General features: G+C 39.9%; 2 protein-coding genes and 1 long non-coding RNA gene across 8 annotated transcripts; 1 reads left to right on the forward strand and 2 right to left on the reverse strand.

Annotated features, from left to right (window-relative positions):
• Positions 1-4,470: 4,470 nt before the first annotated feature.
• Positions 4,471-14,790, reverse strand: KIAA0408 (KIAA0408 ortholog). Its single transcript, XM_068184421.1, has 5 exons — positions 14,616-14,790; positions 11,605-11,946; positions 11,181-11,260; positions 8,608-9,973; positions 4,471-6,803 (listed from the first exon to the last, which is right to left on the reverse strand). Exons 1-5 carry the CDS (start codon positions 14,748-14,750, stop codon positions 6,633-6,635), a joined length of 2,094 nt encoding a protein of 697 aa, XP_068040522.1. The 5' UTR covers positions 14,751-14,790; the 3' UTR covers positions 4,471-6,632.
• A 1,345-nt stretch (positions 14,791-16,135) lies between these two features.
• On the reverse strand, positions 16,136-57,281 carry MTCL3 (MTCL family member 3). Of its 6 annotated transcripts, none has more exons than XM_068184416.1 (9): positions 56,796-56,943; positions 53,690-54,630; positions 53,145-53,369; positions 49,614-49,772; positions 29,153-29,224; positions 27,369-28,535; positions 25,717-26,052; positions 18,778-18,882; positions 16,136-16,173 (listed from the first exon to the last, which is right to left on the reverse strand). In XM_068184416.1, exons 2-7 carry the CDS (start codon positions 54,554-54,556, stop codon positions 25,942-25,944), a joined length of 2,601 nt encoding a protein of 866 aa, XP_068040517.1. In that variant the 5' UTR covers positions 54,557-54,630; positions 56,796-56,943; the 3' UTR covers positions 16,136-16,173; positions 18,778-18,882; positions 25,717-25,941. The 6 variants fall into 6 exon arrangements, with proteins under 6 accessions (XP_068040517.1, XP_068040514.1, XP_068040515.1 ...); XM_068184413.1 differs by having other exon boundaries at positions 16,137-16,173; positions 27,360-28,535; XM_068184414.1 differs by lacking the exons at positions 16,136-16,173; positions 18,778-18,882 and adding an exon at positions 24,286-25,130 and having other exon boundaries at positions 27,360-28,535.
• Positions 57,282-64,147: 6,866 nt separating this feature from the next.
• Positions 64,148-64,861, forward strand: LOC137469913 (uncharacterized). The gene is made up of 2 exons (XR_010996784.1): positions 64,148-64,282; positions 64,401-64,861. It is a non-coding gene; the product is annotated as an uncharacterized lncRNA (long non-coding RNA).
• Positions 64,862-72,089: the final 7,228 nt, after the last annotated feature.

Genomic DNA, 72,089 nt, shown 5'->3' on the forward strand with positions numbered 1-72,089 from the left:
TCTTGGCCCTTTGTACATCTAGTTCAGCTTTTGGCCAACTTCCAATAGTAAATGAGGAATTCTTCACTTTCTGTCCCCACTGCTATGAAATTTTGTTGTAAAGTGAATTAAAATTGTAGAAATCCATCCAAAAGGTGGTTGAAAGGAATACAGACTCCTGCACAGAAAAGGAAAAAGCTTTTTCCACACTACAGTAGAAAAAAGGACACATTAAATTATTCAGCCCCAAACTGGCTTATGCAGTGCCTATTGCAGAAAGATAACTAAAGCCATCTTTCTCTGTTTTCTCTCATCTGGTCTGTAGAAATATCATATGTTTTGCAGGTCTGGAGGGCTGTGGAAGAGAAGCTGGAAAGTGAAAAGAAGCCTCCATAGAACTATTTTTACCAGGCCTATTTCTCTTCTCCTAAGGTGGTTGAATGGATCCCCTTCTGATGGAAGGAGAGGGAAGGAAGGAGTAAAACTACAGAAAGGAGAAATAGAAGAACTTTGCATGGAAAACACTGTTAATCTTAAACTGACAAAGTCACGTCCATGTACAGGGAGACCAGTACAGCCATTTTTCTGTGCCTAAGCTTGAGAACTTTTCTTATTATCTCTATTTTTATGATCTTTTTTTTTTTCCCACAGTACAAGAGGCAAAATCATGATCAGAGCTGTAACGCAGGCTTATAATATTTTGAAGGAAAATATGACATGCATAAGCACATTTCTTTCATTAAAAGATTTGATTGCATTTACTTACATGAAGTTGGACTTTCAGAAACTGCTGGATCCCAAAAAGTCACATGCTATCTTTATGTAAAGATTTCAGCACCGTTCTTTGGGAGGAGTCTGTTTATATACAATATTAGACATAATTTTTCTGTATGTACTATGTATGTGGCTGTGGTGCTCATATATGCAGTAAAGTGTCTTACAGCAAAAAACAGCTTCACTGGATACTGTTGGACTTCCTGGAAGAAAAGTTCCTAAGATGTGAGCCCATGTGCAAGTGTTTGAGTGTGTGTGCACACAAAGATCTAAAAGTGTATGAGCCAGTTTGTGAACTTGAGTAGATATTTTGGCCTCAGAAGATCTCCTATGAAACTTCTTAGCAGCAACAGCAAGTCAAGTGTCTTCAGCTGAATTAGGAAAAAAAAATCCCAAACTCCCAAAACAATCAGAATGTCTTAGTGGAAACTAGAAAGATCCTGCAAAGAAACAAGCACGCCATATGTACACACATATCTGGCTGTGGTGTTCTTCCAACAATATCTTAAGCAGCTCTACATCACATATGGTACTGGAACAGCTGACCTGCTGCAGATATCTTGTGATACAGAAGAAAAATTCAGTATGATTTTCTGTGTCACCATGCCAGCTGGCAGTGTCATGTTTGCAGAGTTCACATATGACTGCAATTTTCTTTAATGACAGTCCTTTCCTACCATGAATATGATTCAGAAATTATTCTAGCTGCAGTAAACTCATTTAGGGAAATTTGAGGGGCACTGGCAGAAGTGCAGGCACATCTGCCACAGCCAGTGGCATCTCTCCATGTGGAGGGGCAGTCAAAATCAGACTCCTCAGCATTGCAATCCCTGTGATACATTAGCAGGTTAGTAGAAGTCTAAGCATCCACTGAGATCTAATATTAAAGAACCTCTGGCTTTAATGAGTTGACTAGTAAAGGGATTTAAGTCAACCAGTAATATCAGTCAGCAAAGCTTGCTTACTTGTGTTACATAACCTAGACATACCTGCGCAGGGCCTGGTCTCTTCCCACTGTTCGTTTTGGGATTGCATCTACTCCATAGTAAAGGGAAAAATTATCTCATGTGATAGACCAGTATATTTTGGGCTCACACATTAGATAATCTGATCTTAAGATATAACATGTATGGACTCCCCTGCAGTGTCATTTTTCAGTGAATCTTGGCCATACACACACACAAACATGCACCACTAGGAGGAAACAAATTCCAGACCCTTTAACAGAAACATTACTGACAGCAGGTACTAGAGAAAAGGCATTAATTAACAACACATTCACTTTGATCATGTTGATGGTTCAATCTCTCTTATCCCATGGAAATTCTGGTACAATTCTTTCTATAGCAACATAGTTAGCAAGGCACCCTTAGATATGAGGTGCCACAGCCACACAGCAACTGGAACAACTGAACACATCAGAAACACATCTCAACTGATACAAGAACTTTGCCAACAGAAGAGGTCTGAGGGAGAGGGTTAGAACCGAAGTGCAAAAGCAAATGAATTGTCATTTCAAAATGCAAAAGCACAAGTTTTGTATAATGTATGCCATTAACAGTGGATGAAGAAAGTGCATTTTCAGTGATGCAAAACAATAGATCAAGATCTAATATATTGTGAATGACAATAGTAATATCATCACTTTTTAGAACAGCCTGTCCAAAAAATATTTTGGCTGCAGTACAGGTAGAAAGTCCTATGGTATGGCATATACATTCAGACCAACGACAATAAACCACATAAAAGTACAGACTGCAAATCAAAGAGGGTTGGTAAGGCCAGAGGGAACAAGGGGCTTTGATTTAGTGCATTTAGAGCACCTTCCAGTGTAAAGGCATGTACACAACTAAAGACACCACTACAAATGAGAATACCATTACTGAGAATATTAGCATGAAATGGTTAGATTTCTATATTACAGATCTCAAAGCCAAAGAAATTCTTTGCAGAGCAGCATGGTGAGAATTGCATAAATTCTTGGGCCTGCCTTCTGGATTGCTGTAAATGTTTGTTAAAATGCTGTTGAAGACATTTGGATACAAAATCCCCATTTTAAACCCCAATTTTTAAAATAGACAACTGGAGAAATAAACTGATGTTCTGAATGCTCTGGAAAATTCTATTACACTGATTGCCAATCCTTTCCTACATATAACAACCAATTCCCTTACAGTGTGTGTAATAGTGAAGGACAATTGTGTTGTTGCTGGAAAACAAAGTTCGTTCCTTCAGCAAAACTTTAAAGATACATAAGTCTGGCACGTATATTGTAAAGAAAAATCAACTAATGGAAGTGTACTCTGAGTTAGAGGAATGATATGCAGAGGTTTTGATAGGAATTATTCTCCTCTACTCCTTCTGCCTCCAGCAGAGGGTCTGAGTCAGGCCAATTTTCTAGCCTCCAGGCAGCCTGCTCTGTTACATATGCAAGTAAGATCTAAGACATGCTTCTCTGTATGCTTCTACCTTGCCACACTCCTCCATTAAAAAGTCTGGTAAGAGTATGGCTGTATGTCCTGGCATGAGGGAGAATGATGCTTTCCGTCAACTAAGTACCAGACATCTGATTCCTAGTGACACCCCCATTTCAATGGGCAGCTGACTCTGTGTCTCCAGGGAGTTACTAAGACATGCAATAAAGAGAGACTATCTCAGAGTACAAGTAAGAATAACACACATCTGCATTAAGACTTCAGACAGGGTATGGAGAAGTAAAATCATTAAAACCAATTTCAGAAACAGGCTTACAAAGCTCACCACTTCCATTGGTGACACTACGATTAATAGGAAGGTCAAGTTAGGCTTAGATCATTTGTGTTTCTTGCACAAGTGTGTGCATATGTGTAGATTATCTTGTCAGAAACAACACAGGGGAACTTGAAAGCCCAAAGGAGCTTTTCCCCCTGCAGCACATAAGTGAATAAAGCCTTTACTGTGGTTCAATAACCACAGTTATGGGAACTAGAAAAATCACCACAGTCCACTGGCCCTGTTAAAAGGGCAGTTGAAGAGACTATTTAAACAGTGACAGTGGCAATTTTCTAAAGTTAGGCTTTCCAGCTAGCTGTCTGCAGACCAAAATCACCAGTTTTGATACTTTTAGGCATCAGAACCAATGTCTAAAATTAGATGGACACAGAAAATCTTGACAAAATGGACTCATCCTAGTCGTTTATTTCAAAAACCTTCTGTTCATTTAACTTACAGACATCAGGGAATGTTGTTGGTATTTGATCCTTTTCTGTGATTCAACAATGTGGTCTATGTCAAAGGCAACCAAAGAAACTGAAGGGAACTAAAGAAACACCTCCACTGACTAATCAAGGCAAATGCTTTTGGAGTTACATACTTCAAACAAAACTGCATCAGAACAAAACTGCTTAACTTCACCATAAAGGTAATTAAAGAAGTGTTTTTGCAGTCAACAGTGACTGAAGTTAACCACCACATTTTTTTACAATTCTCTCATATTACCCTTTCCTCAGCACTAGGCATTCAAAGCTGGTCAGCTACTTAGGCATTTAAAAGGCCAGTTTGCAAGGTACTTTGGTTTGCCAATTTTCATAGTTAGACAGAATATTAAACCATGTTCCAAATTTACCATGAATCATGTCTCAGTTTTCTAGTGCTGAGGAAGTGAATGGAGTGCAATTTCTGAATTAGGACACACAGTCAAATTTATAGAACCCTTGATTTTTCACTTGAGAACACCGATTTTTGTCTCTATCCAAACTGTATGAATTTTCTTCAAGATTTTCTGTCCTTGTATCTTTTCCAGCAATAACTTTGCAATAATAGCTGAGTAAATTTTGATGAATTGTTGATTTGTTTGAAGTCTTCATGTATTGTGGGATAGACCTAGAAAGGGCCAGAAGTTTAGATAGAGCAAATTATTCTGAGTGTATTTTTTGCCAAGCAGACAGCCAAAATGGCATGATAAATTGGGATTTATGGCTCTAATGCCTGCTCACTCCAATATTTGCAAGCCTGAAGTGTTACCAATACTACCACACAGGCTATTGCTCAGAACACAGGACCTCCTGCTTTCTCTCTCTTCAAAAGCAAAGTTGTGCAGAGGAAAGAAGAATAAGGTCCTTAAAGTAAGGATAAAGGTATTAATTCTCAGCATGACTGGAATTGAACAACAGATCACTACCAAATTGAGCACATTAAATTTTCCCTATATTCCACATATACAATTCACTAGGACAAAAGCCTATACTCTCTCTGAAATCCTTTTTACATTCACATAAGAAGATGTGCACATTAATGGATCCCGGGATGATTTTTGAAATTCCTTAGAACACACTATGTTTCTCCAGAAGAAGAAGAAAAGTTGCCAGACAAGATCAGGCTGATGTTGAAGAAGTGCCTTTTTACTCCTTCTGACCTAGACATGCTGTTTAAAGGTAACATTTATCATCATTACTGCACTGTGTATCCAGCAGCAGCCTAACGAAAGGTGCAAAAATTCCAGGATGAAGGTCACTGTCTTTCTGAAAGTTCAGAGCCTGGACAGCATCCATACTTTCGCTCTGTGAGAAGGAACAAGCCAGGCTCAGTGCATGTCATTCAGATGGCAAATAATACCAAGTCAAGTGATGACAACACCAGAGTCACAATGCCAGGTGTCAGGATTTCGGGCACCATTCGGGCATCATAGCTCGATGCAATATTTCCCTACTAGATGCAGCTTGTTGCCAGAGTGCAAGTAAACTTTGTAACTGACTGCCATGAGTCAGTCCAGGAGCAGGGAATTAAGTGGCTCAGGCACTCTAGTCTAGGAGAAGAGTAAAAAAGGAGTGTGGCTGCAGCACTGGGAGCAACAGTGCTTGTTCTCCTGCCTTGAGGGAAAGTAAACAAGTCCATTGTTATCTGACTTTGCCAAACCTCAAAGTATAATGCTAGAAGGAAAAATAAGTTTTACAGAATTGAGCATATACAACTGTTTTCTTCCCTTCATAAATTGTATGTTAGAGTAGCTGAATCTACCAAAGTGTTTACAGTATGCTATATATATATGATGGCACATTTAAGCTTTGTAAAGGGTTTGGAACATTTCAGAAATGTCTCTGGTGCTGAAAAAGGCTTATGTATTACAAATCATATAATATTTTAATTCAGAAAAAATATGTTTGGGAATTTTGTCCTAGCATTAGGGTTAAGAAACTGAACGAGGATGCCATGAAGCATGGCTGACAAATCAGTCAAGCTAGTCTGCTTCAGATACATATTGTGCAAGGCATTATCACTGCGATCAGTCACAAAAAATGCATATTTAGTTTTTTTACATTAAATACTACACCTGTGAACCTATGTAAAAGATATACAAAATATAAATGTCATCAGGACTGTATATTTCAAACTTTTTAAAATAAACACAAATTATATATATATATATATATGTAGGCATATAGGTTGTAATTTCAATGTCAACACTAGCACAGTTTGTCTCTTCTAAATACAGGCCTGTATACTTCCTAGTCCAACACATGCACCTACAAACACATGATCATGCATACAGCTTTACGTTCTGCTGTTTGCAGAAAAGTCAGAATATACAGCACTATACATTGTTTCAACTCAAAATTGATTGACAAATTAAGAAAGATGCCGTTCAAAAGAAATTCCTTGTGAACTATTAAAAAAAAAACCAAAAAAAACAGAGAAAACCAGGGATATCTCTATTTCATCTCAATAAAAACACTGAAGACCATGGTGATGATGACCTAAGATTCAGAATGCTTTGTCCAGCATGGTGGGGGTCACTCTTGAACAAAACACAACAGTGTGGAAATTGTTGCTATGACACATACCAAACACAGTTATAGTGAAGGCATAGAGCTTTCACAACACCTTCCAACCCAGCTCTGGGTTCAGACTACTGAGGTCTCTGACCGAAAGGAGACAGAGTTGTACACTGTTCTTCTCACAGCAGGTGGTGCTGATGGGGATCTGGATGCCCATCTGGAAGGTAGGCGTCGATTTGCTGGCCGAGCGGGACGGGAGAAGCCCTTCTCACTTGAACATTTAGCTGGCACACATATCTAGAACAAAAAGGCAAGTTCTTGCTTTAACAAGTTACAGCTTTTGTGGAACGCAGCAGGAATGCAGGAAGACATTTGTGGTGACCTCAGAACAGGTGGTTGGAAGCTATTAAAAGGAGTGCAGCAATGCACAGAATGCAAAAGAACAGCTATTTCTATGTACAGGGATTCTCACATCAGTTCTGGTTTAAAATACATGAAGACAAGTGTCACACACAAGGAAACGTATAACATGATAGTGCAAGACAAAATTGACATTTCTTCTTATCTTTTCATTTCTAGAAGTTTATTTTTCAATGAATGCTGTTAAATATTCCAAGTGTAGAACTCAGAACACCATCTGATATTACTGGAGTAGGATCTAGATACTTCTCAGGTATTTTTTGACATTCTATTCAAGGAAACTCTGTTTCCATTAGTTCTGTGTGAAGCTGTTTAATTTGGTAACTAATTCAGAATGGTTATGTGTTAATACAGTGTCATGTCTACCAGCAGAGCCATAGAGATGCAGAGGAAAGTCATCAGATTTTGATTATAGCTACATTGATTTAAATTTGAAATAATGAAAATAAACCCAGTGCCTCAAGCCACATGTAGTTCTTTACATCTCTGAAATATTAATTCTGCTGGACATAAAATGGTAACTCCTGGTCAGGCAGTATTCTACACTTAATTTCTACAGATAGAAATCACAATATAAAATGTGAGCCTGTGGAAAAAGTCATTATTCATTTCCTCCATATTAATTGATGAAAATTTGTTTGCCTGTCAAATGTTTATTGGATGAAAAAGAAATCAGAAGCTTCATAGCTTTTTTCTTTCTGTGCTGAAGGAAAGATGTGCCTGTTAAGCAAGACATTGCATCACAGCAAGGCTGTCAGAAAGACATGCAGAAGAAAATCTGCATGGTCAGATTCTCAGCTGCTTAAGTCTATATAGCTCCACTGAAGTCTGTGCATTTGTGCCAGTTTAAGGCATACCAGCTGACAGCCTGAACCCATTTAAGTTTCCCAGCTCAAAACATACCTGCCTTATCTTTTTTGAGATTCCAAGAAGCATATCTCTTTGTGTTCTTTGTGGACTTTTACAGAACCTGCAACTTACAGTGTGTTTTCCAAACCATCTGTTTGTCTTTTCATTAAGAAAGAATGTTGGCAAAGGCCGTATTTCTAAACTTCTGAAAATAAACTTCAGCCAAATATAAATTAATTAGTCATGCCATCCTCTTCTGTTTCTGTGAGCCTATGCTTGAATATATAGGAGAAGCTGGAGCTGAGACATGAGTGAGAGATGGTTACTTTATTACTGGAAATTTTATGGAGTCACAATACCCCTTGACATAGGCAGTTCCAAGGAAATCCTGATCCAAGTGGCACCCTGGATACTGAAAAATGTTATCTAAGACCTCTAGGGTTTGGGGCATGGCCAAGTCTGCTTAAGCCCTATGGGAAGTTTTATGACATAACACATCAGCTAAAGGAAGGAGAGAGGGTGTTAAAACCTGGTTGAAGCTCTCACTAGTTCAATCTTAGCATAACTACACTGTAGTAAAAAACTAGCTTTGCAGAACAGCAGTAGGGATAAGAATCTGGCATGTCTTCACTGCTCATTCTTACTTACATGCTCCTGCCCTCCCACAGCTCTTAAACTGCAGAGGAAATGCTCCTGATTCACCCAGATCCTGGCCTAAAGTATGTATTTTTATATAATTAGTTACAATATAATGTTAGTCTGCCCCATTTAAGAGTCTGAGGCTTGCTATGAAATGGAATTGTTTTGCTTTTGTCACTCTTATGAACCTTACCTCTGGTAACTTCTGTCTCTCTTTTCCTTGCTTGAGTTGCTGCCCAATATGCCTGGCTGAATTCCTTGGAAAGTCTTGTTTTTCTTGCTCAATCTGGAGCATTTCTAAATACTGGCTCAGTGTCTCACAACCCCCATTGGTGAATTCAGAATTTGCCTGTGTCCTTTTATCTTTGCAGCATTTTGCATTACATGGAGAAGTCACAGTTGATTTTTCATAAGTTTTCAAAAGCTTTTCAACAACACCATAGTTCGACCTTGAGTCAGCTGAACGCGGGCGGCCGGATAAATTACTTGGTTTCCAGTCATGCTCATGAAGCATGTGCCTATAACCACTGGTATTTGGAAGTCCATTCATGTGTTTTTGTTGCCCTGCTGTCCTGACAGCTTTGCTGGGGTTGTTAGTTTCTTGCTCCTTTGCTACAGAGAGCTTGTGATTTGAAACACAAGACATATTTACAGTTTCTGCCCTGCTAGTAGTAGAGTCACACAGTGGACCATAGGGTTTGTGATCTTCTGATACTGTTTGAGGCACCTGGTTTTCCTGCAGAGCATTGTTACATTTATCTGTGTGAAATACAGTCCGATTAAACTCATCAATCTTTGCTGCTAGCATTTCATTTCTTTGGGTCTTTCCCAAAGGATACCTGGTGTCATCCAAAAGATCATTGTGCGAGGTAGCAGGGGCATAAAAAACATTACTGTAAAAAGGGCTGCTGTGAGACTTGGTGTTTTGTTTCTGATGCATCTTGTTGCTTTGGGCCATATTTCCATCTGAGCAACTCTTTTGGGCTGACAGTGGGGAAGGCTCATTTTTATTGTCTTTTCCAAGCTTGCCCATATCATATGCCCATGTGTTGTGGCAGAAACTTGTTGGAACATTGCACTCAATTTTGGTTACAGGTATTGCAGCAGTTATCATCCCAGGGACCTTCACAGCCCGCCCTTTATTTGCACAGGCTATTGCAGATTTATTTGTGTTTACAGGTGAAGGATTCCTCAGTTTCCCCCCATTCCAGCAATCCTGAGACTTGCAATTGCTATTGATACCTGGATCTCTTACTGGTGCTTCTGAAAGCTGTACAACTGCAGAAAGTGAGTTTGTTAGGTGCCGAGAAGTGCTCCGTGGAGGAATTGGTGGAGCTTCTTTCTTTTGCCAAGGTCTGAAATCTGTTCCTGTGTCACCAGTAAGACTACCGTCCTTCAAAGCCTTGGTAGAGCTCATCAGATTTTTCCTATTATTATGTTCCTCTGTTTCAAAAGCAACTGAAGTCTGTGATTCATTGCTGGACACATGGTTCATCTCAGGCAGAATAACTGTGTTTTGGGTTTCTTCAAATTCCCCCAGGGAAGGAAGTGACTCCATTCTGGAAATAACAGAGGAGGTCTTTTAGGGATGAGCAATAAGGAACATTCCAGAGGACCTCAGCATGGATTAATTCTCCCCAGAAGCAGGTGTTTTAACACTAGCTATTTAAAAAGGTTTAGGAGCAGTTTCACTGCAGCTGATACACCCAGCACAATCAAAACACACATAAAATTTAAAGAAAGGTCAACAAAAGGAATTTGCATTCCTTTCCTTTGCCACTAAAATTCTTTTTCTGAGTTTTTTAGATGATGACTGTTTTCTTATCTCTGCTACAGTAAGTACAGTAGGATCTTGTTCTAATGACTCATAGGAGTCTACCTGACTATGAACTGAATGAAGAAAGCTGTAGGACACAGTGTATCCCTTCTTCAGATACATAACCTTACACATGAGATCTGCCTTTTGATATATGATAAAAAAGCATCTTTAAAAGTTATGCATCAGCTATGAATCCATTTGCTCCAAAGATACAAAGAGTAGCCCAGCTAAAATAATGAATTAGTGACAGACTTTTAACTGATCACATGGTGAAGTGTGAGAAATTCCTCTGACCTATGGGAGCATCTGAGAAGGTTCAGTTTTACCTAAGAATTTCTGCTCAACTCAAGAGGCATTCTGGTGTTTAGCTTGCTAGAGAAGACAATGAACACTGAATTTTTAACAGATGATGGAATGTTCACTTGCCATACTTTTCAGGGTCTGACTTGCCATCTTTCCATTAGTACAAATGTATGGTAGTCAATCCTTCCCTCTCTTGCTTTCTTTCTGCTCTTGGATCATCAGTTCCTGACACATCTCCCACACTTAAGGCTAGATTTGGGCTTTAACTAAGAAATTCCCAGCCTGAAAAACCCATACAGTGTTGCATAAAACTACATGGAAATGGGGCCAGAGTAGACAGAAATATCTGTTCACTTTCCCAATCCTCTGTACAGCCATTAGAAACAAATACAATTTCATCTCATATAAATACTAATCTGAATTTTTATGTTCTGTATATAAAATCCATTTTGCTAGTAAAGCCTGCCTTTGTATCATATTTCAGCAAATTTCATTTGAATGGTCTATGCTGAGCACTGAGACACTAGGAGGATAGGAACTGCCCAACCAATAAATCCAACAGCAAACCTGCCTTCAAAGTGAAAAACATAAGGAGACTTATTCATTTCCTTCCTCTAACATAAGAAGTGCAAAGATGTTTTTACCTTCTGTGATTGGACTTCTTTCGAATTTCCTCTTGATAGCTGCACAATTCTTCACTGACTCTGGCAAGTTCTTTAAGAGCCTTTATAAATAGAAAACCAGTCCTTTAATATATACATTTAAAACTATTTCTCCAGAATTAATTTGAAACTTGTGGTTATTTGCATTTAAGATTCACAGCAGAGGGAAGTATTATGAGGAAAGATACAAAAATGCCCCTACCCTATGAGCAGAGGCAAAGAACATGCTGTTAACGCATTCAAACAGTGACAAGACACTCATTGATAGCAAACTAGGAGCAAGTAGAGACAGTGACTTGTGGAAAGCTAAAATCAGGGAGATCAGTTTTTTAGCTTAACCTGGCAGGCCAAAGTCCTCAGTGTTTTCTTCCTCCTTGTAACTGAAAAATGCTCATACTTTACTTACTATATTGAGATCACCAATATAATTCTTGGTATTTTGCTCCGAAGTTTTAATGGCGAGGCTGTCTTCAGGTTCTTCGTGGCTCTCAAAGGCCAGATTATCCACTAACAGAGTATTGTTTCTGCTCTTGTCTCTGGGTTCCTTCCACTCGTGTCCTGTTATAACAAGCAGACTCCCTTTCTCCATTCTGTTGTTTGCCACATTGTGTTGATGGTTCAGCTCTGCTGTGTCACTCTCTTGCAAAGTAGGGGAATGCATGGACAGCTGCTGCATCTTGCTCTGAATGGCCTTGCTATCATGGACAGTCATATTGCTCTCCCTTCTGAGTTTTACCTCTTGGTAAAGCTGAAAAAACAATAGAACCTTTTATTAAATCATGGTATTGTAATGAACTTTACAGCAAAGCCCCCATATTTATCTTCTGTTTTGAATGATGCTTCACTCAGCAGCACTGATTAGAAAAATTCTAGATGTGTTAGTAGGAAAGTGCTGACTCACCTAGTGTGACAATTCAAACACCATGATTGCCACAGGATAAGGCTGTTACCATTCCCAAACTCTGCCATAATGTTAATGGCTTCCACCTCTGGCTGAGACTGGAAGAGATCTCATGAGATAACTGGCCCTGTCTTGGGCTGAAAGCTGCATGGTTGTTTTCCAAGTAATATCAGCACACTATGTGGTGGACACAAGTGTTATCTGATGGATAGGGAATGTCGGGGAATGCGACAGAGAGAGAGTGTTCTGGCTACGTTACAGCCCATTAAAGCATATTATTTGAAGGAGAGGAAGTGAATTCTCATAAAATACAATGCCATCTGCACTAGAGCAGACTCTTTCAGTTCTCAGACAAGTGAAATTCTTCCCTATGACTGGAGTGATAAATCAGTACTGCAGAATGGTATTATTTGACAATGTGCTCTCACCCTCTTCTTTTATGTTATCTGCTGAGATCCAGTGGCTTCATTAGTAAATGGTGTTAATTCTGGTTACACAGCACATTCAAACTAGGAACTGTGGTAAATTATAAATTAGAAAAAATGGCAACATCATAAAAATCTCTTCTGCTTACAGTATAATTTCCAGTGCCAAGAATCCCACAGCTCTGTATAAATATTCATTCTTAACTTGCTCTCATGAAGAAAGCACACAGACACCTCTGAACAGCCATCTGCCTGCCCTCTCACAGTGCACAAGGCCATCACAACAGCTTTTGGAAGGACAGTGGAAAAGAATAACAACATGCAGAACATGTGGCCATTTCATGGGTAGTGCTGTGGATTAGAAGTATTCTCACGTTCAGAGACTTAACACTTGACCTCATCCTGGGTTTTCAGATTTCACTCCCAAAGCCCAGCTGCTCATGGAAACTGAGGGCTGAACTTTGCCATTTCCAAGAAATAAGAGCCTCATGTATTCAGCATACCAATAGGAAGGAAGGACACCACTCCATAATATCTCCTAAACCCCAAAAATTTTTCTGGAGGAATTAAGTTTGGTGGGCTAGAGAAAACTGCCAAAATAAAATACAAGCTGATAAGTAAGTACAAATTTTATTGAGGAAATCCTTCTACAAATAATGGCATTTAAAAGGTATCTATCTTTCCTTTTCTCCAGCCATGTGGCTTGTGGAGAAGAAATGTCTGGCACCTGATATCAGCAGCAGCTATAGTCACAGCTTAAGAGGGTATCTTAGGATTCCAATAACCTTGAGGTATAATTTGTAGTTTTGTTTGGCCCTGCAGTAGCCAGCAAATTGCTTCATTCTCTTCCTTTTAGCCCCATTCCATTCTTAATCACTTTTTCTGTCTCTGTCTTGCTTTACTAATCTCTGTGCTAATAAAGAACACGATGAAAACAGTCCTTTTCATTACTGTCGTTCCAAATCAGCTCTTATACCTAAGAAAATGAAATTCAACTACATATACAGATCACATTACTAACTTTTGAAGCATTCTCAGATTGGCAGTGAAATTAGGGAAGACTGCACAGAAAAGTCCTAATGCAAAGGACAAAATGTGGCAAAGACCATAATACCAAAGTCTGCAAGAATTGTGGGTAAAATATAAGAGAGTTGACATTATGGAGTTCTGCTGCAGGCTGGTTTAATGGGCAGTGTATGGCTGCACTTTCTTTGGTTCTGACCATTTTCCTTCTCAGTTGCATGTGAGCAATCTCTGCCATACATCCTGTGTTACTCAGCTACACGACAGTGCTGGCAGAGAGCAAGTGAAACTACTCCATGTGTGTATTAGATGAAAAATGTGGAAAGCTCACTAATGAAAAAACTTGCCTCTATGGGCTGCCAAGCAGACTCAGTTAATGCATTACAGAGTGTCAGAGGATTTGGCTGCAGGGACAATTTGGGGATAAAAGAATAATAAATATTTGCTGGGACTATTTCTGGAAGGAGATGCACTGCAAATAGCATTGCAAATGTTTGCTAGTATGTGTAAACACAAGTGGTTTCAGAACTTTCATGTTCTTTACTGTACCTGTTTTCTCTCCCAAGAGTCATCCATAAAAGGAACAGGTTTGAGCCAGAATAATTCTGTATCATGCAGTATTTAATATATACATTATTTTTAATATTACCATTTGCCCCAGCAGACCTGTGCCATCTAAAGCCTTTTTACTAGATAATTATGATACCTAAATTTCTTGTTACTAAATATGCATTTTCTAAACCCCATATTGTTCAGTATTTACTCGAAATAAGCATGTGTAATATAGGCAACATGTCTCATGCCCAGATGAATTGTCAGCTGTCCGTAGAGCCAATAATCTCATAGCTCACAAAGCCACATTCACCTCCTACCTTGTATTCATGACTATTAAATGAGTAATTGCAAATACTGCTTAATCCCTGGATTTTCACGCTTCCACCAGCTGTTAGAAACTTCCAGTGACACAAAAGAAATAGGATAAAATACAGAAAAAAAAAATTGAAGCAACTCAATGTCACTTCACCCCAAGCAAAAATGGGTAGTGTTCAGATTTTTGTTTAAAAGTACCTCTTCTATTTTTTTCTGCATGACCTTCCATTGACATTCCCATTCTTTCCTTTCATTGTCAAATCTCTCCAGCAATTCCATTTTTTCTTTATTCCAGTTCCTCTCGGTATTCTTCAGCTGTTCATGCAGGTCCATGGCTAAAGTCTGTGCAATAGCAAAGACAGCTCTCCTTTTTTTCTTTCTTCCCTGAATGTTTCCTGGAAGTTTAAGAGAATAAGTCTTACTTATGTTTTATTCTACCTTTCAGGGAACAAAGTCAACCAAGAAAATTCCCAAAATTAATAACTGAAATGAGCTTGCAGAAGACAGTATTAATGATATTTGTCTAGAATGTGACTCAAATATAGATGAACTAAGCATTATAGGACATATATGCAAAGGCAGAGATGCCCAGTCTGGAAAGGGGAGGTGGAACACATTCAGCATCACAGAATTCAGTAACATCTGCTACAGTAGGCTCTGTACCATGATCACTTTGCATCTCTGCCATTACTCTTCACTATAAATGTGTTTTCAATGAATCTGAGTCTGTCTAGTATTGAATGGCACTGCAGTATCTTGGGATCCTGCAATATCTGCCCTTGAGGATGAAAGCTATTTTTATATTTGTTCAACAGACAACTGCTATTGTAAAAGTATCATGTTTGCTCACGCACTCCCTGCACGCATGCAAGGAGCACGACAAGGACTGGTACATTCTTCTGGCAATTGAGGACTGCAAACTTGATATACTCAGGGAATTCTCATGGCTACATGAATGCTTTGGAATTCCTGAAGGAAGACAGGACAGGAAAGCTAATAACAGGTACAAACACATGCACAGTAGAAATCATTTATATAGAAGGGACAGAAGGTCACCAAAAAGGGTTCAAGAATTCTGGATTTACAGATCTAGATATATAAATGTTAGTTTCAGGACCAGCACAGGTAAACCTAGAAAATATTCTCCAATAGCACAAACTCCAATCTAGTTCAAAACCTTTCTCAGAATATTTGACTAATTAATGCTTCAGTTTCTTCTTCCCCTACAGAAGTCTTTAGCAACTTAGTGTTTGTAAATGAAAAAAATATTAATTGAACCACTAAATTGGCAAGTTTTATGGGAAATATTTAGATCTGCTTATCTGACTTTGGAGCAAAGCAGTTACAAATCTTATAGGCCTGATGTTCCTCTTGCTTTCTTAGGCTTTACACAAGAAACCCCATTACCATCAGCACATTTACTATGCCAGCAAGTCTGCAATAACACTCATTCATTCAGTTATGATGGCTCCTGTGATATAGTGCCTGGTACACAGGTGTTGATACTTGAACTTGTTAACTTCAGCTCTCAAAGCCAGTTGTTGTGTTACCTAGGTGGTCATGGAATCTAGTTCTAGTAATAAAATGCCTCTGCATTGCTTTCTTCTCCTGCCAGAAATCAAATAGGTAGGCAACTGAATTTTCAGAGTTACCTAGGAGTAAGCCCACTTTATCTTTCTGCAATTTGTTAATTTCCCTGACTGATGATCAGTGATTGCCAGCTCACAGGAACTGCTTATTTTACTGTCCACATTTTCTATGATGTAGTAAAAATTCATTCCTGAGCAAAGTTCTTCCCCATCCCCTATGGCAAGTCTTGTTGATTTAGCTGTGGTTACCATGTAATCACCATGTACCAGTGTCTGCTTTATTTCAGCTGACTGGGAAGACAATGTCAAACTTGGAATCAGCTTCTTTTGTGTGCAAGTAAGCAGAAGAGCTCAGATGAAACTCAACCAGTTACTTAGGTCTTTGGGTCATAGGAAGTCCTCCCACAGGATCTCCCAACCCATCATGGACCCAGCTCTAACTCAGGGCTTGCGGAACAGTTTACCCCAAGCACCTGCCTTGGAACTCTGAAATGACAATCTGTCCCTCAACTACCTACAAAGAGATTTCAAACCCTTCTTCTTTCCCCTGCCTAAAAACATACAGAGCAACTTCATAAAACCATAAAACACCTTGAAACTAGGAGCTGCAGAAAGACAGCACCGAATTCTCATCAAAAAAGGAGCCAAGTACTGGTTTGCTCATGGCCTCTTAGGGAATGCAGCCAGACTACAGAGACTGCATCTCTCCAGGCCAGTGTTTCAGCTTTGTGCCAGACTCCAGTAAGCGCTGACCAAAAACAACTTTCAAAAAAAAATTCTATTACACTTAAGTTCTATTGCAATCTAAACATCTATTGCTAATGAACTTTAAGAATATTGCAGTACTTTCTTACCTTGCTAATTCAAAGGTTGCAATTTTTAGCACCACCATTTGATTTTTTTTTCCCTACATTTATGTCTTTATAACCTTTCAGGATACCTCTGAGAAATAAACAAAAGTCAACTCTCTGCTCCACTATAATCCTTATACTAATACATGTCAGAAAAAAAAAAAAAAGAAAAACCCCCATATGTAAATGCTGTACAGTCATGAATAAGAGAGGCAGACATAATCTGTTAACAACCTGCACAAATGGTGATTTTGCGAGTGCACTATTAGTAATAATAGACCATGCTTTAGTCAGCCATATATTACTAGAAAGGTCAATACTGTATAGCATAATTTTATTTACACATGTAAGAACAGATATAATATGTACTCCTTTCAAGCATGAATGTAGCATTGAAAAGGCCTCTGGTGTTTCCTTAGTGCTGGAAACTTCTACTGCCATGTTGGCATTCATCTTAACAATTTTCAAATTGTTTCATATGGAACTCTGATTATAAAAAAAAGACTGAAGACAGTCAGAGGAAGTCTTGAAAGAGGATAGTTACAGAAGTTACAGATGGTCACTTGTAGCTCTAAGATCCACAAAAGGCTTGTATTGTTTCTTAGACTTCTCTGATTTTGTCTTGACATAAATTCTGAGAAAAAAACCTCATGTTTATTGATGTTAGCAGCTGGATGACTATACAGCCTTGCTGCTATTGTACAGTGGATCAGTTCCTCAGAGACTTTGACTCCCATTTCTACTTATCTTTCCCCCCACTTTCTCTTTTTCTTGGTGCTTCCTTTGGGTTTGTTTGGGGTTATTTTGGTGGAGTACAATGTGCAGTCCTGGTAATACACCCTCTGTGTGTATAGTGCACCGAGATTTCCCCATGGGTATTTCACATGGCTAAAGCAACCCAAGGCGTGTAAAATGTCACATTATCATTTGCTCTGGAGATCAGAACAATATCTGTGCTCTTGCAGTATTGGCAATTTCTCCATGTCCTAGACAAGGTCAGAAGCTCATTACAGCAATCAAATTAAGCAAATAATCAATTTTGTCTGCATCAGCTGCATTTTGCCTTAACTTTTCCTTTAGCCCTTCCTCCTCTTAAGCAAAAAATGTTTTAAGCCACTATTTCATGTTAGTCATTACTCCTCCATATCTAACCCTTTCTAGCCAGATATTAAAAATGCAAGATAGTTTGCAAACAACCTCTAGCAACTTCTGAAAATAATCAGCTTGACATCAGCTGAGATCTTATTTTTCACCAGAGTTTAATCACATTGGATGTGCATAATCATTCAGATACACAAATCTTTCCTTGTTTTTGCAGAAAAAAATGCAATCAAATTATATTTCCAAATAAGTGCTCTGTTTTGGATGACTGAGAAAATTGTAAACATATGTATTTGTTCTATTATAAATGTGTGCCATGTGTCATGATAACATGCACTTTATACATTAAAAGAAAGTACAGTTGAGTGAGAGAAGGAAAAGAAAAGAGAAAGAAATTAGAGAGTGAAAGAATGAGAAAGAAAAAAAAGGGAAAAAGAAAGGAAGAGAGAAAGAGAAAAAGAAAGAGGAAAAGGAAGAGAGAAAGAGAGAAAGAGAGAAAGAGAGAAAGAGAGAAAGAGAGAAAGAGAGAGAGAGAGAAAGAAAGAAAGAAAGAAAGAAAGAAAGAAAGAAAGAAAGAAAGAAAGGATTCAAGTGCACACAATGCTGTCATCCCCGTTCTGTTAATATATCTCTGCCTGCACTGAAAAAACTAACTGAACTTTAAGAATAAAGACCATATATAACATATATGAACTTCACATTATCTATAAATAACATTAAGAGGGATGTTTAAATAACTGTTTGCCACATCCAAATTTTGCCTTATTTTTTAATCTTAACTGTTCAAAAACATTGATTTAAAATAAACTGCAACCATACCTTTCATGGAATAAGAAATCCTTTAGGAGTTTTTCAGTCCATTTCCAGGCAGCAGAGAAAGCAATGCTACACAGCTAGCAGGGATCCTGTTCTGTGAATCTTGATCTTTAAAAGAAATAAGAAAGCTAAGCAAGACACAACCTTTCAACTGGGGCAGCATTTGCAACTCTCTTTGAATAAATGCTCAACTTTTGCAAACTGGAAAACAGTTCCGTTCAGCATCATCCCCGCAGCTGGCTTCCACGTGACGTCAGTGCATGGAGGATGGTTTTAAAGCCATCTCTTCCAACCCCCAGCTTTGTAACTTTATATCTCCTCATATTTTGTGTAAACAACTTCAAGTCCAGGACATTTTTAGGTTTTATAGTGCAGTCCAGTATTTAAAGCTTGCCCAAGCAGCTAGTGTTAATAACAAAGCTGTGACAATAGGCAATTTTAGGTTTCTTTTATTGTTGTCTATGCTGTAAGGGAAGATTTTTTGCTGTCTTTCAGACCCAGTTTTCAGGGTTATATTTTTTAGTATGATCATTTTGAGCTTTGCAACTTGATCCTCCTTAACTGCTTTGTAAAAGGAGTTTTGTTTAAAGCAGTGGTTTTTTTGGTTAACAGCTATCCTAAAGACCTAAAAGTCCTCCCTAAAATCCCTTTCTGTATTCTAAATATGGTCTCACTTATGAAATGCAGAATTATTGGGCACTGTGTAATCCTACTGTCTTGTATTTTGGGAATGGCAGTAACTGTTTCTTTGGGATATACCCAAATATTCTTGATACTTTATAATGTTTCTGGATCAGATTCTACAGTCTGTTAATTCACTTTGTATCTCAGCAAAGCAAAATACTTGAAATTGGATGAAGAATCTCCCTTGAACAGGGAAACTCATCTCTGGCACGAGGCTGGTAAAGAAGGTCCAAAAACACCTTGGGCTGGATATAAATTCCTAGGAGTATCCACAGCAAGTGTTGGCATGGGATGAGGGAAGGGAGCGTTACAAAAGCAATCCAGCAAGTAAAAGTCCACAGGCGACCCTGAAGCCAGAGCAGCAAAATTCAGCTGCTCCCCCTGCTGAGCCGCAGGCAGGAGAAGCCCAGCTCGCTCCTCAGGTCTCTGACCACCACGGTAACTGTCCTGCTGCACCGTGGATTAAACTGCTCCCATTTTTTGGAACTCTGAGAGAGACCCCCAGGGGAAAGCCTCACATGCACTGCCCTGCTGGGTACTCGTGCTTGGGTGTGTCTGCAGACAGCAACTGAGACAGGCGGCAAATTCACCTTTCAGAGAACATTTTGCCCCATGTGTGCCTGGAGAAGGGCCACAAAATACTTGATTCAGGCAGCACAAAACTGGACAAAATCGTGCTGTCAGACGGATGTCTTGGAATGCCCTAAGCAGGAAGATATTTTTGTGGGTAGTGCAGCTGATTACAAGAGGATCAGTGAGAAAAAGGGCATGATATGAGGATTCACACATCCTCTGCTTAGTCAGCACTCTCCTCGTTAGAACAGTAAGTTTTTATCTGGTAAAATCCATTATAAAATCCAGTATAAAGATTTTAACTCTGGGTGCATTTTATAGTAAATACCAAACCAGGTTTCAGGGAAAACACATTTTTTCTCCTTATATGGTCTAGCTGTAAGTCTCAGCAAATACATTAATTGGGTGCTTATTCTGCTCCCATGTAACTTAAATAATGGGACTTGGGCTATTGTAAAAATTGCGAAGATGATCTAAAAATTGAAAAAATGTGCTCCAAATACACAACTGAATGTTCCTGAAGAAAATCATCAGACTCTAAACTCTGAGGATTTAAATCTAAAGAAACAGTATGACTTTCTTTTTTGAGGTTAGGTCTCAAGTGCCAGCTGACATGGCTGGGAGTGAAGCCTGAGTGCTTAAAAGCAAAACTGAGCCCACAGCTGGAGGCCAGGCATCAGCGCACTGCCTCCTCCCTGAAGCCAGCACAGCTGCACTACTGCACGTGAAGGCAGACTCTTCAGACATGTTTTTTTACTCGTATCCATCAACACAGGCTATTATTATTGTGTCTTTAATATTGCTAACTCCATGCCTCTTGTCTTGCTATGAGGACCCTTTGAAGTAAAAACAGTAAAAATAAATAAAACAAAAGGCTAAATCTCAGGCTTGAGTTCTCAATCAGGCAAAAGCCTACATTCCTGACAGTGTGAAGAACTAGAAATGTGTGAGACTCAGGGGCTCATTAGGAGACAAGCACTGGACTCACCTCATAGGTCAAAGGAAAAAGTTAAATTTATCCTTATATAGAAAAGCTGAGACAAAGAAAACATGAAGTGAGTTGTAAAACTCACTGAACAATGAACTGAACTCAGTTGAACAATGGGATCATTGTTCTATATACCCTTAGTTGTAGCAGTGGAGAGAGTCTGCTTTTGAGGAAATGAAATTATTCAACAGAGACTGTCCCTACTGTCCCTCCTCCAGCATCAGTAGACAAAGCAGCAAATGTGGCTTCTTGGTATCTGGCACAGATAAAATAAGCAGGAAAACTACTGTAGGCATATTACATCCAACATATTGCTTCCACAGGAAAAGTACATTTTGTCCATATCTGGTACCAGCATTGCTTGGGTCAAAAGTCAGCACTTCAACAAAAAAAAAAAAAAAAAAAAAAAAAAAAAAAAAGTGCAAAGGCATTTTAAACAAGACCTCTGCTAAATTTCTCTTCATCATGCAAGACTGGAGACAAAGCAGCATGAGTTTCAGCATAAGCTATAATCTGATCATATACTCAGGACAGTGGCTAATAAAATATACTGAAGACCACTTCAGGGCATCTTTGGCTATGCTGCACCAGCTTGGTTATGGCACACCCACTCTGCTATGGCCACAAAATAAGAAGGAAGAAGAGCACTGCTGCCACTGCAATCAACCCAACCTCACCATTAGATTCCTCAGTCATGTACACCTTGATAATCCTGGTATATACACCTTGGGAGTGGCTATATACAACAAGAAACGTGCAGAAGGGAATACAAACTGTCTCCTCTTACTGTTGTGTGCTTCTGCAATAGGATATAACTCAGTGAGAAACAGAGCCAAACTAAGTGTTATGTCATGTTGCTGCTCCAAGGTTACATTGGAAATCGGTGGCAGATACTTTAGATGTTTACTTTAAATAGAGCCACCGTAATTTTCCCCATAGGCAACTGCATGTGTAATGGCAAAAGTTGGATTTGAATATCACTTCCCTTGGCATTAAATCAGAGACAGAAATGTAAGCCAATGGGAACTACATCCCTGATACTGATGCATTTAGAAGTCTCCTACTCACCTATCAGATTCTGGGGTGATTAAGGAGAAGGGCATGTAAAACCCTGAAGCTCTGCTTGTTTTTGTAAACAACCCCTGAAGTTCATGTGCAGTTCATCTCTTTTTATAACACATATCTAGACAGCCATGTTTTTGGCAATTTTCTATTTTCCGACTGCCAGGCATATTTCTGCACAACAGCACCTGCTCTCTTCTAGGTTAGATTCTGAAGCACTGGTGACATGTGTCAGCAGACACTTTTTCTATCTCTCAACTGGAGCTTCAGGCATGGATATTTTTGGTTGAAAGAAGTATCTTTGAGGCTGGAGAAAATGGTCATTCTAACATAATGGGAATTTTTCAGTAGCAGTAAAAGAGAATATATGTTAAGGGATTTTGTCAGGGCATTCAAAGCCAGCTATAAACCAGAAACAAATTTAATTGAATTTTTCTGGTAGCATTAAAAGAAAAAAATACATCTATTCCATAAATTACATAAGAATTCATTGGAGATAGTGCCAATTTCCACAAGTGCAAAAATATCATAATTAGATCTACAGAAGCAAGATCTTTTCCTTTTGAAAGAATACAGAATAAATCCCCTGGGAACATAGGAAACAGAAATTTAATATTTCAGGGAAGTGCTAAATGAAGGTAATTTCATGGTTCAAATTCAATTACTTTTTTTCCCTGGAACATTAATATTTCACCAGAATATTCCAAAATGGGAACTGTGAATCTGCTAAATGAGATTTCAGCTGATAGGTAACCTGGCATATCCAGCTCCTTGCCACATGCAAACAAAATCTGTATTCTTCTTACTATTTGTCTTCAGAACTCCGAGCTGTGCAGCAGGCAGAATCAGTGAATCAGCAGTGTTTTGTCTGTCTCTCCCCTGCCTGACTCTAATGCACTCCTGCCAGAGGATGCTGATGTGTTCAGCTGCATTTGCTCACTCACAGTGAGATGGTCTTCACCCACTAGGCCAGTAACTGAGTGGGCAGAACCTGCTTCCTTTCTTGGCAAGTATAATTACTGCATTTCGTAACATCAAGTTATTTCAATTTAGCAAGACATGGAGTACTTATTTCTTTGGCTAGATCTTATCTTTTGGATGTGGATAAATGTCCATACTCATTCTATTAGCTTCCTCAGCATCTTTTAAAGTTGTGCAATATCTGGCATGAAACAGATCAGAAGCTCAAATTGCTCCCTTTAACCTTAATGCAAAAAATACAAGAAAAACACATCTCATTTCTCACTGAGATTTCTCTGTGAGGCTCCTCACCATACTCCTTGCTCATAAGAGATTCAAACACTGTGTGGAGCTTCTAAAATAATTTTGCATGCTTTAGTGTGCTTTAGTTTCAGCCTGCTGCTTGTGCAGTAGCTCCCTGAATGTCCCAAAAGGTCTCAGCTTTGCTTTTGCTTTGTTGATGCTGGATGGAAAGCTCCGGCTTTTATGCAAGAAAAAAATACAGTGAGAAATCAATGGGGTTGTAATTGCCAGTGCTGTGCAGAGATTATCTCCACCTCTCATCTCAGAAATTCATTCTTACCTTTTCTGATTTCTGAGAAAGAAATCAATCTTCCCAATTATTTTTCAGGATTTATTCAATGTATGAATTCAGTGTGTTACTACTTTAGAGTATTACTGTTACTGTTGCTCTCTCTGTAAATCAAACCTTCTCTACTCATTTTTATTACACACAACACCAAGAAAGGTATAAGCAAGTATGGGTTAAAAACTAGAAGCCCAGAACTTCAGATCATAGATTAAGTCTGACTTTTTCTCTCTTATGGAAATTGAGTCAGTAACATTTAAGAAAAGACAAAGGATTGGTTTTCCCCCCACAGGAGATACTAAAGCAGAAAGAAACTGAAAAATTCAGTCTTGTGCTAAGATTTGGTATGACAATTTTAAGCCTCAAATTGTCGTATTTTTGATGTCCAAATTGCAAATCCATGGGGAAAAAAAACTCCTAGTATTTCCAGCAGCTGCTAATAAAAGGCCTTTTCCAGTTACAGAAATTCACTGTGAATTATGGCTTGATCATATCTTACCATAATAGTTTTTAATATGTGGAACTTAATTTTAGGTAACTGCATAAATTAGAGCATCTTAGAAACTCCTCAGAATTACTTTAGGCCTGACTTTATCCTTTACTGGGAAACCAGTATCTATTAATCTCACATAAGCTCTGGGAAACCAAAGCTATCTATTAATCTCACATATATTGATTATAATTTCTTTTAGACATCTCACTAACTATAAAATGGATAATGATGACAACACCCCCTAGTAGGAATAAGTATTTGGATTAAATCAAGGAGTTGAGTGATTTAGCTGATCAAGGTTACTGCACCTGCAGAGTATGTTGAGGGAAAGCGAGACAAAGAGAAAAATACTGTATTGTTTAATAATTAATATTTTTACTATTTTTTTCATTCACATAACAAAAACTTTATTGCCCCATCTCTTGCCACTCTCTGAGGATTTTCCCTCAAAATGGTGTTTCAACTGTTTCAAGTAGCAGAGCACAACCTAGGCATGGAGATGAACTGTTCTCACTGGGGAATGAATGAAGTGAACAGAGAGCGAACAAGATAAATCAAAGGGAATCCTTACCACTAGCTAGAAAAACAGCCGCTTTATTTATTACCACTCTTTACTTTTACATTATTCAACATGGAAACTGCAGAAAAAGAAGTGTCATTAATACACATACTTGTTCACCTTTCGAGAATTCATACTTGTGGAACTCGGTGGTTTCAGCATGGGTTGAATAAAACAGAAAAGTGAACTCCATCAGGCATTTCAGATGAGGTTTTCATAGTGGGAGATCTACTGCTTGTAGGAACTGCTATGTAAGTGTGAAAGAAAGAAATGAGTCACCTGTACTCCAGCCTCTCCCAAGCAAGAAAGGAATATTCAGTGACTATTGATGCACACCCATGTACACAGGCTTCCCTCACTATGGTCACTGGCTACCAATGGCACAGTTAGACAGGGGTCACTCAGCAAACCAAGAGTTACCATGTCCATTCAAAACTCCTGCTGAAATCTGGGGAGAGAACATAGAGCCATGGTGGCTACAAACTGGGAAATGTTACCTGACAAACTCGACACCAGTCAAAGTGACTTACACCACGCCCATCAGTTCAAGTCAGACTGTAGCATGGCCATTTTTCTAGAGCACAGAGAGAATGCAGCCAGCCTATATCTCTCAGAAGACTCCTCAGCTACTCTGATACCTTCTCCTCATGAATCTCATTCTCAGAGGCTCCAGCTCCTGGCCTCTGTTCCAGATATAGTGCTCTATATACCAACTATTTTGGCTGGGGCCTAATGCACAAAATACAGTCCTGAAAAACATTATAATCACAATTATGCAAAATATACATACAAGCTCTGGTATAAAACTACAGAATGTGGCTTTACTATTCATATGTGGCTAGGATATAAATTCTTTTTCTAGGAGTAGGAAGAGAAAAGTAACAAGAGTTCTCATACCCACTCTGCATTTTTCTATTTTGTTTCCGATTTGGTGCAAATTAATGAATATTAAATGGGTTCCAGTCCTCAGGAAAATTTTATCCAAAAATTATAAAACCAGACAAAGTGAGAAATTCCATTTTCTGTTTGCTTACCTGGACTACCGTGGTGAGCAGGTTTACTATTCAACTGGGTGACTTTTTGGTATGTTTTTTGCAGTTCTTTTGGTTTGGCTTTGGTTTTGGCAAACAAGTAGTCTTCAGTGTTTTTACAGCAGTGGCTATTACAGAAACTATGTCTCTTGCACTTCTTATCTTGGAGGGTGGACAAAATAAAAAAACTGAAAATAACACTACAATGAACAGTAAATGATGAATGACTTACAGTACAAAAAACAGTGTAAAAAGGAAGACAAGTTTAAATATTGTTGTGTATGAAAGGGATGAAAATAATACAAGGATGAGAATAAGTAAAATGATAGGCTGGAACATCTGGGAAAGTAAATACAAAGACAAAGAGAACAGTCAATTAATGGAATAGCAAGTCCAAAGTTTCAACAAAATAAATAGTGAATCAGACTATGCTTGTGGAGGGACCAAGTGCCCATCTCCCATTTACTTCAGTAGGAGTTCTGCATGGTCAAGCCCTGAAATGTCCAATTGTTAGATATTCAATTGTCGTTATTTTTTAGAGACAATACTAATTAGTTTGTTTTAAATTTGTGTAGGTCCGTGCAGTGCTCTGCCTTTAAGTTAATGGGAGCTCCACAAGCTCAGAACTACTGCTAGATCAGAAAGTGAGCATGCTAAATACCGTCTCTGTTTGATTTCATGCAATACATGTATAGTAATTGATTAGCTTTAAACTCACTGCGTCTGTGACTTTCTGATACAAGGAAACAAAAGACTAATTAGTCAGCATAGGAATAAGAATAGCTTCCAGCTTCACCTGGCAACTATTTCGACTGTAAACTAGCATGACAGCACAAAGTAAATTAACACAGCAAGAGACTTACAAAACATTGGATAACTTCATTAGCAATAACAAGATATGCCAACTATAGGATTGCATGATAAAATAAGGGTAGGTAATTCTCATTTTTCATGGCAAAAGATCTTGAGTCAGCAAGAAGTTTGCTCCCCAAAACCTCTCTCAAACAATTCTGTGCAAAAACAAACCACAACAAAGATGCTTGTTACTGCTGCATGCAAGCAGTGATTAACAGGCCTTCAACAAGATTCAATCTATTATAGCAATTACAATATTCACATTACTGTGTGGCTCCCTGACTCCATAAAGTAGATTTGCATGGTTTCTTTTAATCTGTGGTTTGACATATTCTCTATAGTTTTTGAAATTTAGTATTTCCTCTTGCTTAAAATTAATAAAAAATTCCCTTTATTAATTTAATAGGAACCCATCCACTAAGAAAACAATCATGTCCATTTATGAGTCATGTTCATATGTACCAAAAATACTGTTTGCACTGCCTTTAGTGGCAATGAAGGCCCAACTCTGTCAAATGCAATTGCAAAGCCAGAAAGGAGTAAAATGGTCTACCTCCTAGAGCATAATTTTGATTTTCAGGAGACCAGATTTATTCACTGTTCACAAACAACTCTATTGGTAGAATATGTTTCCATATGGCCAAATGAGGATTTCAAGTAATATAAGAAACAGTGATTTTTGTCCACTGCTTAGAATAAAGAATTTTCTTTTTGTGCCATAGATCAAATTTGAGGTTTAATTTGCTTGGCAGAGCCTTTTTACCTGTAGGCCGTAATAAGTAAAAGTCTACCTGACTCACTGACAAAGGTTCATCTGCACTTCGATCGTCCGAAGACTTTGGAACTTCGAGTCTGTCAATGAAAGCCTGGAGCTCTTTCCTGAAGGCCTTCATCTGCGCATTGATCCGGTACAGAAGCTCGTGCTCACGTATTCTGCTGCCATCATCTTCCTCGTCCATCAGTCCAAAGAGGTCCCCATTAGCCACATAAATCCTTGCCTCTGTGATGATGGTGCTCGTGTCGGAAATTAAGCGATCTATTGTCTTGCCCAGCCGCTCCGCTTCAGAGCGAATGTCCTTCATCTGCTGCCTGTCAGTGAAGCTTTTCTGCCACCCAGACGGCGTTGGATAAAAAGACCTCGTAGGTGTCAGGCACCGAATGTTGCGCACCTCTTCGGAGTCACTTTCCCCCCCAATGGGACCTTCCCTTTTGCGGTGAGGGGGGCGGGAATCATCATCACTCTCCTTTTTTCCTGCATCGCTTTCCGCATCGCTGTCTCTAGGGCTGCCACGGATACCCAGATGGGAGGCCAAGTCGTAGCGCTGCATGTTGGACATTAGGACTCTGTTCTCATACTGGAGCTGCATGACTTTGCCACTCAGCTCGTTGATCTGCATTCGTGCAGCTTTTAGCTCCTCCTGTAACGCTTCTGTCTTGGCATTATCATGGTGCCTGGAGCTCTCATGGGCCCCAGACTTGTACTTGTATTTGTTCAGCTCAGCTGTTATGCGTTTGTTTTGTTCTTCTAAATCAGCTACATTTCTCCTCAGCAATTCTGTTTCATCTTCTACTAGCTGCAAATGCTGTCGTAATTCTGACAGGGATTCATTCTGCTCTCCCAGGAGTGGGTTAGTGGTCCCTGAGAAATCATCTCCTCTTAAATCATCAAGCTCTGCTTTCAGTCCTCTATTTTCTACTTCTAGTTCCACTATTTTCCTCCCGAGAATGTTAGCTTCCTCCTCCACGAGCCTCAATCGAAGCTTGAGTTCAGCTTCTCTTGTGGTAGGTGGCCCACCTGCTTCGCCTTTTGGCAAGGGACTGTCCAAATCCCCATAAAATGACCTGTATTTTTGCAGCTCATGTTCAAATCTATCTTTCTCTTTATCAATTTTAGCCATTTTCTTCCTCATCAAGGCTGCTTCTTCTTTGACAAACTGTAGCTGGCATTTCAGGTCTTCATTGTCATCCTTAGGGAAAAAAAGGAGTATTTGAAGAAACTTGAAGTCAAACAGAAGACCTCCAGGGGATTGCCTTAACTTACAATTACAATTGTAATTAATTGTGATTAACAATCACAGATATGTGGCTTTAGATACTAAGATATTTTCCTGCAATATTTTTCACTCATCTATAAATTAAAAAGAAGGGAAAATACTATTTTGCTTGTGACTAAAATTTGCACAGTCCCCAGAAGCACCTTGGGGGATGGTAAAAGGGGGGCTTGTAAAAAACCTTGTATTTTCTATACTTGCAACATTATCAGACTTTACAGTGTTCAAAAACCCTGAAGTCAGCACAAATAGAGCTTGTAAGTCTTGTTTCACTGCTGCTGCCATTTACTTTGCCTAAAATAGAGAGTAGGTAAAAGCTGGTGGGTTCTGTTGCAGCACCAAGTTTGTTTAGATGGTCCTTGAGATTAGTGTCTGACTGCAGATCTGGGGTAAGAGCTTTTCCATTTCACAGCATACAATAAAGGGCAAAGCAAAAAGTAAGCCAAGTGCAAATATGTAAACCATGTACCCCATTTCCATAGTTCCCTGAAGTCTCCACATAGGAATCAAGGCTACAGTTACTTGCAACATACCTCTGTTGGTGTCTGTTGTGACTTTTTTTCTGATTTTGGTAGGTCTTTGCTTCCTCTCCTCTTCAGTGATTGCTGCAATTACAACGAAAAGTACATGCACTGAATTTTTCTAAAGATATACTAAAGATGTATATAATTTGTATGTCATTAATTTAAAAATATAGCAAATCAAATGCAACTCTAAAGGAATTAATTTCTTGTAATTTTTGAGACACCAAATACAGAGAAAAGATGCCATAGCCCAAAAATGAAACAGCAATGGCACACAAATAAGGTTTTAGTTTAATCAGCCTGTTACCTTTTTTATTCAACATATTTTAAGACTAGTGCATTACAAATGTTTAACACATGACAAGAGTGGTAAGAAAACAGGCATCCCAAGTGGTAACTTACAGGTTGGAAAGCTGAGACAAGCAGTGAGACCCAGCTCCCCCATTTGATATTAATCCTGGTGGGGCCAGGGCACTTTAAAAAAGCCTTAGTCTTGGACTTTGTGGTAGGACAGCTATTCATAAAACTGTGTCACTGAGATCTGTAGCTGACTCCAGTGTGCATCTACAAGCACGCCTTTCTCTGTGTCCCACCCTCAGGCTTCAAGTTTGCAGTGTACTGCAGTCACACCTCCCTAAGTGTACACTAGAGACAAACTCACACACAGCTCTGGTCACTAGGTTTGTTCTGTTTTCAGATCATATTCAAGTAAATGCCATTTAAAACTGCTTGGACTACAAAATTCTAAAGAGAAACAAATCATACCAGCTCAAGAACAGAAACGCACAAACACAGATCTGCACCAACATTTGAGTGAGATTCTTTGGTGTCCCCTCATCTGCTATATAGCCCAAGAGAGTAGAAAATAAACTCCTGCTTTCAGAGCAGGATGCACTGGGATTGAAGCCAGCTAGTGTATCCATCAAAAATCTTGTAGCTTCTGACAGCAGAAACTTTGTTATGGAAAAGCCGCAGCAGTGGAAAACAACTGCCACCATCCCACTGGCGACACTCAGTACTGATCATCAAGAAAACAGCAGGAGAGAGGCACACGAATGAGAGAATATGTTCATACCCCACTTGCAGTTGTTCCCAGTTTTTGTGTTCCCCAGGTAAACTGTAGGTCCCAAGGCAGGCCAGTGATAACCAACACCATCTCCTCCTGAGATTGTGCTCTGGTAGAAACATCATGTGAGAAATATACTCCTTCCTGCACCAGCCATGGGAGAATCCATCTCCATCTAAAAGCCATCCAGTTCCACAGACTGGGAATTAAAATATGTTCATAATTCTCAAGAAACAGAGTAGAGTGGGTAGGTATGCTGCACATAACAATCGTGTGCACTATTTGCCTGCTGGTACCAATCATCCTCTTCCTTCTGCAGATCAAGTCTATTAAAAATCCCTACACTCATGGACTGCTCACTAAAAAGGAAAAGTTAATGGCACAGAAAGATTCACATGTAAATCAAATTTTTATGTCTCCTGCAGAAACATTGAAGGCTCTCAGTAGACCAAACAATAAAACAAATCAAAGATCATAGTTAGATAGCTGGATAGCTGTAAAATACAGGCTTCTAATGGAAAATACATGAAAATAGTTAAATTAACTCATTTATCCCTTTAAGTATAACCCAGCAACTTTGGAATCCAGTCTACAAACAAAATGGTTCTTTTACAGAGTCACCCACAAGTTATCCTATTGTAGAAATGGTACATGGATTTTTGAAAGGGTTGTTTTGTTGTTTTCTTTTAGAATTGGCAAGTTTATAAAGACCTAAACTTTCAAAGGAGTAGGTTCCTCCTCTGTATTATCATTACTTATACCACTGTGTATCACCACTTTGAAAAAAACAGTTTTTTCAAATCAGTTTACACTGCAAACTTTTCCTTGCCCTGTATTTATGCCAATACCACCCACTGATAACAATAATATTAAATAAATAAATACATACATAAATAAGCTCTGGCTAAACTATATTTCTGCTTTATTACCTAAATGCCTTTTGCTCACCTTGTTGAGCTCAGCATCTCTCCAGAAATAATGAAGTTCTGGAATGCTGGGCTGAAACTTCTTTTGTACCCTATGACTTTTCAGAAGATAAGAGATATAAGAAAAAGTACTTTTCTAGGTTTGATGTGAAACAAAATGCACGTTTTTCTCCTTTCTTGTTCTAATTTTTTTTTGTTCCTTTTAGTAGTCAGGATAGCAACATTCTAATTACAACAGTTGTGGCTCTGTAATGATTATGCACTACTTTCTATTCTGCTCTACTTGAATTACAACCAACTCTCCAGAGCTTGTATTGTTCACAAAAAAAATATCCCAGCATTTAGCAAATATTTTATAGCAGAAAGCAATGAAGAACATGCACAATTGAATTAGCAGGATGATGTGGGTAAGCAGATTAGGCCCAACTGGAATTGGTATGATCTCTTTTTATATGAAAAAGACCATGAGACAATTTCTGATCACTAGAGGTTAAGATCTCACACATCTCAGCCGACAGAAAATATCCTCACAATCACAGTGTCCTACAACATCACGTCAGGGTACTGAGGCAATGGCAATATCACACTAAACAAAGAATGCCACATATCAAGAAGCATATTCTGCTATTAATATTAAATTTTTGCTATAAATACTAAATTTTTGAGAGTTTGTTCCAGATGTGCATTTCAGAATTTACAGTGGCTACTCTTTCTATCAATTCTCTCAAGCCTTGTACTACTGCAGTCTTCCAGTTCAGTTTTCAACATGAAAAAAATTATTGCTGCTAATGAAATAAGCAATAAAATTCATCACAGCAAAATGGAAAAAAATAAAAAAATATTCAAACTAACATATGGCAGAACGAAAAAATAGCAACTCGGACTCCTGCTTGCAAATCTTCATACTAAACCAAGACTGAACACTACTAAAATTGTCTGTACATTTTTTGTCACTAAAACCCACCTCTGCTGCTTTCTCAACTGTAGCAAAAAATCTGCCCTTCATATGCTGGAATTGGTTTTGGGAGTTTGTTTTGAAGGAGAGTTTGTGGGCTCAGATAATTTTTTTTCCATATAATTAAAAAAATCCTATTCAGAAGTGTCCACAGCCTAGATAAGACTGCAGATAAGGCTTGTATTAGATGCAAACCAGATCACACACAAAGGGCAATTCTGCTACGGTGCTCAGCAGCATCAATTCTCCAGTGACCTTCACTGGAGTTTATCCAATGTCTTGCTGGAGATGCTAAGCACTTCTCAAGATGGCATAATCCTTCTCTTGCTAACTCTAAATTGCAAGCCAAATATGCAGTCCTAACATCACCTGTCATGCTCAGTGCTTCTCAGGTGGAAAGAGACCTGAAATCTACTCAGAGAATAACACAGTACAGAGATAATTTCATCACACTCTACTGGGTAGTAAAGCTATAAAATGAACTCTAAACCTTACAGCCTTATTCTAAGTTACAATAAATATCTCAGCAATTAATAAAGAATCCTTAAGCAAAACCTACCAAGATTTTTCAAGATGCTTATATTTGATTATTTCAAACCTGATCTAGGGGTATATTACCTAAAAATCATGGTAGGCAACCATGGGAGGAATTCCTGACATATCAAGGGATTTATGCCTGCAGAAGCCCCATAACAGCCTTTATCCCTCCACACAGAAGAGGGCAAAGGGTGTGCAGCTCCTTGAATCTCCACAGCTACCACAATCCTCCTCATCTGCACAAAACTCTGCTGTACTTGGCTATGGTTAGCTGACTCTTAACTGCTGTGACACATCTGCAGTGCTTTCAAAAATCAGAGTAAACTCAACACTTTACAGTCTTGAAATGTTGATGAATACTGAACAATTTCTGGGCTGCATAAACTTGCTGCTGTGTGGCACAGAGTGACTATGACCAGGGAAATATAAATTTGCCCTAAGCCTCTCTCTGCATTTTCCCTTTAATCAATATGGCTGTGTAACTCATGGAGCTGGATCAAATCAGACACAAGACAGATTTTTAGTTTTCTGCTACTGGGTCTAATGTAGTAAAAACTAAATTGACACTATCCATGTTGGGAAATTGAAAATTTATATTCTCAAAAAAAAAAAAAAATCTTTGTTTTTAAAATGTCTTCCTTATTCTGCAACTCATAGTGCAATTTGTCAGCAATTTGCCAGCTGAAGACCTTGGCTTTGTCTATCATTAGCACAAGTACACAGAATGATACAATACTTTACTCCTTCCACCACCATTAAAGAGCAGAAGTCTTGAGTATTTCTGTATTCTACTTGCTTGCAAAATTAAACCACAAATGAAAAAGCAGAGGATAACTGGGATGCAAAAAGCACAGCCTACCTGTCTACAAAGCAAACACTAAGCATATCCTTATTAGGGTCTTCATATTTCAACACTTTTATTTCAAAAACACTGCTCAGGAGCAATACAAAATGAAAACAGTGTTCACTACTTCACTAGAGAGAGAAAAATAGTTCTCATGTAGTTGAATGACTTCATATTGTAGAAGAGAAAAGAGGAGCTGGCCTCTAATATTTGTATTATTTCATTTGCATTTATTTAGGAGTTATTTCAGTTATCATTTTCAGATCCTTTACTATTATTTATCAATTAAATAAGAAAAAATACAAAAGAAGGGAAAAATAGATGCAATATTTGCACTTTATCTAGAGAAATGTTTTGCAGTTTGAACTAAAACCACATTGTTAGAGTATATCATAGTAACTCTTGTGGTATAACTAAGTAAAAGCATTCTTTGCAGTGCATAACTGAAGCAGCATATTCATGCTTCCATGACATTTGCTTGCTTCTTTTCCTTATTCAAAAAAAATGACAGAAGATGAAAGACTGCCTTTTCAAAGCTCTCACTACATCCCGGTCAAATCGCCATCCAAACTGATACCTTACTTTCTGTGATTACAAACTCCTTCATCCAGCAGGATATCACAAAAGAGTGAAAGCAATTTCTCTGAGGAGGAAGAGGTCTTCTGCCATTTGTACCTTTCAAAACATGGAAGAGCTATACATGGTTATTTCCCCAATGCTATCCAATCAGGCTTTGTTATAGATGCAGAAATCACAATCATCTTACACTTGGCTCCCTAATCCTGAAATGCAAAAGAAGATCTCACAACATCATGAATATTTTGAAGTGCAAGTGCGGGAATAAGTTATTGTACTGCATACTGATGCTAGTCACACTTTTCCTAGGGCTTCCTAAGTTGGTGTTTATTTGCCAGCTCTGCTATTTGTCTGTTCTGAGAGAAGAGATTCAGTCTTTTTGACAGGGTTTGCACAATGCCTAGTACAATGCACAGCTCCAGCCTTTATCTGGTACTGACAGCACAACAGACAGCACATCAACATAGTTAAAACCACTACCACATAACAACAGCAATAATCACAGGCACAGATATGTATATGGCTATTATGAATTAAATACATAAGAGATTTCATCAAATGTAGAGTGTTTTTTCTCACACCGAGTACTACATGCATAGTTTTTGAGTCTTCTTAAAAGGATATCTCAGAAGAGATTCCAAATGGATTTTCATGAGAATGGGAAAGTGCCAGCAACCAGATGAGGTTCATTGCCTTGGTTACACAAATGCATATATATAACCAAAGTGCAGTTACAATATCCCAACAAAAAGATTTGTGTCAAAAATGAAAAGTAGTAAGAAGAAAAATAAGAATGATTCTGCATGTAGTGTACACCTCTACACTGCTCATTGGAAATGTATAGAGAAGCCAGTTCTGCAAAGCTGTGAGCTGATCACACATGTCCAAGAGTTGCACTAAATGCACAGATAACACTTACAGTCCCTCACCTGGATTCACAGGGTGGGACAACACCAAACACAGGCACATCCATGTGCATCTGTAGGCACAATGAGAAAGGAGCTTTGAAGCTCACCCTCTGAGACTGCACTTCTGACAATTTCCACTTAGAGGAACCATCTCATCAAAAAATCAGATTTTAGCGTTCATTTGAAAGGATGCAAAAATTGAAGATTAATTCAGGTAGGAAAAATTCTGAAATCAGCATCTGGCCTTGAAGCCTGAGCAGTGACCAGAAGATTTTCTGTTAACACGAGAAAGAAATCCAGCTATTACTTTTCAGCAATCACTACTCTGTCCTCTGACTATGAGGAGAAGTCTTCTGTTAGTCTCTTCTTTTGTCTGTGTTTACTTGGGGAAGCACTTTTGCAAAGCTAACTCTTTGTAAATTGGATGAAAAGTATTTTCTGTAATACGACATATGGGAAAGTTTCAAAGTTAGGAAAGTTTGGTCATTGAGAACAGAGGATCAGACTGCAGTGCTCTGAAGTTACACCAGTGTGATCCAGCCACAAGTTAAATACATTTTGATGAGCAGCTCATGTAAAGAAAGTGTTCTAGTAAAAATAAACCATGGAGACTAAGAGCTGAAATGGAAGGAAGGGAGGTGTTTTCTAAGTTTGGACAGCCCCACACCTACTTTTCTCACTCTGGTACCAGTCGGATTTGATAAAACCTAAGCCTGCATCCAATACTTTTCCTGGTATTTCAACAATGCAAAGATGGAGATGAGGGGAGGGAGGATATTGCAGCCCTGGCTAGAGCAGAATGTCCAGCTGCTTCACTAACTTTAAGAAGCTTGTAAGACCCGTCACTTGATCCCCATGTCCTGTCCTCCTAAATAATGATTCTTCCTCCTAATTGAAACTTGCTCAGGTTCTTATGGGAAATGCTTATCCAGCAAGGGAAGGAGCTGTGACTCTTAGGCTCACTTAAAACCTTAATGTAGAAGTTGACCTAAAACTATTATTTAAATGTTCCCTTTGCTAGAAATGTGAAAATCTCATTCTGAAAGGAAGCTTGACAGTCTTCCACTCATTATAAATATTTGATCACTGGAATGTATTTTTAATTACCTATCATGAACAAATATTTGACTCTTCATCATTTATCATAAATGTCACTGAACCAGCAAATCACCTGCAAATTAATACCACAGCAGCCCTAATGGGGTTATGCAAGAATCAATTCTAGGTCCTACTCTAATTAACATTTTTTCTTACTAACTGGAAAGAAGACCCATAAAATAACAATAGGATAAAGACTGCAGGGTGAAGGTTGGAGAAACACTAAATATTGAAAAGGAAGGTCACTGCAACAAACCTTTGTGCAATAAAATAATATCAGTTTTACTATGACTAAATATGAAGATACAGATGTAAGAACAAGGAATAAAAGCTATGCTAAGACAAAAGGAGAACTGCCTAGAGAATATAGAAGATCTCTTGAAAGGCCACATCTCTGAAAAAAAACTGCAGGGTAATAGACAATAATCAGCTGAAATTATTTTGATGTGTAATTTTGTGACCAAAAGGTTTATTAATGTGGGATGTAGATATCAAAACTGAGGCTCGTTGTGCAGTAAATAGAAAGGATGTGTCTCTCCACAGAATCAAACCAGCCTCAGGCAAATGGAAAGATTCACTTCCAAGTAGTGTCTACCTTTCTCTTTTGAGAGAGGTCAAATTCCTAACCTAGGTTAAATGCTTAGTTTTCACATGGGTAAATGGTATCAACCCTAAACACGAAGATTTTAAACAAACAAAAAAAAAAACCCAAACACCAAAACATTGATGCCGGACTCTTGAATTTAGCAAGGCAGAAAGAATGTTTCCTGCCTGGTAACTAACTTTCAGCAAATTCAGATGAGAAGGGAGGTGAGAATTTTTACCTGTTCCTGGGACCGTTCAGGAAGAGCTGTGGTAGACTGTTCTCAGCAGTTAATTTTTAACACAGACCAGCACCCTTTTCTGAAAAGTAGGTACCAGCTTGAATAAAATAGCTGGAATATTTTATTACCTGAGTTATTCAGAAGACCAGACTGGTTTACTGTATAAGACAGCTCTGTCCTCATAATTTCAGAACACATGAAACTTGACCAAAATTTGGAAACTGAGCAACAATACTCCTAGAAGCCCATCCCAAGAAAAATAAAACTCTGAATGCATTTATATGTATCAGCAAGGCAACAATCCATTTCAAAAGTCGTTCTGGAGGACTGTTACTGGTGCTTCTAATTAATCATTTAATCAAAGATTTAAACTGCTAGCATCTGTAAATTTAAAATAATTTAGACCAGCCTGTAATTTAAAAGACTGCTGGTAATCAGGATAGTTGGATGTCATCATCAGTCATGCCTTGTAGGGTGGTAGAATCCTCTCATTACGGACAACACTGATGGAAACAGATGCATGGCAAAGACCTTCTAAGTGCAAGCACTCATCTGTGACCTAAGCAAAGGGCTTTGCTGTTATCCTAGCCTGGATTCATTGCTAAGCTAGCCAAAGTCAATTAAAACAATCATGCAACCAGGATCAAGCAAAGCAAAGCAGCCTTGATACCTGCAGGTTTTATTCTACACATCTTAATATATGCAGTTGTTAATACTAGCAGTGAGGAGGAAAGGGGGAAATCACATCATATTTCAAAAAATATAAGCAGAAAAAAACACTTCAGAAAAGTACACCTGCACATCTAAGAGGTTAATCTGTTGTCATTTACTTCAAAATAAGAAATCCAATACTTGGAAGTCTTAGCTAAGAAATATTATCAAAATCTGAATTTCTCTAATGCCAGGAGGATGCAATTCTTGATACTATGAACACTGAAGTGAAAAAAGAAAGCCTAAAACATCAAAATCCTGATGCTCTTGTTCCTGGCTAGCATTGATTCCACATGATTCAGAAGAGCTGCTGAGCTGATCCCAGAACCCAGCACACCTATAGCTGGGTATTCCCCCTGTCAAGTGACACACATTACAGCATACAGCTATAAATGTGTGCAAATGAGAGGGTCTAAAAGATGACAGGGTCTAAAAGAAGAGGGTCAGAACACACCATCCTGCTCCCTGAAGTGTCATATTCTTCCAGGGCAGTTCAGAGGTAAAGCACAACCAGCACACTGCCAGTTTATGAAGAATCAGCTGGCTGCCTTGAACAGTGGCACACAGAAACCATTTGCTGGGCAGCATTCCCCAGCACTGTATGTGTACAATACTTCCCTTGTTGCACTTTGTTCTTCCCACCTCGCTCCTCACTGCATGTGAGGTATGTGCCTGATGGAGAGTTCCACACTTTGCACACAGACACACACGTGTACAGCTGTATGACACAGAACACAAGTAGAAGCACAAACCTCTGCAATATCAGTGCCACAGGGAAAATGCCCTGCTTGGCAGCATGTAGCTGCCTCAGATCTCCTGTTCATTAGCTGTGTTTTGCCTCAGGGAAAAAAGTCTGCTTGGACAGACCCTGAGCTCTCCTGTTTAGCAGCAGTAACCTGGAAACCATTTCCTTTCTCCCTTTTCAGAAGTGATGTTTTCTACCCCTCATATGCTCCACTGCAAAATGGGAAAATAGATTCTGCTTGTTATTAACAAGAACAGATCAGAACAGTGGAGGCTGAAAGAGACCTCTGTTACGACCAGCCCCCACAACTAGCCCCAGCAAAGCACCCTGGTGCCTCCTCAAATAGACAAATGTTTTGAGTCATTTAATAGTCCAGTCTCTCACAACCTCTGAAGATCTAGTCCAGTGCCCCCAGCTCAGAGCAGAGACAACTGAAGCAGGCTTCTTAGGGCCATGTCCTGTGGGGTCTTGAACTTCTCCAGAGATGGAATCTCCTTCCTCTATAGGCAACGAGTTCAGTGCTTGAGCACCTTCACACAAAAGTTTGTTCTTGTCCTGTCACTGAACACCACTGAAAAGAGTCTGCCTCCTTCTTCTTTACTTCCTATCAGATATTTCATAGAAACACAGATCTGGGGCCTCCCCAGACACCATGCTCCCAGGCCCAGGAACCCCATTGCAGCTCAGCCCATGCTTCAGATCCTGCTTGAGCTGTGTGAGATGCAGTGAATCTGTCTAGCTCAGTACAGTTGCTCCTGTCACCAGTCATGGACATCTGTGCACTGGTTTTCCAGCTGAACCTTAGACCTGATCCTTGAACCTGACTGATAATCTGGACTTCATAACCTTTCATTTCTAAGTGGACTGCAGGCAAACACAAGTGACATTATAAAGCACTTGCAACAAAACATTAAGTTGGGTTAATTTTTTGGGGTTTGAGTGGGGGTGATGGCAGGGATTCCCATGTTCCCAGCACATAGGAAGATGTTTTTAAAGGAGAAGGACCAAGCCCTACCAAAAGGCCAGAGTATCACACTAGATCTTTTGTATCCTACTATGTGACCGTAGGATACCAGTTAACAAACAGTATCTCTTCTCCTTCAGGAACTACATAATAGTCAGAGCAGGACACAAAGCTATGCTTGCTTCACTAGGCTTTTCTGGTTCAGGAAGCACTGGGTAATTTATGCAAACCACCACAATTCTCAGAACCATTATTCTGAAAGAAGTGATGAACAATTACTACTGAATAGTAAATTTAGAAATTCTTGTGATAGCTTTATTTTATGTGTCTCTGCTGTCCATGTTCCATTTGAGGTCCTGCCAATTTGTTTCACCTGTTTTTACACTGGAAAATGCACTGAGGTCACACCCTGAGGGCCCATGACATGTTCCAGAACAGCCATCTGTACTGTGACAGGACAAGGTTCCCTTCCTTACACCGACAGCTGAGTTCAGCCAAAATGCAGAGCAGCACGTACCTCCATGGTGCTACTTCCTATTTACTCTCCTAAAGCCAGCACAAACTACCTACAGCTGTGAGGCTCTGCCAAACTCCTGTCAGGAGCATCTGAAGGATGCATTGGGAAATTCCATGTGCAAAATAACTGAAAAATCTATCAGGCTACAGAGTTCTCTGGAGGTTTTTGAAACGGTAGACTTGCTAGAACATCCAGAGAATGTAAAGACAGAAAATTCTTTACATATGGGGTTTCTGAAAAGCTCAGTTTAATACTATGAGAAAGACAGCCCTGAAACTAGCAATGACCACACACACTAAACAATAACAGAGCTATGACAACTTTTCTTTCAATCTAAAACACACTCATATTTGACCTGTATCAGCATATTGCAGATAGTCTGTTATTTCAGCTGTTTCGTTGAAGGGACAGGTGCACTTGGCAGGACTAAATACAGTGGTGTAAGAGATAGAAAGCACGTGTAACTATTACTCATCAAAGCCTTGGTGGGACTTCCAGTAATATGATGACATTTGGTGTACATTGATTCCATTCAAAAACATGTATCTAGACCTCTGGTTCAGCACCTAGAAAATGTCTCTGTTCTCCCTCTATAAAGCCTCCCAAGTAAGAGAAAGCAATTTTGCAAAGTCATATGGATTTCCACTAAATCTAGAAAATCCTAGCCTACATCTATTTTCCCATTCATGTTTTTGTACCAGTACAAAGATACTGAATTTGTCCTATCATGCAATCTCTTTCTTTAAGATCTAAATAAACCCTACATAGTGTCTTATAACAAAAAAAAAAAAAAAAATTCCACCTGCCAAAAATGAAAAAATGAGCAAAAATAAAATGTGAAATGGAATTTGAAAAGCACAATGTATTAAAAAAAAAAACAAACAAAACAAAAAAACCCCCAAAACCAACTTAGGCAAAACAACAACAAAAGAACCAGGGTGGATTATATGCTGTCTCTGATACTGTGAAAGAGCTAATTATGAATCACCTAAACAAGGGAGCATATTTTTACACTTTTAAGTGACCTGGCAACTTTTTGTTTCAATTGAGCAGTCAAGTTGGTACCCTTAAAATTGCATATAGGGACACTTGAATGTCCATTTGAGTAAAGCAATACTGAAATTGGGAAGTACAAAAATAAAAACTTTTTTCTGTGACTGAGGACCATTAAAGAGCTGTCTAATACTGTATTTCCCAGACTTTCATCCATTTGTTAATGCGGTATCGTATTTTGGCAGCCTTAGTGAAGTCAGTAGTGAGGCTGCCCACTCAGCAAAGGGATAAAAAAGGTTTTCTTTCTCCTTTATATCTCGAAGAAGCCATACCCCAAAGTCTCTATCAAGATAAATACATCTTTTACTGCCTGCCCTATGGTGAGTTCATGCTCACAAACCATTTTTTTTGACAACCAGTTACCACCTACCACTTGCTCCACAGTTCCCACCCTGTCCATTAATTCCACGGACAACTGGGCATGCCAGGTGATTGCTCCTTGCCAAGTAATTCCCAGCAGTAGGAAATCACATGGCAGCAACAGGCTGGACTTGCTGTTCTGCATCTTGTTTGCCATCGCATCTGGCTCCATACCAAGTCACAGAACCTTTGCCTAGTTTTTGCACTAGCAAATGAAATGGTCAGAGACTATTCTCAGGACCTGATGCCAACTGGCTCTTCACAATTCAGTCTCCTTTCAAATGCGATGACAATACAGCTGAACTTCCCTACAGCTTCCTTTCAAACAAACAGGAACACATCCAAATTGTCAATCAGTAACAAGCTCTGACTGAGGCTAGACCCTAAATCATGCCCAAGCACTGAAGCAGTGGTAGCTGACCCAGGTCAAAACCATCTAAGGGACATTTTACTAACTGCTTGTCGGTTTGTGGGCCCTTCCTTAGCCTGATTTACTTTGTATATATAGTTTTTGACTGCTGGAAACAATTCTGTAGCAAAGAACAATTTTGAAAAGAATGATCCAAGCAAAAAAAAAAAAAAAAAAAAAAAAAGAAAAAAGGGTTTCAGGTGCTTGAGATCAGAATGTTGTGACTGATGTCCTTCCTCTAAAACATAGTTTCTATGTGTTTGGAGCTCAGGTTTTATTCTATGCTTCCATTTCAGTTAGGTTTTTTGTGGGTTTTTTTTTAAGATGGTCATTACTTTTTTTTTTTCCTTTAAAATACACCTTACTGTAAAGAGACTAATTTTACCTGGAGACTGTATATAATATCAGTAACTCCTTTGACAAGAGAGCTTGCAAATCTAAGGCTGCTGCTATCTACCACAGAGATGAAGGAAAATAAAATAAGATTCTAACACAAGGAAAGAACTCCCACATCCCCATGAAATCAGAGTAGCAGCATTATGTTTAGAGATTCAAAAGAACTGATCAGTCTTTATTTTGTGATGGATAAATTAGTTTCTGTTTTAAACCTATTCCAGATATACTCTTTTTTTACTACAGCTGCCACTCCTTCATCATTACTTCCCAAACATCCATCAATCCTGCCACTTCTTTTACACATCCTTGTCAATTTTCAGACCATTCAATAGAAAATCACAAAGCAGCACACCAACTTTAATGACTGAAAAATATCCCTTCCAGGCATCTTTACTCACAAAATCTCTTCACAATAAGATATTTATGGAGCTTTATTCCTTTGAAATCATTCCCTATTTATTACCTATGTTTTAGAATACATTATTATTGACCATCAGACTGTTTATATTCAATTTTGAGTAACTCTCTTGAAGCAAGTGGCTCATGTGAATTGTTGATGCCTGATAGATAATTAAAATCTAATTTTACGAAGTTTAATTATCAGCTGTTTCTCAAATACACTTTTTTTTCCTGCTTATGGCATGACATTTTCAGAGAATCACTACAACAGATTCTGTTACAGAGATTAATTTCTTTCCCCATTATGATTTTTTCTCATATTCAAAGAACCAAACTGAAGCAAACTCCGCTTATCCCAGTCCCTGTGAAATCGCAGGGTGCTCTGAGCAAGTATGTCAGAATCACATCCTCACAGGTTATGAATAGCATCCCTGCTGAGTACTGTTTTTAAAGGAACAAAATGCTTGGGCAAGACACCAAAGGTAACAGAATATCACACAAGCAAGTCTGACTGGAGGCTACACATCTGCTGGGATGTGGTGCTTAGAAATCACTGAGCTCTGCTTGGAGATAGAGAACTTTTTCTCTCTTTTTCCTGTACAAACCCAGGCAGACATTTGTTTCTCTTCTCTTTTTGAAAAGTCTTCTAATTATCCTGTTTTTCTCTTCATCAAAACAAGTTTCCTTTTTTTGAGACAACAAACTGAAATTCCAGATCACAGAAACTCTCTGTTTAAAGGTACTGCTGGTAAAAATGTTGCTGATAGACTTAGTATTGGAAATTCCAAAAGACACAGGAAGGAACGGGTCTTGTGAGGGCCCTATCAAATCCTCCCCTGCTGCCATCTGGCGCTGGGAGCAAGTAAATTACTGTAACTCTCCCAAGAGTTCCACTTACTGCACTGAGCCTGTGAGGATGAGCAACTACAGCAGCCTCTCATCTCACTCTGCTTAACCTTGCTCCCTCCATTACCAGCTGTTTGAAATGAGGCTCTAACTCTGAGGAAAAATGAAAGTATGAGGTGCAATTATTATGTGCTTGGGAGACAGCATGATGGAGAAGACTTAAACTTTCTCCTTCAAGCCAGAACAACCAACTATCAATCTCCAGTGATTCATAGGCATGCAGCACGGGCAACAAACAGAAGCTAGAAATACATGAACACCCACATAGTTATGACCTCGTTTGAATCACAAAGACCAGTCAGGATAGCTCACATGCCTGGAGTGCAGCAATGGATTAATGAAAACTCTAAAGGTGAGGAAGAAGGGTTTGGCTCTACATGAAAGAGCAGTAATTGCATTTGGTGCTGTCCTGTGACAGGTGATGGGCCAGCTGTGAGCTACAGCAACAATCAGAGGACAGAGGAGCACCCTCTGAAGTGTCTCCTACTGATCATCTGATGCACAAGAGGAAATAGATGAAGCATTTTTCAGACAGCTAGCAGTCACATGATTTCTGCAATGGATTGAAGACAATTTTTGCCACAGGTGATTAATAAGTCAGCTGTAGCAATTACTTTGATGGACCTCTTGCAAACAAGGAATCAGTTGTCAGAGGTTTGATGGTCACTGGTAGCACTGACTGTGAGACGCTGTTTTAGGTCCTGAGAGAAGGGATCAAGAAAAGTAGTGTGCAAGGAAGTTCTGAAAGCATCCAAAAATGTAATGTTACTGTTGGATATGGCTGCCTTGCCTGTTGGAAATGCTGCAAACCACCACTGTTTATGAGATTTGTTTCCAGTTTCTTGCAAACTCATTACATTTTAAGCATTGCAGATTTTCCACACCAAGCATCTGTCCTGGGATAAGTTACCAACACTGTTAATATTTTGGGAAATTTAAGCAAATTATTCAGCTCTTTTTAAGATGACAATATTCTTGTTTGCTCATAGGAAGTTATTCTAGCAACTGTTCTCGAGATATTCCAATATGTCTGTGTTTCAGAATATTTTTTTGTTTATATACAATGTATATCTCATACTTTCCTAACTCATCAAAAGGATGACATAACCTTTTAGAAATTTTCCATTCCTATATATTACCAGGTAATTATTCATTGGAGCTTACCAGTTTGAATTGCTGAAAATTCAGTATTTATAAATTACCTCACCCTCTCCCACTGCCAGCTATCAATCTGCACGTTTTCTCCAGCTGACAGATTATGTTCCAGCTCCAGGGCCAGAAGACAAAGCCAACTAGTCCTGCAATTGTTGTTCCATGAGGGTCTCGATAAAGCTGAAGCCAGGCATTAGAACCAGAAACCTTCCTTCAGGTGCTCACAGTTGCTGTTTCCTAGCACAGAGCGTGAAAGTCTCTGCTCTGCTCTCAGTCCAGATGCAAAAATGACGAGCTAAGGCTTGGAAACAAGGAAAGGAACAGAACAAACCAAGGAAGCTGACAGATTTGCATGAGGGGGCGGAGGAACCAGGGAAAAAGTAAAAATTTCACAGTAGATAGAAGTTGTAGCTAAGAAATGGGGATAATATATTTGAAGCAGAATCAGAACAAAATTACCTAGAAAATTCTTGAAATCCAGAGAGGATATTGGACACTCATGAAGAGCTGGAAGGATGCAGGGAAGGAAGGAATGGTGGGAGAGAAGGACAAGACAGGGACTTAGAAATGAGAAGACAGCAAAACAACTACTACTATCACACATAAAAGGAAAAGAGAAAATTAAAAAGAGAAAAAGAAAGAAAATGAGAAAGAGAAAAAAGAAAAATAAAAGAGAAAGAGAAAAGAGAAAGAGACACGGGATCAAGACTGAGTGAAAGAATCTGGAGAATGTGAGATTTTGTGAGTTATAGAAGAAAGACTTGAAATAAGTGGTTGTGGTTAAATGGCAGGAGAAGGGGCTTAAAGAAAGAAAGGTTTTCAAGAAAGAAGAGATATTGGATTTTCATCTTAGAAAAGCAAGGCAAGCTGGTATTGGTGATCAAGGGGACTGGGACAGCATCTTAACAGATCTTTTGCAGTGTGGGTTTATTGGTTTGAGATGTTTTTTGTGGGTTTTTTTTTCAGGGGTGGGGGAGTCAAATTTGGAGTTGCTTAGGTGTTTTTTACAGCAGCTTTTGTAGTGAAATTTCCAGCTATCCTTCTGATGTCTATGCAGCTTGAACACTCAGAGGTGTATAAAGAGCTAATCTGTGCTTAAACAGGGCAGGCAAAGGTTGCAAGAGTAAGCAGAAAAGTGTAATTACATTCCTGTGGTCCCACAGCAGGGTAATGTCAAAATAGGGAACAGAATTCAGATTCTTCCTCCCAGCTCCAGTTCCCCAGATCCTGTTGCCTTCTTACATTTCCATGTAGTGTATGAACCAGATTGACAAGACAGGCACCACTACAGCAAAACATAGACCCATGCAGGGAGACATAGACTCCTCTGGCTGCAGTCTGAACTGAAGGGACAAAAGACATCTCTGGTTCATGAGGCATGGTTATCACATGTTCTTTATCTGAACTAAAAGTCTATGCTTAGAAGAAGAAAATGGTGGCTTGACAGCACCACCCTAAAGCAGCTGTAAGAACTGAGCTGCCTTGCATCTGCCCAGCTTGGAGCAGTAGCAGAGCAATCTACACCCTTCCAGAGAGACACATGTCCCCAAAAAACACTGTGCTTCTTGCCATTGCAACGAAGGTTTGTAAAGCCCAGGGTCTAGTACATCTATCATATTTTCCTCCTACTTCATTTGTCTCACAACAAACAACTAAACCTCAGCTAACTGGGTGTTGGCTACATAGCTACAGCAAACAAATTCATTTTTAGTTCAAGATATCAGAAAGGTCTATAAGCATTAGCTAGGCTTTACTTGTTAACAACAAATTAATGAAAGTTTAATTAATTAACTAATAAACAACATGTTCATTATTACTAACATGTTATATTTTTTAATATCTGAAAAATTACATCTAGCTACTGTTGGTTTCTCTTTCCTGCTAGGAAACAACTCCTCGACTTTGTTTTTGGCTTCCCAAAAAAGGATTACAGTTGATAGCAATCAATATTAAAGAAGAAATCAGCAGCAGTTACTATAAATAAAACCAACACAGATTAAAAATCTTGTGTGTCTGTGTGGATATATGCAGGAATAACTTTCAGTCAAATAGCTGCAGTTTGGGGGACTAAAAGCAAAAGTAACTGATAGAAAATGTATGCATTGCTGGAACACCTTCCAAATCCTGGATGCTCGCAAGCTTCTGCTGCCATCAACAACAATTTCTTGCTAGTTGTGGAATTTATCATAATTTGTTTTTTTCCAAAAGCTCCAAATTGAGAATGCAAACTGCAATTACCTCTTTATATTAATTCACCCTAATGTTCACTTGAGAACTCAAGATTTGACTCTAAACCAACACATCTGCTAGCTTTTATCTTTTATCTTTTCTACATGTTTTCAGTCAAGTCTCCATGCTTTTTGAAACAACAGAGAATCCACAAAGAGAGAGAACTTTGGCTTTGGTCCTGCCCTAGAGACTACCTACCAAAACATTATGCTTTCTTTCTTACATTTTCTATTAAGTCTTATTTTAATTCTCTGATATCTCACACTGTTCGTTATTAAAGAACAAGAAATTTCACATGGCAGTTGTACATAAATAGATTTTAAGAATGGAAAGGTTTGAGTTTCTGCAGTACATATGCAGAAGTACAGAAATAAATTATCAAAGCACAGAAATCAGTCATTACATTTTTACTATGTTGTGAAACAAAAATGTTTCTTTGTCTTTAGAGAGATACTTTCCCTTATTCTATGCACAATGAAGCAAAGATCACAATCCAGACAAATGGTTTTCCCCGTATTTCAATTTAAGCTGAGTAGAACTCACTTAAGCAGGAGGTTCCATTGGTTATAATGGCTGCATTGAAATGAGAAAGGGCTGTAAATCCATGAAATTGGAGGAAATAACTCACAAGCAAACAGAAAATTAACATTATGACTACCTGACAATGACATTTAAAATGTATGAAACCTTCAATTGTCAGAGAAGAAGAAAAATTATTTGTCACAGAAAAATTCTAATGCAGACTTCTTTCGGTTGTTTTCATAGTTTTTTTTTTTTTTATTAACATTTCAATAGCTTCTTCACAGATTCTAAATTTCAATTCTGTAAGATTTACTGTTCTTTATAAGCATGTTTCTATGGGTCCCCCAAATCATGGTATATTTGCAAAGTTCATAATATTTTGGCTTTGCTTCAAACTTGTTTTTCCTCTGACTTGCATCTCCTCACCTATTCTCCAATTTCCCCCATTCCGTGCAGAAAGTCCTGGCATGAAAATCAGCATTCACCTGCTCAAAACAACTCAGCAGCCTATTTGAAATACATAAATCCTGCCAATAATGATGACACATATAATGACTGCGCAAGGCAGTTCTCCCTACTTCAGTATAAGGATGTATTTCTGACTCTTTGTCCACTCCACCCCTACTATGGTGTCAAGTCTTCACATTTTCATTCTGCCTCAGTGCCCCCATTCTGTGCCACTGGGAAACATCCATCTGCTTCAGCTTCATGAAAACCATTATTGTGTAACAGGAGACCCTAAAGATGACACCATCTCTTCTGGAATCTCCAGCACCCTTTCATTGATACCAAGAGCAAAAACAGAAAGGGCTAAACACTTAAGCCAAAGAAAGGAGTGGAGAGCAGTGATCAAGGGGACAGAATCGTAGTTCCTCATAGCGAGCCAGAGTGAAGAACCACAATAAGGAGAAAGTGACTATTGATGACAAGGATGAAGAAGTCCATTAACTGGCTTAATATCAAAGAACACAGAACACAAACTATTTAATTGCAACCAAACATCACTGTAATCTGAGGATGCTTCAAAAAAGCAAGGCAAGGGAATTTTACAGCAGTATAACCTTTTAGAGAGAAGGAGGAACCAGAGATGAGAACCTAAAAGAAAGTAGAATCTGAATGGACATGAATAACAAAAACTTTGGAGTAAAACCAATCTTAAAGACAAGTTATAAGGAGAATTACAGAAAGATCATGCTCTTATGAAGAGGCTAGTCCAGGAAACCAAGCTCTATTTAATGGCAGTAACCAGAGAGAAAACAGAAGGGGAAAGTTTCAGGGTGATGAGGGGAAACCTGACTAAGGCTCAGATTTTTTCCATGCCCTTTTAAAATCAGCAGTTATCTGGGAAAGCAGCAAAAGGTGGAACAAACCATGTGTTTAACATCTACTAACATGCTTGAAATTCAGTTCCTGTAAAGAAAACATTTTAATATTTTTAATACTACATCACTTAAAGGACTCATTTGCAGTTCCTAAAAATACCCTATCATCATACAGCTGAAAATTTCCTGTCTTTTTTGACAACTGAAATACATCTCTTCTGCTTCATACAAGATTAAAGAAGACACTGGTGTTCCTACTAGGGTACATTCCTAAAAGTGAAAATCAGGAGCATTTACTGAATTTTAAATCTCGAAGAGGAAACAGGAGAGCTGTTTTTAAAATCTCTTCTGAGAAATCATTCTTAGTCAACAGTTTCTCCTTTTACTGCTGCTTTGTTATCTCTGTCAGCCTGGCTAATACTGCTGTAATGCAATTTTCTGCTTACTTAATGGCACTGTATCTTGCATCTATATAATGGCAGCTGGAGTAATTTTGAAGATTAATTAGATACAATGAAAAATTATGATTAGATTTAAAAGCCAGGTAGAGTCTCTCACTTTCCAGTACTCCAAAGAGCATGACTGAACAAGAAAGAGACGTGGCTAGATCCCCAGTCTCAGTGTGCCTGCTAGTCCCTAGTAATAATTAGCATGGGAAGAACTACTGGTCTTTGTAAAAACCTGTGGGAAACATCATCTGTAAAGTTAGATGCCTCCAACACACTTAAGCACACTTCCTATATGAATATTTATGTAGGTACAATGTATCAAAGCCTCTGAACTCTTGTTACCACTAATTTCACATTTCCCTCTGAGTAGAGAGAGAAAAAAAAAGGCACCACTTGGTTCCTGTTTTGCCTAGAAAGCAACAAATATTTTAGTTTCTTCTCAGCTTTGCAATCATCAAGTTGTACTTCAGCATTCCTTGTAACTTTCCACTTTTGACTGCCGTATTGCTTGCCTCCAAACCAAGTTGTAGAAGAAAAACAGTTCATCAGTAAGAATCTAAGATCTTCAAACAACTGATGTAGAAGTAAATAGCAATACTAACCTCTTTCATTTTTTCCAGTTCATTCTGTAGTGCTTGTTTGGCAATTTCAACTTCTATAAGCTGCTGTCTTAATTTTTCATTTTCATCTTCTGTTATAGTACGTTTTTCTTCCACATTTTCTAACTCGTGATGAAGTCTCACTGATACATCTTTTGCAACCTAAATGAAATAGTTTATCAAAAGAAAGGTTAAAAAAAATTTACTGCCATAGTGCTTAGTGCCTAAGCAAACATAATTCTGGGCATTTTGATGGAAGAGGTATGTAAGGAAACAGGTAGACAAGGACAACCACAGACAGTATTCTAAATAATTCCAAATTCAAGCCAACTCCTTCCAAAAAAAGACACATTAATCCTGTGGATTTCACTGGAAACCACATCAGACATTAAACCCCAACTCCTTCTTAGGTTCTGTCACATCAACAGTTAAACAGGAACTTCACTATTCCTGGAGACAATGCATCATCTATCTTCTCTCAACCACAGCTAGCTTATGCTTTTCAATGCACTAAAACACACGCCCTTCAAATACGTGGCATGCAACAGCATCTAAAAGCAGGGCCCATCTTCTCCAGGCCTTCCCTACCTGTGTCTACCTGTGACCACAGGATAAATAAACATGGATACATGTTTATTTTGACTCTGCTAGATTCTCTGTCCTTGATGGACAATTAATGAAAATATTTTCTTGGCTCATTTTATGATTAAAATATGAACATACAAATTTTTTCTGATGTTGGGTTCACACAAATGATGTCTGATATTTTCAATTAAAATGGGCACTAAGGGTTTTTTGGTTGTTTGGGGTTTTTTTAAATGCATTTTCACAGGAATAGAGTTAAAAGGCATATGAAAAGATCTAATTCCTCTTCCTCAGGAAAAGTAATGAGAATCTTGCCTTGCAAGCCACTTGCACTATATTTTGTGAAACCACCAGAAATTATAATCACAAATCTAAAATATTTAAATATACACTAATCACTATGTTGATGGTGATTTAGACACACGGACACATAGTTTGAAAAGCCTCATTTCCTGCTTTTTTTAGAACACTGGAAAGCATAATTAATCCAACTTAGCATTAGCTAGGGGAGTTCAGCGAGCTGTCCTTCGTGGCTTTCACTCAAACTATCTTTACATTAGTATGTCAGAAGTTCTTTGACATACTAAAACTCTAGAGAAAAAATAATAATGGTAAGCAAGCATCTAGAAAGATCCAATGTATCAGAAATCAGCAGCAGCTAGTGACTCAGCCTCCCTTGACAAGAAACCCAGTGTGTGTGAATTACAGATACAACACTGCAGTGTAGCACAAGACCATTCAATAACCTCCCCCACTGCACATGCACTCAAGACACATAATGCCCAACAGAAAGAGTGAGTGGAGGGGAATTTCAATTATAACCATAGTCCAAAGAGACTGCAGAATGAGCTGAGAAATACACGACAGAGCTTTAGCTGGATGTCTTTTCCTACACTTAGTATTAAACTACTCATCTGGTTGTCCAACCAAAGTAAATGGAAAATCATGGGGGATACTTAAAACAGCACCCTAATGGAACCTATAGTCTATAGATACAGTCTGGATCAGTAAATAAAAACAAATAATAATAAAATTACTGGTAGCTAATTTTTTGACACAAAAATTGGTGGAATAGCTATTAATGCAGGAAAAAATACAGAGCATTCTAAATCACATGGGAAATGGGACTCACTTATGCAAGATACATTTTAATCCAGGCATATGCAAGATATGTTTTAACACAGCTATCTGCAAGACTGTATCTCTGAAGGATCAAGTTCCCTAGTATATTGCAATACGAACAATGCAAAATGAACAGCGTCATGGTCTTTCTTCAGGACTTGAAAACACTACAGAAAACCACATGAGTTATAATTATGGTTAGCCAGCACCCAGAACTCTATTAGGCAGAAATTTGTCATTAGACATTAATCCCTACTCCAAAGCAGAACACATTCATGAACGGTGAGAGCACTGCTCCTTTCCAATGAGTCAGTCAAACTGGGAGACACATGGGAGAAATATTAATTAAAGCAAGATCTTTGTCCAGCTAAATCTAAGGCCTTAGCTTCTATCTCCTATATTGGCAGACAAGCACCTCAGCAGAGGTGCCCTCAACAACTCCCTCCCCAGTCTGCATTTGTACGACTTGCTAAGTAACACTGAGCCAACAAAGAAGCCAACTCTATAAACTGGAATCACAATTCATTTGGGATATGAAAGTCCACCTTCAAATTCTACCTGCAAATGTGTGCGTCTCAACTGATCACCTAAGCATCATTCTGAGTGTGCAAAATATCCCTTGTTTCAAACAGAAATCCCCATGAGAAGGGGGTGATTTTGCTCCTGATCAGGAAGACTCTACTTTGCCAAGAACCACATGGGCAGCTGTATTTACAGAGCTGTCACAGCCACAACAGAAAACATGGGTTTTGAATACACACAGAAAAGGAATATCAAATAGAAATGTTAATAATAGTGATGACAAGCTTGAAAACTTTCAGAAAAGATAATCCAAACCAGGCCTGAGAATAACATACTCTCAATCTATCATATTTATCAGAAAGAAGTTAAAAAATAACCTTGTTCATAATCATGTAATAAATTCACATTTTAAACTGCAGCCCACAGAGTCATTGTGCCATAGGTAACTAGAGTCCTAGGTAGAAGTCTGGCCAATAAGCTCACATGTGCTATACAGAGGTCTGCATTTCCATGAGAAAAGGTTAGTTGTCTGGGAGACCAGTCAAAACTGGAAAATGTTTAGGTGTCCTGATTCAGCAGGAGTCCTTCAATATCTAGTGAATGGAAGTAGAAATTAAGCTTCCAACTGTGTCTAGAGAGGTTTTTTTTCTCTGTAATTGGACCAATTTAGAATGGAGATGATGGGTATTTTACCAATGACAATCTTTAAACAAGGACTGAAACTTTTCCTTAGCAAGAAGCTGTGGTTCATTCAGATCTTATGGGTGAAATGCAGTTGATGACACACTGAAATTTGATGGGTTTTGTCTATGGTTTCAGGTGGAGGTGAAAAACCCTGGATTCATTGAATATGACAGCATTTTTTTTACTGACGGAAACACAGTAAGGATTTAGTGTTGTGACTGCAAGTATTAAACCTGCAAGTAAAATCTTTCACTAAAGAGTAACAAACTCCTGTCAAAGTCATTGGGGCTGTTTGGTGAGGTTGGTTTAATTTTGTAGTGGAAGGGTATGTTTTGCATTCATCATAAAGAGTCCAAAACCTTTAGCTTCTAATTTGCTTTTGAGTAACTGCTTGCACATTACCTTTACAAAAAATGATAGGACTGAAGCTGAAAATAGCCTATCTACATACAGCAAGGGCTCCTATTACTAAGAAGAGCTTGGCCATTGCTATTCCACAAGCTGCACTGGGTGCACAGCGGAATGGATGGAAACGCCCGAGTCATGAGGACCAAGAGCACAGAGTTGTGTCTCCATCTGAGATGCTCCCTTCTTCCCCTTGACACCTGCTCATGTCTGTACCTTGAGGTCCTGCTCCATGCTGCGTATGAGTTCGTTGTCGATCTCGCCAGTCTGGGCGTAGCGGAGCCTCTTGCGCTCAGCCTTGCGCAGCCGGTACTGAAGGATCCGGCAGTTCTTGTTGGCTCGCTCCAGTTCATGGCGCATTTCTTGAAGCTGACAAGCATCCTCCTCAAAGAAACTGTCCCTCATCTCGTCCATCTCTGTCCTCAGCTCATCTATTTCATTCTGGCACAGGGGCAAGAAGGGGACAGGGACGCAACAGGTGGGTCAAAAGCACAAATGTCAGCACGTATAGGGGAAAGCAGCCAAAATGGAGCTCCGCCCCGCAGGGAGGGCAGGTAAATACCATCCAGCTCATTATAAGCACCGCAACGAAGCAGGGAAGTGGCACTGCCCGCACATCCCACAACAGAGGCATCTTAACGCTGCTTCCAGCCCTCCTGCGGCAAGAGAGGGAGGCTGGGAAAGTCCTCCCATCGGGAGGCAGCCCGGGCCCCGCCCGGCCCTGGTTCTCCCCCACCCCCGCCGCCGCCCCGGCCCCTCACCTTGAGGCTCTCGTTCTCCTCCCGCAGTTTCTCCATCTCTTCCTGCATCTCCTCCTGCAGGTGGGGGCTCAGGGCGACTTCGGGGCCGCAGCTCCTGCCGTCGCCTTCTGCCTCGCCCTGCCGCAGCCCCTCCGCCCCGGCCGCCGCCATGGCAGCGGGCGAGGAGGCGGAGGCGGCCGGGGGAGGCTCAGCCGGGGCGGCGGCCGCGGAGGCGGCGGAGGCAGCGCTGCCGCTGCTGCTGCTGTGGTTGGTGCCCTTGGTTTGCATCTGGGCGGCCGCCGCCAGCCCTTTCCTGAGGTGGAACTGGATGAGCTCACTTTGCAGGCATCCCTCCTTCCAGTACCCGCCGCCGCCCGCCGCCGCACCGCGGCCCTTCCCCGCGCCCGAGGAAGATGGAGGCGCCGGGGCCGCCTCCCCCGCGCCCTTCAGCGGGGACCGCCCCGCTTTCCCCCGCCACTGCTTGGGCGGCGGCGCCGCCGCCCCCTCCCGCTCGCCCCCTCCGCCCCCTGAAGGGGGCGCCTCCTCGGCGGTGCCCGGCGGCGGCAGCGGCTCCTCGGCGGCGGCGGCGGCTCCTCCTCTCCCGGTGGCGGCGTTGGGCGGCGGTTCAGCACCGGCACCGGGCTGGACAGCTCCCCGCGCCGGCTTCTCGGCGGCGCGGCCGCGGGCGGCTCGGGGGGCCTGGCCGGGCGGCGGCCGCGCCGAGGGGGCTTTGGCGGCGGGCGCGGCTTTGGCGGCGTTGGGCGGCGGGCGCGGGGCGGCGTCGCGGGCCCGGGCCGGCGAGGATGCCCGCGGCTGCTTCCTGCCGCTGCTGCCCTCGGGATGCAGGCGCGGCTCGGCGGCGGCGCCCCCTACAGGCGGCTGGCTCATGGCGGCGGCTATCTCGGGGACGCGTCCATCACCGGCGGTGTCCTCCGCCTTCTCCGCCGCCGCCGCCCCGAGAGCTGGGGGAGGAGAACCAGAGAAGCGGTCGGGGTGGGGACAGGGAGGACGAGGAGACGGGCTTTCCGGCCACGGCGGCGACCAGTCCGCCCGCTCCCCGCCGTCGCGGCTCCCCGCCGGCCCCCATCCCTGACCCGCGCCCACCTGCAGGCGGAACGGTCCCCCGGAGCGGCCGGGGAGAATCCAGCCGAGGCCGCAGCCCAGAGCCAACCGGAGCGGCTCATGGAAGGGTCCGAAGGGCTCGGCTGAGGCTGAGACCTGTTCCCAATCCGCCCGCACCTAGGGGCGTTTCCCCAGCCCCGATGCCGAGCCTATCCCCACCGGGCATCCCCACCAGTGATGAATTTTCTCCCACACACAAACTTCCCTCTCCCTTGTCCTCACCACTAAGCCTGGGTTGCTAATGCACCTGGCTGCCTGCTAAAAGGCCTCGTCCCAGTGTCTATATCACAGCCGAGTAGGGGAAAGCTACCATACAAAGGGCTGCACACGTGGAAGCAAATACAGATTTCCCTTCAGCTTTGACAGCGACTCTTCCGGGACAAGGTGACTCGGGAATCGAGGGTCATAAAGGAAAGGGGTTTTGCAGTCAACTTCTAAACACACATTTGCCCCAGTTTGTTGTCCAGAGGTATTGTCAATACGTAAGACCGATTCATATTTCTTATCAGTTATGCATATTGATAAGTTATATAGAACTCAGACATAATCACTCCAGCAGATTTTCAAAACAGAGGAAGCAAGGAATACACCCTCATTCAGAACAAAATGTTATGTGGCATTCTCTGAAGGATGCTCACTTGACAATTTGCTCCTAGAATGACACAACCAGAGTTTTCATGACAACAACAGATCATGAATAAGGGCTGTTAAAAGCCATATCATGCTGCTAATGTCCCCAGTTTTTTCTGAAAATAATGTCTATGGTCCACAAAATGTTTTCACACAGCCTTTATTCAACTCTCCTTAGGGACAAAACATGGGCAACAGCAGAAATGACAGCATTCCTAACACGGCCTGCCCATTCCCTCCTAAAGCATGGTTTAATCATTCCCTGCTAGAGCAGGGAATAAAGAATAAGCACGACTGGGCAAAATCAATGTAGAGACTATACCGTGCCCTGACAATTGGTTTACTCCCTCGAACATACTAGACAATGAGGCTGTGTTTGCTCTGCTGTCACTGGCAGGAGGACATCATTTCCTCTCAAATGCACAGTCATTAATAACCTGATTTAAACCAATATTCTGGAAATTAATGCTCAAAATCACACAATTTGGCAGACACTTCCCAAGCATTAATTAGTAAAAAGAAAGCATGGACATATAGAGCTATAAAACTTGTATGACAACACTTTATAAGAGATTTCCTTGCATTTCCATTAGCCACCACACATAGAATTCCCACCCTACCGTTGTTTGGAGCTATACAGGTATGAAATATAAGAAATGTAATTCAAATTAATAATCGGGAACCCTATGTTGTACCTGAATCTTTTAGGGAACTTTCACTGCAACTAAGACGTCAGACTCAACTGTGACCTGCCAGAACACAACCCCCTACCCTGCATGCCTCAAAATCCAAGATATGCTACTGCCTAGGGTTAAGCTGGCTGATTATATATATATATGTATTTATATACGTTTTTAACTGGCACAACGAAAGCCCCGTTTGAGACCAACTCCGAAATCTCTGTCCTCACAAAACTCCACAGCTCGACCTTCTCCCTAGAGGCAAACCCACGTGGCGCCAGGACGCGGCGTCTCCGCAGGTTTTCCTGTCGGGAACAGCTGCCCAGGCGGAAAAAGGGGTAAATAAATGGAAGCAACAAAAGGGACAAGTCCGGTGGCTCCACGGGCCAGCGCGGGACTCTCCCGTGCCCCGAACTTCGGGCAGGGCATCCCCCTGGCCCTGGCCCTTTCGTCCTACCGGGCTCCCACCTCTGCCCCGCCGACAATTCGCAAACGCGGCTTAAGATTTGGGAGTGCTTCTGCCTTTTGTCCCGGTTTAAAGGAGTGGAGGGGATTTTTGAAGGTCCCCCTCTCATACCTGGCGGGTTTGTTACATCTGCATTAGGAATAATATTTCATTTTTGAGGAGAAGGGGAAAAAAAAAAAAGTAGAAGGAAAAAAAAATGGCTTGGATCTAAAGCATCTGCATTACTCACCACCACTTTGTCCGCTGCCCGGCTGGCGAAATGCATGCACGGAGAGCCGGGCACCGCACACGAGGTACCCGCCGCTGCCAGAGCCTCTCAGGAAAATGAAGCAATATTCATGAGCTGACCTCACTGGGCCTGGGAGACGGAAGGGGTGGGAGGGGGGGCGGGGGGGGGGGAAGGGAAGAAAGCAGCGAAGGGAAGAGAAAGGGAAAGATTAAACGGCGAGAACCCCGCCCAGGCCTGAAGGCTGAATTACGTCCCTTCATCTATCTGCACATGGTGGAAGAGGATTACAGCGCAAATGGGGAAAGGAGCAGGCTGCAAGCAAGGGATGCGCCCGCTTTCGCTACCCAATGCATGCAGGCAATCGATGATGATCAATTATTTAGCGTCCCCTTCAGGGGAACCTGCTCGGGCCGGGCAGGGATGCCGGGCATCTTCTGTACGGGCAGAGCTGCGGTGACAGAGCTTTCTTTCCTTTGTTCGCCGCCCTTGCCCGCGCCCCTTCGGCGAGAGCCCGGAGGGGCAGAGACAAAGGCAGCCCAGTCTCTGGGCTGGTGGAGATCATTCCCTGGGGTTATTTACGCGCCTCAACACATCAACACAGGGACCAACGGGTCACTGACCCTTTCTTTACTCGTGTCGCGAGCAAATGTGTTTTACCTCTCTGTTCTATCGTGAGACGAATTTACCTTTGCTCTGAAGCACCTCAGGAGGCTCCTAAGACTTTGCGCTTGAAGTCTTTCCCAATTACAAACAAAGAAAAACGGGGGAAAGGCTTGCTTTCTTTCCCCTCCCTCCTAGGAGGGACCCTTGCCATGTGATGACTCTTTGTGGGAGTGTCCCGGACACACCTGTGTCTGTGTGAACACCCAGCAAGAACAGCCCCAGGGACAGCAGTGCTTCTTTTGGGGTCCCTCCTCCTGCAGCACCTCGGAGATCGGGGAACTCCTGGGCTCTGCCTCAGCCCCGGCAGCGCCTTCGCGGCGGGAGGGGCAGCGGACACTTCCCTCCAGCCGTGGGGAGACTGGGTTTCCGGGCTGGAAACTCCTCCCGAAGGATAATTAAGTGATGATTTTTTGCCCATATGTATACCATCATATACATGCATGCACACATCTATATATAAACCGTATGTAAACATATATGCTGTGCATACATATGTACACAAATGTGTGTGCATATGCATGTTCTAGCACGCCTACAAAATATACATACATATGCATTGGTTTGTACTTTGAATGCACATATATACTTATCTCTGAGGTTCTTGTGCTGTCCTTTGGCGAGGGCAAGCTCAGGGGAGATGGGCTGCCCCCTTTCCAGCTCCCCTTCTCCTGAATGAGCTTTATTTATTTCTATGTCTTAATGGATTTTGTGTATGATGACTGGACATTTTAGTTGTTGATTCACTCTCCACCTCTGCTGATATGCCAAGCAGGACTCAACACATCTAAACCAGCATGTCTGACATACAGAAAGGTGCTCCCCCCATGCAGGTGCGTGTCCTCCAGACTCGAGCCCTGGGACTGCATGAACGGGATATATATAGATGTGATGAGTTGAGGGCAATCAGAAAATAGGAAATGGAACATTAATGCTGAATAAGAAAATCACTGGGATGATGAAAAGCTACTTTTAAAATTATTAATATTTTATTATTTTTAGGCCTTTTAAACTCATTAAAAACAACTGCAATCATACCAAGTAAAGAGAATAACTGGATGAAGACATGAGGAATGAAAATAAAAAATATTTCTGGAGTTGAAGTTGAGAAAATTTTCTATGAAATCACTAGATAGATTCTGCTAGAATATCTAGGTCCTGATCTCAGTGAATATGCAGAATAGAAGTATTAAGGACATCACAACAACATAACATTTCATTTATACAATATCATTCAGAAGGACAAGAACAAGAATGCCTACTTTTAAGCACTGGACATTATTTACCATTCTTTCAGCTCCCTTGATGGGTGAATTGCCTGGATGAACTTTCTACAGAAAACAATTATGCAATGTGATGGCATCTCATACCACCTACAAGTTTGATCATACTTTTAGAAAGGTACAGATTCTTATTTTCTCATAGTAGTGTCCAAATGAATACCAGGTCATTAGATTATCTTCACCTATATTGTCAGGCCATATGTCTGATTGTAAAGATCAATTTATGTTGGTAAAATTTGCCAATTTCTCAGTGTGGTTTGGTACGGTTGACTTAATTCTCAAAATTCCCATTCTGTCTAAACATCAGTGCTGACAGACTTATAAAAATTGACATGGGCACAAAAATATTCTACTCATATATTTTTCTTTTCTGGGAGAAATGGATAAAATCGATGCAAGTTAAAGTACTCTTTTTCTAATATAAGATGTATTTCCGCTAGGAAATTTTCTGTCAGATTTCTGTGGGCATTTTCTATTACTAACAGATCATGATATAAATGATACCATAATTATATCTACCCTTGGGTAAGTGCAGTATGAAGAGACACATATATACAAATTAATACAATTAAAAATTCTACTTATGAGCAGATTTTATTGTAGAGTCTATGAAAACCTATGGATTGAAATAGTACACAGAAGGAAAGGTCTTAACTTCACACAGAAAGCAAGGGGATCTCAGCTGACTATTGTCATTCGGAAATGAAACACTGATATGCTACACAACAGTTGTAGAAATACACTGGCTCAAATGTCAAGGAAAACAATGGAAATAGAATACTAGAAATTATTTAGTGAGAAGTAGAGAACAAACCATAAAATATAATTACTGGTCCTATTTAATTCCACGGTGCAGAGAGATTTTGATTACCGCGAACAGTTCTGGTTCCCCGTCTCAAACCAGGCATGGTGGAGAGGGGTAAGGTTCAGAGGAAGGTGGCCAGGACCTGAAGTGTCTCTGCTCAAGGAATGATGAGGTATGGTAGAAATCTTCAAGTTGGAGACAGGGTGACCAAGGACAAATGTGATGCAAGTCCTTACAGTCTTTAGTAAGGAAGGTAAACAAGACTAAAAGGTTCACTCACAGAGGTTACTCACAGTATCTTCACACAAATGGTGCAGAGATACAAATGTGAAGGAAAGAAACAAGCAGGTGTTGCACTCCAAAAACCTAGAAAACAGTCTTTGTGGTTAAGCTATTCAACTCCCTGACATGGAGTGTTGGGAATATAAGGGTCTACGTGAGTTTAAAAAGTGACTGAAGAAAGTAATGGAAGAAAAATTAGTTGGAGACAAAAAAGGGCAAACATGCTCAAATACCACCTCTCTCCTCTGACTATTTTTTTTTATCTGAGAGATGGTCTGGGAGAAGTATTAATATGTGTTTTTGCATTCTCTTCCAACAACTACTATTGACCACAGTTAGACACCTATCAGTAAGATAAAAAATCTTTGATCTGGTTCTGTATGACAATTCTTATCCTGTAAGTATCACACTAGCTTCACCCCTCTCTCTTTTCCACCTTATTTTATTCTCTTCATTTCTATTTCATTCTTCCACCTTAGATTCATTTTTGTGCAGAGCATTGGCAACCTGCTGCATCCTGGTAGAGCATACTTATGACTTTTTCATTACTTTTTTGCCTTCAATGGCTAGAATAATTTTTACTCAAATTAGAGCTGTGAATACCTTGTTTTCTAGTCCTATTGTTTTCTATGTCCCCTATTCCTTGCTCATGTAGAGACACACTTGTGTTCAGCCTTCAACTGCATTAAGTTGTATGCAGTTATGCAAGAGATGGAAATAAAGGAAGAGAAAGGAGAGGAAGAATTTCTCCTCCAAGCAGAGCTTAGTTTAAGTCATATAAGTTTCTTTTCCTAAGTCAAGAAGATAATCCTTTTATACAACACCCTAAAAGTGTGACTGAAGCACAACCTCCTAGCTTTCAGTAGAGAATATTTTAATAACAGATTTCAGAAGTGGCTTGGAGAGGATGCTTTTCCAGGAAAATGCCTGGGTGGCTCACAATTGCTGAACTTTCTCTACTTGCTTACTCACCTCCTCTGCCCTCTTGGGAATATGCTGGGTTATGCTTGTGCAGAAAGAGAAGCTTCTGGATCATGCTGTGCTAATTCATGGTATTGGCCCTGCCCCAGCTGGCAGAGGCTGCAGTTTATCTCCCTGTCCAGGAAGATGTGCTGGACAAGACTAATTCTACCCCAAGCCAAGGCCTGTTTTCTCTGTCCATTAAAAAAAAAAATAAAAATTGAGACTTTAATTCACCTATTTTTAATATCTTGTCTAAGCACCTCAAGAGGTAATTTGAGAATAAACAATGAATACATATTTTCTATTTTCTTATTTACTTGTAAATGGAAAAGCTTTCCAGAGGTACTGCACCAAATTGACACACTTAAAAAGAAGAAACCTTGATGTTAGATAGGAATAATACGTGGCTGAAAAAACAAAGTTAAATCCCAAATATATTAAGTTCATAAAACTCAGTAGAACAGAAATAGCAGCACCAAATAATTTGTTAAAAAACACATTGTTTGGCATACCTGTTTAGCCAGATCATTATATAAAATCATGGTGGTCTGATTGCCATTTCTCCTTCCTTTTTCCTCCTCCTCCTTAACAGCTGCTTCTCAGCCAGAGACAGCTATAGTGTGGCACACTGAGGCTGCACCTTCTGTTCATCAGCAGACCCTACCTACCAAGGGGACAGGATGCCCCACCAAAGGTACAGCAATGCCATCTGCACCCTCCCTGGCAAGTCATTCCAATGGGAGAAGTAGGTCATGTTGCCTTGTACTGCTGTGTAAAAGGAAGCAGCTTCAGCCACCATAACCGTAAGGAATCACCTATATCCCACTTCAGGAAGTCTGGATCTCATACACTCTGTCATACCTCTCTTGGTTTAACCCTTGCATTCAAACACCTCACTGGATTCTCAGACTCACAAGATTGTGTGAAGGCACAAAAAATTTAAATTGTAATGAAAATTAGAGGCGTCTTTTGTTCCACCAATGGAGAATAAATCTAAGTGAAATTATGTCTGTTGCTTTCAATAACTAAATTATTTTAAAAGAAAGGCTTAGTTCTAATTTTCACACATTTCATTCAGCCTTTCCAAAGGCTTCGGGAAGTTTCATAATCCTGGTTTTTATTCCTACAGCAATCAACTGTACTTTTTGTTCAGAGATAATAGAACTGAACATGTCCTGAAACAGGCCAGTTCTGCTCAACCATTTCTAATGATAAAAAAATTTCTATCAGTCTCTCTCTGTCTCTTCTGGAATTGCTATACCTTATGTTACTAGAATGATTTTAAAAAGTATGAATTTTGAATTTAAGATGCTGAGAAATGTCTCTGTATTGCCATGTTTGCTGCCATTCTACTTTCTCATACTCTTTTCAGAGGATAAGATTACAGCAGACTTGCATAAATGCTATCATGCATGCATATATCTGAATAGTCTATATATTGCATTAGTATCTAAACCTCATTGATTATTTAATGAGGCAAATGGTAGAGGAACAGTAGAGAAAATTTTATAGCTATGGCAGTGGGAATAAAAGCCAAAATATGGAATTCCTCTAAATTAATCAGCCTCATACCTTGTCTCATTGCATTTTGTTTAGCGTGCTCACTGGCTGCTGAAGGTAAACAATATTCATTTGGACACTAACAGAGTGCCAGTATGTTCAAACAGCTTTTCCAGGAAGAGATTTCAAATATAAAGTATTTCTGTTGCAGATGATCAATTGCAGGTGATCTCAGACTTAAAATGGGAGGTCTTAAAAGAAATTAGTCATGAGCAGGCTGTATTCTGTGGTCTGCCTGCTTCCTTCTGAGAGGGAGGCTCTGCCACAACCTGTGCATTGCACTGAGAGGTGGCCCACAACCAATATGAAGGTCTGATTGTTTATCTTAATCTTTAAAGTCCTCATTGTGACTTTTCTGAGCACAAGAGCAGAGCTTCTTACCCCATGGTGTTCCACCACAGCTTAAAGCAAATGAAAACAGTGGTTCTAACATCCTAGGGGGTTTGCAGACTCCTTCCTCTGTGCCTAAAGAGAGTTTGGGAGAAGCAGGGCCACCCTAGTGTCATACACCTGGTGACCAACAGAACGCAGTACTTTTCAGGGATCTCCAGAGTAGGTGATTTTTCTTCATTTATTTGTAGGCACTAGAATGCCCAATTCCCTTTGAATGCTAGGGGACTTAGGTCCTTATCTTGGAAAAGCGGGGAAGACATGAGGAAACAGGTGAATAAACAGTCTGTATTTTGTTAGCTGAGAGGCTTGAGAGTGTTTTATGCTTTTATTTATTCCTCATTTAATGTTAATTAAATTTTTATTTCCTCCCTGTTAATTTGTTATGCTTGTTTTGATAACTTATGGATGTGTATAACTGTTTAGGCTGGGACTATATCTTCCTACTCTGACTTCCAGGTGGCATCACATTACCATATACATAAGCTTCCAGATGAAAATTCCACCTAGATTTTCCAATACCTGAGGTTAGATAATTAGTTTCTTTTCCACCTGTGTTACCTCCTGAATTATTCTCTGAATTTTGGCCTCTTCTTATAGATAATCTCTCTCTTTATTTTGTCTTTGGTTTCTCTGTTATTTTTTCACTATAACCTACATTTTAGGATCAGTGGATTTTTGTACATATAATTTCTAAGCTTAATGCAATTTTCAGAGGTAACTCCTGGACTAGAAACTTTTGAAAATGCTCTTAAATTTATCTCTGTTCCTTTTTTGTCCTAAGCACCTGTGAGACCTCAGTGTAAGTAATCCTGAAAATAAGTTTTTTTCATTTCTATGTCTTACTGGATTTTGTGTATGACTGGACATTTTAGTTGTTAATTCACACTTACAAATCCTATAAAAAAATCACTGTATTTAGGCAAGCTGCTGACTAATAAATCAACAGTGAAAGAGATCCTTTGTTCAACAATTTGCTGGACTTTTTATCAGGCCTGTTATGCTGTTATCTACATCCTGGATCATACCCAAGCTTCTTGCAGAATGGCCTAGTACTTTCAGAGAAATTAGAGGACTCTGGCATGCATCAAAACAATAAAATCAGGATATCAGGTTTTCCAGCTGGTGCATGTGCACAGAGAAATGTCTGTAGGTGTATTGAGAAGTACACACGGCAGATTTGTTGCAAGGCTTTTGACTCAGGGACCGAATTTTGATTCTGATTTAAAGAGCAAGTGAGAAAATGATTTTCTCCAAATCTGCTGCCTTGTGTACGCTGATATTGCTCTCGATGGTTTTAAGTGGCAGGCAGTGGATCAGCTGCGTCTGAACCCACAACAGCGTCTGTGCTCTCTCCGGGCGGCGGGGGAGCCGCTCTGGCGCTGCGCGAATGCGGCCAGAGTCCCTGTTTCTATGGCGACTTCACCTGCCGTCACCCCGGCAAGCAGCCCCTCTTCCATTCCATGGAACTGGCGCAGGCGAGGGAGAGGAGGGGGAGGCAAGGAGGGAGTATTTCCAAGGAGGAGCCTGGGAAATCAGTGTTGGTGTGTTGGAGTGTCAGAGTGTCAGGGAATGGGCAGAGGCAGTCCCTGCAAGGCGAGTTCCAGGAACGGGTTGGGCTCCTCCACCCTAACCCCCTCCTGCACTCCTTGCATCTCACAGAAAGCATGGCAGAGACAAAGCAGTGATGGCCTGATCTTGTTTGGAGTCCCTGTAGAGAAATGTTTTTCAGCACAACACATCTACTCTGGTGTAATTCTATTATGAGCAAAACAACAATCAAGCTTTGTGGAGTAAGAACAGCCCCAGAGACACTGCAGAACTGCAGCAAGGCTCTGGGTCACATTGCCATAGCAATATGTAAACCCTGGATTTACATGATGCTGCGCCCACAGAGAATCGGGATGTTGCAGGACAGATCTGAGATAATCATCTGAGGTGCTAGAGACCATATTTGAAGCGTAATTGACCCTTAAGCTTAAGGTAATGCCTTTGTGTTGAAAAGGGTGCTGCAGGATGAGTCTTTCTGCTCCCCCTGTTCTGAGTCTGAATGTGAGGTTAACTAGGTATCTATCCCAAAAAAGTCAGCAATAAATCCAAGTGTTTCTGTTTGGCTGAGTTAATCAGTTATTTATGAGATATATATACAGGAGAGGATGCCCTCCAGGTTTCATTCATTATTGAGGAAGGAAGTCCAAGGAAGGCACATAAACTTACTCTGCCATGTAATCATAGTTGCTCAAAAAAGCTGTGATCCACTCTTTTCAAACCCACCCGCTTTTCCCACAATCCAAGTTGTCTTGTAATTGTAGAAGAGGCATGTGTAGGAAGCAACAAACCTTCATTATACAGAGATATTCCTTTAAATCTTCTGGGGCTAAATCTTGGCTCCATTAAGGTCAATAGCTAATCTCACACTCTTGTCAAAATTACCATCCCCAGTGTTAAGATTTCTTGGACATTTTGGTCATTGTCTCCTCTAAGCTGACATAGTTGACTACTGACAGATTTAATTTAGAAGCTTTACTAAACCAACTACTATAAAGTGAACATATATTTTCAAATCACTGATTGTTTCTGCCATGACTAGAAAAAAACAATGTTCTGTTCACTTGAAATACTTCATATAACCTGAATATAACCTGAGAACTTCTGTGAATAATAATAATAATGAATTGTAGTAATGGATTTTATTAAAACATCAATTGTCTTTGCATTTACAAAATTTTTGTATGACTTAAAAATATAAGGAAAATAAAAATCATTTAATGCAGAAAAGTAAAATGTTCCCAGTTTTATAATGAAGTTTTTCTTTCAAAAGGAAATCTATAGTTACTGGAAAGGAAGGCTCTCTCTTCTGAGCTGGTGCTGCTGATGCTCAGGCACAGAGCCAAGCAGTGCATCCCATCTCCTGTTTGATGCTGGCCGTGTACATTATGACTTCCAGATACAGTCCTCCAAAGTCATGATAATATTTGCTGCCATGTCTTCCTCACCTACCCTTCAGATCTAGCTCTGGAATGAGACATGAGTAACAGACTAACTCAGGAAAGTTAAGTCCTTTTTCTCAAAGATGACTAGGTTAATTTCTTTTAAGGAAAAAATCCTAAAAAGTTTTTACCCACTTTTCATTTGCATGCACTTTCCATTAATCCATCATAATTTTAAAGATGCTTAACTGAGTTGAAGCAAAAATTCAGCTTTCATTTTGTTTACCATATTTTTAATAGCTTGAATACCAGAAACTCTAGTTCTGTAGGTTTCACTACCATTAAAGCCCACAAAAAGACACATGAGAAAACTCCTCTTGAGCTCTCTTTAAAGAATAAAAGTCTTCTTCAATGACTGTTGTGGTGACACTCTCTCCTTGCAGGATGTTCAGTGAGCCATTGGGAGTCTGTGTGCATCTTGTAATTACTATCAATACTTTGGTAAAGGGTGAAACTATTTCTTCAAGCAGTTTTAAAGTGTAACTCAAGCCCATGTGCTCTTATCAACTACCCTTTCAAATAGCCTGAATTCAAGCCATTGAGATAATGGTAACCTGCACCACTGATGTGAAATGAGCACGACACAGAGCTATTTCCATGGCTGCCTGGTGAGCGCATTAGTGCGTGGGAACTGCCCCCTGACCAAGGAGTTCTGGAAACAGCATAGATCAAAACCTCTCTGGGGCAAGAGCAGCTGCTAGTCCACTTCCCAGACAGTAACATTTGAGATTATCCCATTCAATATTTCTGCAAATTATGAGAGACTCACCATGTCTGGACAGGGACCTGTTTGTGTCTGTGACTATATCCACCCTGAGACATGGATTCACCACTTGGTTAGTATTTGAACTGTGTCGTAAGGACATCATACATACAAGGGTCATAGGGATCAGAGGAACTCTTTCTTATGGGAAAGACAGAAGCCACAATGGCTTCAAAGTCTTTCCTCCTCTACCACATTACCTGGTAGCACAAGTTTCATCTGGACCAAAAACAAGCTAACTTAGTCCAAGTACAGCATGTGAAGTTTATGCCAGTTTAAGGAATTATCCTGACTGCAGCAAAAGAGTTGATACCTGGTCTAGTATAAAAACTGCTGTGAAAAGGGTGGTTTTTTGCCAATTTTTTTTTTTTGCAAAGCATTTGGAAAGCAACGTTGCTATTAAGCATTTGTTTAAAATCCTTCTATAGCACATTGCCACAATGTCGGCACAAGTAGCCCTAAAATTAGATGTATCCTCTCTTTGCACCTGTCAATTGAGATGGAGACAGCTAACTGGAGAGAAATGTAGATTTTTTTACTTCAGTGATATTATTTGATGTATGTGCATACTTGCCAGCATATTAAAAATACGTTCTCGTCCAGTCTTCTGATTCTATATCATTTTTATTTCAGTTACATGTGAAAGTGATAGGGAGATTCAAAAGTTATATAGCATCATCTAGTGTTCATATACAAATTTACAGGAGCCTGCAGTTTCACCACCCTCAGTTATTCAGATTAACAGGCACAAGTGTTGACTCCAAAGGACAATGTGAGATAAATTCTTTATTTCCAGCTGTTGGCCTGTGGAATCTAAGGAAAGGAAAAAATGGAAAAAAAATTAAAAAAAGACTTGTGCTATACCCATACTATTAGCATTCACAGGGGTGGGACAAGAATAATAAGTATTTTCCTGCAAGTATTTTTGCAGATAAGACTAAGCCAAATAATTTTGGTGTGTGATTTTAGTATAAGGATGGTAGAAGCCCAGGATCAGAGCCTGCTGTACCCACTCTGATTTGACAAAATAAATTAGAATGCTTTATTTTTATCACTTGTTTGAAAAAAGAGAATCAGAACAGGAATCCAAATATTCTGTCTCCAAGGCTAAGCATTTTAAATTAAATTACTTTGAAGGAAATGCAATAGAAATCCAGTAGGACATCACAGAGTTCAGAAACCTGCCTTCTAGAAAGCATGTCTACTTATATTCACTTTTCTGGAGGGGGGTTGTCTTCTCCTTCTTAAAAGCTTAATATTTCAAAAATTTAAGGTAGGTTTTTCTTAACTGTGTACTGTTGTTTTATGTGTAGAATAGCTAACAGTGAGGTCTGTGCTAGTGCAAAAAAAAAAAAAAACAGAGAAAAAAAAAAGAAGGAAAAAAAGTACTGTTGCCTCAGGTTTTAGCTTTTATATTTTTCAGATTCTGTGCTGCTTTAGTGTGTAGTTCTGAGCCTCATATCAAGGGATAGTAAGCTCTCTTCACAGAATAGATAGACAAAACAGCTCCTTCTCTAGCTTGGGACCAAGGACAACTGATCCAAATCTGAGGCCCAAGATCATAAACAATGGTGGAAAGAAGGGAGAAAAATAAGAAGGATGGGTCTTCATGGGCTAAAGCTATAACTGGACAATTAACTCCAATATGCTAATGAACCAGAACTTATAAAAGTGAGAGACCATCGTCCATTTTGTGACTATTATCCATTTTGTGACCATTTTGGTTCATCTTGGGTGTAGCCCTGGCTGGCATCTTGTATTGCCCAAGGTGTATCCATCAACGCCTTCTAATAAATACCTACTTTATTCTTTAGCTCCATCTAGCCTCTGTTCTAGGTCAGCCTTCAGAAGGCATCAGTACCTCTGGCCTTTCATTTAAATCTAGGCTACAGTGTAAGACTTTCTTGTATCTGTGTCAGTGACACCCCTAATCACTTCCAACAGGTCCATCACTCTGGAAAAGGCAACCTCTGTTTCTAGGGAGCACAGCAGCATCCTTCGCCACCAAAACAGCAGAAAAAATGCAGGTCAGGTCTCCCCAGACTCTTCTGCTGGATGGTTTCCCATGGTCTGCCATCCCCAGTAAGTAAGCATCATATTGTGGTTCCCCGCAAAGACCACAGAGCATGACCCAAGTGCTGGTGCAGGCAGTGTCAGGAGACACTGGAAAACAACGTAGCAGCAGGACAGCCAGCCAGATGGGAGGCTGAGGGAGGCATACCTTATAATCAAAAAAGCTATTCTTGTCTTCTTGATGAGAATTAAATGGGACAATTAAGTATGATTCAATATAAGTAAGGTCATGTGACACACTCAGTTGAGGAAATGACACTTCAGAACAGGCCAGGAATATTTGGGAAGCTGGACATTTTTTCTAGTGAAATCAGGGAGCCCTCAGAGGTTCTTGTTTAATAGGAACACCTGGGGGCTAAATGAATTCCTTTCAAACTTATTTAAAACAAAACAAGTGTTTCACTTTCATCCTTTTGAAAATCCAAGGCCTAATTTTTTGATGACTTGGGACAACAGACTAGAAATTCCTGTCCTGCAATAGCTGCTCAGCTGTGTGCCTCAGGGATTTTTTTATGGTCCCAAACTTTGTGGCCTTTGTGGAGCTTAGTCATATCTCTGTTTGCTGTATATCAGCAGGTGGCTGTCAGATACAGGAAATGAATTTCACATGAGTCTTTAAGCATTGGACACTTGCATTATGGAATTGATATCGATATGTATGAAATCATGCCATGTGAGAAATCTCAGAAGCAGAGCTCTCAGGAGCACCCAGGGACTAGATTTTGGGGTGTGCTTGAAAAAGAAATAAAAGTTAAGGGAAAGAAAAGCATTAAAAACACTGCAATGGAAATATTTATCATGTTTTCCAGAAAAAAGTATACTGTTTGAAAAAATATTTATTTTCTGTCATCTCTCAACTTGGTGACATGACATCTCTCCATATACTATCATTAAGTCTCATTTCAATGTTAGCTTTGTTGTGCAAGCATCTGTGAATACCCAGTCATTTCTGTCTTTTAACACTAATCCATGTTTGCTCCTTGCTACACCTTTTCTGGGTTTATAGTTCCTTAATTATGTTTCAAAAATGACTGATTTGCTTTATATGTTGAATATATATTTTAGTTTAATTAAACAGGTTTGGAATTTGTTTTCCGTGAGTTAGTCAGACTTCTCTAAATGAGACTGAAATCTGTTTTTCTTGAAAATCACCCTTATTTCCTCTCTCATTGCAAATGAACAGCAGAACCAAAATAGTGTCTTGTATATCAACACAGAATTTCAATTAGAAACAACAAGAGTGTTATTCTTTCCTATGACAGAAGCAAAATTAGGTAATAAATGTGAGGCTAATTTATACCTCGTGTTTTATTTTACAACATTTCTTTCCAGTTGTCTTGTACTAAAATTTATTTTTCCTGCTTACACAATGAAGACTAATCTATTTATTTGATAAATTTTTTTGTTAACACTCCTTTCTTTTCTTGCAAGAAAGCTTCTCCCCTCCCCCCCCTTTTATTTTTCAGTCTAAGGAAAATGGCTGCAGCTGGAAGAAGATGGTTGACAGTCTCCTTAAAATTTTCTCTGCAGTCTCTGAGTTTCAAGAGCTGATTTTAATTCCTGAAATAATTGTTTATTCCTTCCAAATGGCAAAAAAATCCTGTTTTTTGTCCAAGTTTCTAAATGATGCAGTTGTTTTGCATACTTCATATCAGTAAATCTGGGCACTAGCACCTAGGCACAGATTTACTGCTTTGGATACTTGTATCTTTCTTTTAATGAATATTTTCCTTTTTTGTCTAATTAGTTATTCTCATTTTCATCTCACTAAAATGTCATGCTAAAATTATAAGTGAAGATTCAGTTTATTTGTCTTATAAATTAATCCACAATTAATGACAGATTGAAAAATAAACCCAACTCACAACGTGATTCTAGTAATTTTTGCTGCAGTTTACTCTTTTCCTGGTGATATACAAATAAACAGCCAAAATATTTTCTTGGCTTCATAAGCAGTCTTAGGACTGTATTTGACAACAATTTCCAAGAAAAACCAGACGTATTATATTAAAAAATTATTATCATCTTCCTCCATTAAACAAGTGTTTACAACTCAGATACTCTCAGGAATATAGCTCTCTGTTTTGGTTATATCAACTTTTAAGTATGTGAAGTATGTGTTTCAGTGAGTGGACCTTTTGTATAGTCTGACTCAATGGAATGAATTCCATCACACTGTGAAAATAAGGCTGAAGTATTTTATGGTAGGTGTTGAAGAGGTGATGCTGAAGACCACACTGTAGGCGCTAAATTCTACAGATATCTGACTCCATGATCAGCTTCACCTTCAGCAAAAGATAAAAAAAAGCAGTGAAGACTATGGTATAATCTGAACTAAACTCTAAGCTAAATATACCTCCATAATACCATCATAAAAATGAAAATTATAGGTTAATTCAAATTTTCATGGTTTGGGTCTGATAAATATTTTTTTAATTGGCTGGTTTCTTTCATTTGCATATATATATATACATATATATATATAAATGTACATCTTAACATTGGTCTTAACATTGGTCCTGCAAACAAACATATTCAGGAAATTTGAGTATGGTCTTGACTCCTCCTCCTCTGGAGCACTGTGATGTGGGATGTACACCTAGGACACCACCAGGTACCCATTACACATCTTGTGTCTAACTTGCTCCTCAATCCATATTTTTACCTTGGTGGTAATTAATCTTATTTTATTATTATGAACTGGAGCTCTGGAAATGTTGGATTTGCACCTGCCTTTGTAGCCATTTGTCCAGCCAGACATCCACCCAGCCAGTCTCATGGAAAGAATACTGCTTCACCTGGGAAAGAAAAACTGTATTTGGTAAAATCCCACCAGAGAGATGAATCTGGCATTTCTCTGTGTGCTGATTAATCACAATTTATAGTCTGAATTGTCAGGATCTTCAGTGCAGGTTACTCTTTTTGGTGAGGCAAGATCAGCTAGGAGCACAGGAAGATTTTTGCACAGGGGAGAATGGGATTATTGACAACACGAGAATGATGTTTTCCAAAGAAGGAAAAATGTTAGCTTCAAGGATGTAGGAAGGAGCCAGGATATGATGATGCAGCACCTCCTGCTAGATCCACTACACACACATAATTTGCCCTCAGATGCCTGGTGCTCCTACCACGTGTCTTACTGCTTTAGTGGTTGGGTCCACTCATGTGACCACAGGATTTGGCTGATGACCTTTACTCACAACAGCACCAGTAGCAATTTATAAACCCTTTCATAGCCCTGTTAAGAGGTTTTGCTGGAGAATACTGCAGTCAGAGAGATCCTCCCTGCCAAATACTAAAGGCCTGTGACAAAAAGAAATAGAAAGGTTGTTCATGACAATAGCTGTAGATAATAACAACAGAAATTAGTAAGAAACCTAAATATATCCACTGATTTTAGTTTATTCAGTGAAATAAAGGAAGGATACTTTTAGCTACAGTGTAGTTGTTTTTCCCTGAAACAGATCACAGTCAAGGGGCACCTACAATTACTGGTGAAAGTGTCAGGGCATGAAAAAAGGTGCC

Source organism: Anomalospiza imberbis, chromosome 3, assembly GCF_031753505.1.
Source record: "Anomalospiza imberbis isolate Cuckoo-Finch-1a 21T00152 chromosome 3, ASM3175350v1, whole genome shotgun sequence".
In the NCBI taxonomy this organism is placed as follows: domain Eukaryota; kingdom Metazoa; phylum Chordata; class Aves; order Passeriformes; family Viduidae; genus Anomalospiza; species Anomalospiza imberbis.

What these genes read in the sequence shown, in the direction of transcription:
- KIAA0408 (XM_068184421.1), bottom strand. Translation starts at nt 14,750, where the DNA reads ATGGACCTGCATGAACAGCTGAAGAATACCGAGAGGAACTGGAATAAA. An exon ending in AAGAAGTCCAATCACAGAAG is followed by an intron (nt 9,974 to 11,180) that starts GTAAAAACATCT and finishes TGTTATTTCCAG; the next exon opens with AATGGAGTCACTTCCTTCCC. An exon ending in AGAGACAGAAGTTACCAGAG is followed by an intron (nt 6,804 to 8,607) that starts GTAAGGTTCATA and finishes TTTTTGTTCTAG; the next exon opens with ATATGTGTGCCAGCTAAATG.
- MTCL3 (XM_068184413.1), bottom strand. Translation starts at nt 54,556, where the DNA reads ATGAGCCAGCCGCCTGTAGGGGGCGCCGCCGCCGAGCCGCGCCTGCAT. An exon ending in GCATGGAGCAGGACCTCAAG is followed by an intron (nt 49,773 to 53,144) that starts GTACAGACATGA and finishes TATTTCATTTAG; the next exon opens with GTTGCAAAAGATGTATCAGT. An exon ending in CACAACAGACACCAACAGAG is followed by an intron (nt 28,536 to 29,152) that starts GTATGTTGCAAG and finishes TTTTTCCCTAAG; the next exon opens with GATGACAATGAAGACCTGAA.